Here is a 72089-nt window from a genome sequence, read left to right as displayed (position 1 = left end):
CAACAACAGCAGGGTACACATTTTTCTCAGGCTCATATGTCGTATTCACCAAAAAAAAAAAAAAAAAAAGAATAGAAATCATACAATGTCTCCTCTGAGATTGCAATGGAATTAAACTAGAAATCAAAAACAGAAAGGAAACTGGAAAATCTTCAAATAATTGGAGATTAAATAATTCATTTCTAAATAATACGTGGATAAAAGAAAAGATCTCGAGACAAATAAAAAGAAATATTTTCAACTCAGTGAAAATGAAAACTATCAAAATTTGTGAAATGCAGTGAAAGCAGTGCATAGAAATTTACTTTCTTTATGAAAGCATTTATTTTCATTAAATGCTTAATAAGAAAGATCTAAAATCAATAATCTGTTGAAAGTAGAAATAGAAGAGCAAATTAAATCCAAAGTAGCAGAATATGAAAGTAATAAGAATTACGGCAGAAGTCAATTACATTGAAAACAGGAAATCAATAGAGAAAAATCAATTTTTCTAGTTTTCTGAAAAGATCAATAAAATCATAGGCACCTAGACAGGCTACTTAAGAAAAAAAAAGAAAAAGAATACAAATTACTTATATGCAAAATGAAAAAGGGGACATCATTACTGTGTCCATGGATATTAAAAGGAAAATAAAGAAATATTATGAACAACTCCCTACCCACAAATTTGATAACCTAGATGAAATGGATCGATTCCTTGAAAGACACAATCTAAATTCACACAGGAAGAAATAGACGATCTGAATAGGTATATATCTATTAAAAATTGGAGCAATAATTAATAACCTTCTAAAACAGAAAGCACCAGGTGAGTGGTTTCACTGGTGAATTGTAGCAAACATTTAAGGAAGAAATAATACCAATTGTCTACAATCTCTTTCAGAGGATGAAGCAGAGGGAATACTTCCTAACTGGTTCAGTAAACCCAACAGCATCTTAATATCAAAACCTGAAAAAGGCATAACAAGAAAAGAAAACTACAGACCAATACCTCTCATGAACATAAATGCAAAAATCTTCAAGAAAAAATTAGCAAATCAAATCCAAAAAAGTATAAAAGAATACACCATGACCAACTTAGATTTGTCCCAAGAATACCAGAGTGGTTCAATTTTGAAAATCAATTGATGTATTTCATGTCATTAACAGACTAAAAAAGAAAAATCACATGGTTATGTTAATAGATGCAGAAGAAGCATTTGACAATATTCAACATCTATTAATGATAAAAATTCTCAGTAAACTAGTGATAAAGGGGAATTTCTCAATTTGATAAAGACTAGTTACAGAAAACCTACAGCTGACATCATGCTTACTGGTGAGAAACTCGAAGCTTTCCCAATAAGATCAGGTACAAATCAAGGATATCCCCTCTTAGCACTCCTTTTCAACAGCATACGGGAAGTCCTAACTAATGCAATAAAGACAAGAAAAGGAAATAAAAAGTATGCAGATCGAGTAAGAAGGACAGAAAATTTTCTTTGTTCACAGATAACATGATCATCTATGTAGAAAATCCAGAAGAATCAACAAAAAAGATCCTAGAACTAATAAGTGATAACGAACTTGGAGGAATACCAGGTGAATATACAAAAGTCATTTGCTTTTCTATAGTCCAACAATGAATATGTGGAATTTAAAATTAAAAACATTTACCATGTACATTAACACCCCGCAAAATTAAATACTTGGGTATAAATCTAATAAACTATATACAAGATCTATATGAGGAAAACTACAAAACTCTAATGAACAAAATCAGAAGAGAACTAAATAAATGGATAGATATTTCATGCACACAAATAGGAATACTCAATATTGTCAAGATGTCGGTTCTTCCCAACTTTTTCTACAAATTTCAATGCAATCCCAATCAAAATCTCATTGAGTCATTTTATTGGTATCAACAAACTGATCCTAAAGTGTATATAGAGGCAAAAGGCCTAGAATAGTCAAAATAATATTGAAAGAGAGTAAGTTGGAGGACTGATGCTACCCAATGTCAAGAGCTACTATAAAGCTGCAGTAATAAATACAGTGTAGTATTGGTGAAAGAATAAACAAATAGATCCCTGGGACAGAAAGAGAGCCCAGAAAGAGACCCCCACAAATATAGTCAACTGATCTTTGACAAAGGAGCAAAGACAATACGATGGAGCAAAGATAGTCTCTTCAGCAAATTGTGCTGGAACAACTGGATATCAACATGCAAAAACATGAGATTTTTTTGAGTTTTTAATGACTTTTAGACACCAATCTCACTTCTTTTACAAAAATTAACTCAAAATTAATCACAGACCTAAACACAGAATACAAAACTATAAACTCTTAGAAGATAACATAGTAGAAAACTTAGATGACCTTGGATATGGTGGTGGCTTTTTAAATACAAATCATGAAAAATATCCATGAAAAGTCCATACAATCCATAAAAAAATTGATAAGATGGACTTCATCAAAATTAAAAATTTCTGCTCTTCAAAACACAGTGTCAAGAAAATGAGAAGATAAGCCAGAGACTGGGAGAAAATATTTACAAAAGACAGATCTGATAAAGGACTGTTATCCTAAATATACAAATTATGCCTAAAACACAGCAAGAAAAAAATAAACAACCCAGTTAAAAATTGGGCCAAATCCTTTAACAGATATGTCACCAAAGAGAATATACAGATGGCAAGTAATCATATGAACAGTAGCTCCATATCTTATATTACCAGGGAAATGCAAATTAAAAGGATGAGATACCACTACACTCCCATTAAAATTAGCCAAAATCCAGAACTCTGACAACACTAAATGCTAATAAGGATGCGTAGCAACCAGAACTATACATCGCGGGTAGGAGAGCAAAATAGTACAGCCACTTTGGAAGACATTTTTGACTATTTCTTACAAAACTAATCATACTCTTACCATACAGTCTAGCAATCGAACTCCTTGGTATTTACCCAAAGGAGATGAAAATTTATGTCTACACGAAAACCTAGACATGGATGTTTATAGCAACATTATTCATAATTTCCAAAACTTGGAAGCAAGCAAGATGTCCATTGGTAGGTGAATGGCTAAATAAGCTGTGGTATGTCCAGACAATGAAATATTATTCAACACTAAAAAGAAATGAACTATCAAGTCATGAAAAGACATGAGGAAACTTAAATACATACTACTAAGTGAAAGAAGCCAATCTGTAATGACTACATTCTGTATGATTCTAATTATGTGACTACGGATTCAATAAAAAAGATTAATGGTACCAGAGAGAAGGAGAAAGATGAATAGGTAAAGGACAGAGGATTTTTATGGCAGTGAAAATACTCTAGGATATTATATGGTGGAGATATGTCATTATATGTCATTATACATTTGTCCAAACCCATATAATATACAACATGAAGAGTGAACCTAAGGTAAATTATGGACTTTTAGTGATTATGATGAGTCAATGTATGTTCATCCTTGGTACAAAATGTACCATTCTGGTGAGTGACCTTAATAATGAGGGAGGATATGCATGTGCAGGGGCAGGGATAAATGGGAAATCACTCTAACTTCCTCTCAATTTTATTATATATCTAAAACTTCTCTAAAAATATAGTTTTTTTAAAAAAAAAGGAATGTGCTAACATTGTTAATAGTCACTAACACCTGGACCCACGATTGACTTCTATCATGACTACTAACAGCATAGATGCATTTTGCATTTTTTGTAGCTTTATGTCAATGGAACTGTGTATATGCACTTTTGTTTAAGATTCCTTACTTTTGCATGTAGTTGTAAATTATTCATTCTCATTGACATATAGTATTACATTTTGTGAATATAATGAGGAAGGCATGTCCAAAGCCAAGATAGGCCAAAAGCTAGGCTTCTTGTGCCAAACAGTTAGCCACGTTGTGAATGCAAAGGAGAAGTTCTTGAAGGAAATTGATATTGTTACTCCAGTGAACACATGAATGATAAAAAGGCAAAATGGTATTATTGCCGACATGGAGAAGCTTTTAGTGGTCTGGATGAAAGATCAAAGCCAGCCACAACATTCTCTTGAGCCAAGGCCTAATTCAGATCAAGGCCCTAACTCTCTTTAATTTTATGATGGCTGAGAGAGGTGAGGAAGCTGCAGAAGCAAAGTTAGAAGCTAGCAGAGTTTGGTTCATGACGTTTAAGGGAAGAAGCCATCTCCATACCATGAAAGTACAAGGTGAAGCCCCAAGTGCTGATGTAGAAGCTACGCAAGTTTTCCAGAAGGTCTAGCTACAATAATTATTGAATGTGGTTACACTAAAAAACAGATTTTCAATGTAGACAAAACAGCCTTATATTGGAAGAAGATGCCATCTAGGACTTTCGTAGCTAGAGAGGAGAAGTCAATGCCTGGTTTCAAAGCTTCAAAGGACAGGCTGCCTCCCTTGTTAGGGGCTAATGCAACTGGTAACTTTAAGTTGAAACCAGTGCTCATTTACCATTCAAAAATTCCTAGAGACCTTAAGGATTATGCTAAATCTACTCTGCCTTTGCTCTATAAATGGAATAACAAAGCCTAGATGACAGCACATCTGTTTATAACATGGTTTACTGAATATTTTAATTCCAGCATTGAGACCTATGATCAGAAAAAAAAAATATTTTCAAAATATTATTGCTCTTTGACAATGCACCTGGTCACCCAACAGCTCTGATGGAGCTGTACAAGGAGCGAAATGTTGTCTTCATTCCTGTGAACACAACATCCAGTCTGCAGCCCACGGATCCAGGAGTAATTTCAACTTTCAAGTCTTATTATTGAAGAAATACATTTTGTAAGGCTGTAGCTGCCATAGATAGTGATTCCTCTGAACAAAGGAAATTGAAAACCTTCTGTAAAGGATTCACCACTCTAGGTATTTTAAGAACATTTGTGATTCAAGGGAAGTGGTAAAAATATCAATATTAATGGGAGTTTGGGAGAAGTTGATTCCAGCCATCGTGGATGACTTTAAGGGGTTCAAGACTTCAGCAAGGGAAGTAAGTGCAGATGGGGTAGAAATAGCAAGAGAACTAGAATTAGAAGTGGAGCCCGGGGCCGGCCCCATGACGGGGTGGTTAAGTTCAAGCGCTCCTCTTTGGAGGTCCGAGTTTTCACAGGTTCGGATCCTGGGTGTGGACCTAGCATTGCTCATCAAGCCATACTGAGGCAGCGTCCCACATAGCACAACCAGAAGGACCTACAGCTAAAATATACAACTACGTAACTGAGATGGAATTTACTCCTAGTGAAGATGCCATGAAGACTGTTGAAATATCAAAAGATTTAGAATATTACATACACTTAATAAAGCAGCGACATTGTTTGAGATGACTCCCATTCTGAAAGAAGTTCTACTGTGGGTAAAATGCTATCAGACAGCATTGTATGCTACAGAGAAATTATTCATAAAAGGAAGAGTCAATTGTTGCAGTAAACTTCATTGTTGTCTTATTTTAAGAAATTGCCAAAGCCATCCCAACCTTAGGCAACCACCACCCTGATCAGTAAACAAACAGCCATAAAAATTGAGGCCAGACCTTCCATCAGCAAAAAGATAATGACTCCCTGAAGGCTCAGATGATGGTTAGTATTTTTTAGCAATAAAATATTTTTAAAGTATGTACCTTGTTTTTTAGACATAATGCTCTTGCACACTTAACAGACTACAGTATAGCACAAATGCAATTTTTATATGCACTGGGAAACCAAAAACTTTGTGTGACTTGCTTTATTGAGGTATTTGCTTTATTGCAGTGTTCTGGAATGGAACCCTCAATATCTCCGTGGTGTGCCTATATAGGTAAAATATAGACCTTGTCCTTTTCTGACAAAGTTGTGATTGTGATATATGACTATAAATTTTTTAAAAATGCTAAGTTTTTTTTGTTGCAAAGTGTCAAAGAAAAATGATCAATACGTAGAATATTCTACTGAGTGAAATGATAGATTAGTTCTATTTGAGCAAGGTATTGCTAATAACCATTATATTTCTCTAAATAAATATGCCACTGTCATGACAGGCACTTACCCAGGGTTAGTGTAGACATTTATTAACTCAATACAGAAATATCCAGACAAGCCTGCCCTTGCTTATGTTCTTCCCTCTCTGCCTATCATGTTCATGTCACACCTTCTACCTATTAAAATCCTACACATCCATTAATACACAACAATAAAATGGAACATATCACAACTTCCTTTTTCGTCTTTCTTATTATTTCATTTTTTGTGTGTATAGAGCATACTAAAAGTATTCTCCCTCCCATTACACTTAAAATTTTTGGCATTTGGAACCAAGTTTATTTATTTATTTATTCTTTTATTATCTGATACTGAGTAATCCCTCATTAATTGCACTTATTTTAAAAAATGCTTATTGGTTCAATTAATTACAAACTTGTTCTAGGTTGTACAATATTATGTACGATTAGATTAGGAAACAATGGGTGAGCTGTGGTCTCTACACGGAGGAGTTAATAATTTTGTTACAGACAGACACACAGACACACATACACATAAGTAACTGCAATAAGTTGGAGAGACTGTTAGAGTAGGAAAAAACATCAGAAGCTGAGAGGATTAAGGAGGAGGGGGCCAGACGTTGTTCCACAGTGGAGCCCTGTTCCTTCTGGTGAGCTAGAGAGCTAATGCCCCAGAATCTGTGTCTCTCTGTTGCTATGAGTTACTTCTATTTGATTCCACAGACTTTGTCATAAGCATATTGTCCTAAATAAAGTAAAACTGAAGCTAGCTCATAGTGCTTCCACATTTCACACTGGTACTTTTCCTAAAGGCTTTCAAACATTCAATCTCACACTCATTACTCAGTTATTAAGCCAAGTTAGACCAGACTCAAAGCCATTATTCTAGATAGATGAATAAGATGAATTCAATTTAGGAAGTATGGCATCTTCTCAGTATAAGTATGGGCTCTCCTTTTAAACTCACTGAATGAAAGTCAAAATATGAACGATTATAGGAATGTTTCACTTAAACAATAATTTAAATAAATAAGCATTTTCTTTATATTCAACTTAGAAATGCTGATATGTTTTATCTATTGTTAATGTCACCAAATCTAAATGCAGTTTCCAAAGAAGGAGATATTATTTTCAACCTAAATAAGTAATATTCTGATAATTGATTACATATCAGGAGTAATGACTCTAATAACCAAACTAACATAAAGATAATGGCTTCAGTTATGTACAATTTCTTTTTAATTTCTAGAAAGTTCATAGAAAAGAAAAGAAAAAGAAGAAAAAGAACCTCAACTTGCAAACTCCTCTTTTGAATACTTTGACAAATTTTCACACTGTATATTTTTGAGAGAGCTTCAAGACAAAAATTGTGAAAATGACCTTTACTTTTATGCTTTTATTTTCTTGATGTGCTAGCTTGGATCATCATTTTATGCACTATTTATACTCCTTTTTATGGGAAAGCTGACCTTTACTGGAATTTAGATATGAACAGAATACAAATGTGCAAGCATATTTCTTATGAGTTGGAAAAAAATCAAAGGAATGATAAACAGATGAGAAGAGTGTCTGTGAAATATGCCATAAAAAGTGTATCTTTCAGGCTAGGGTTTACAAAAACCAATTACAGTTTTCTAGCTCTCTAGATTGTTTTATCAGTACTTAAAAATGAAAGAAGATGAAGAAAGAACCAGCATGAAATATCCTTGATCAAGTAACTCTTTAAATTGAGCTATAAGTATGAACACAACATAGTAATTATAAATGTTTTATTTAAAATTATACTAAATTGGGACATATTTGAAATGTACAAACAAAGCTTCAATTTCTCTGTTTTGAAATATATCGTTTTACTTAATTTTTAATTATGATCTCTGAGTTGGCTTTTGTATCAGTAACACAAAAGTTAGAAAACATTGGTTGAAGTAAAATGATGAAATACAACAATGACAAAATAAAGGTGATTTGTCGCATATTAAAATTGTTCCTAAAATTAAATACTATTCTGAGTAAAAGATGTTTAAATTAGCTGAGATCTTAAATTGACCCTAAAAGAAATTAAAATAGTAGATATGATATTGATGTTCTGAAACTATATTATTTGTAATGAAAAACAGGAGGTTTAATTGATTGATAATAAAGTTTGAATGACTGTACTGGCCTGATTAAGGGATGCTTGAAAATCCTATCTAGTATTATCTTTGTAAAAAGATATCATTTACTATGTAAGCATAAACAAATAGAGTAAATGAAATCATCAATTGGTTACATTTTCTCACTTCAGTTTTTCAGTGTGGTGAAGAATGCTATCTACCCAAATCCTTCCTGCTTCTCTTTGTGTAATAGAAAGCATTCTACAGCTAAAGTTAGACATGGCTATGTGAATAAATTCACACCAGTGGAATGTGTGGGAAAAAAATGCATGCCTGTTGTAGGCCTGTGAACTGGGAAAACAATGACCTGAATGACCTTGAGAGAGAGATGCTGAAGTTGGCTGAGAAACCAGCAGACGGTATACCTCCTGTGAACTTAACAATGCCATTTTCTATGGGAGAGACAAATAAGTATTTATTGTGTTTAGTTATTACACCTCTTGGTCTATTTTTTACAGTTTTTCAATATGCTAAATATAACTAATTAGGATAAAAAGTCCCTAACTAATACAATCAGGGAGAAAGAAAAATTATTTTTGTTCATCCAGTTTCTAGAATCTCTCAAGGAAGAGAACTACTTAAATAATTGATTTGATATTTTTCCCCCACAGAACTAGAGATTTACATTCATTAGACAAAGATGACATTGTATTGCCAAACAAAAGATGTGAGTCTTCAAATGCCCTGAAAATGCATAATTGTGTTTGGGGATAAGAGCTGAGAAGTAAATTTGAATTAATGTCACCATCAAATCATGTCCTTCATTTTGGAATTACTAATTTAAAAAAAAAAAAAACATTTTGTCTTCTCTTTCATGAAACAAGTAGTAAATGGAGAACTGTAGTGAATGATTTCTTTTAGCTCTTTTTCCTAATCCTGTTTCATTTTACACAAGTAACTGCCATTAATTTTGTTGGCACCTCTCCAGTAAACTTGATTGATAGACCAATATAGTCATAATAGTTACCTATGATTGGAATGCATAGTATTCACAGACCTAATTTATATGTACTACTGCCTGTCCTTTAAAGAATCCTAAGTTGGAGGCCAGTCAGTGGCATAGTGGTTAAGTTTGCATGCTCTGCTTCAGCAAGTCAGGCTTCATGGATTTGGATCCTGTGCAGGGACCCATACACTGCTCATCAAGCCATGTTGTGGGAGCACCCCACATACAAAATAGAGGAAGACCGGAAGAGATGTTAACTCAGTGACAATCGTCCTCAAGCAAAAAGAACACTGACAACAGATTTTAGCTCAGCGCCAATCTTCTTCACCAAAAAAATGAAAAAAAAGAAAAAGAATCGTCAGTAGTTTCAAACATTTGACTATTCCCATGAATGCATCAGTGAACACCTTTGTGCATTTATTAGTGTAAATGGAATTGATTCTTAAATTCTTTTTTCTTTAACTTAGTCCATTTGGCTATTTAGTCCCTTTATTGTATACACATACACATATTTATGTATATAGCGCATATATATACATGTACATATATAAATACATACATAGTACATACATATATAGTATGTACATACCTATGCAGAGTACCAACGTGTATGTACTTAGTTTCATGATCTACGTTTTATCATTTGATTATTGTGTTCAGTATGTGCATCTCTCTTAAGGAGTGGTTCTCATTCTAAGTTCTTGTTCTGTTTGATCATTCTACCATTTGATGAATTTTTGTATTTCTCTGTAATGATATTAGTCTTACTCAATTATTTTTTATGTGCACATCTTAATATTTGATAATATTGTCCAAGCATTATTGACTGAGCAACTAAAAGATTAGTTGCTATTTACAGAGATAGGGAAGGTTATTGGAAGAGATGCTACAGAAAAAAAAAAATCAGCAGTTTCAATTACACAATAACCTGAACTATCCTTTTAAAATGGCATTGAGATGATGTTGCTCTTCTGCTCAAAATTCTATGACTTACCATATCACTCAGAGTAAAAGTAAACATTCTCTTAATAGCATATCAGCCACTACATGATCTTGCACCATACTAATCCTTGCTCCACTTGTTCTCTCTCTCCCTTTTGATAAGTATGCTGCAGCTTTAATCACATGCTCTACCTCTGGGCCTTTGCATGTACTGATCCTTCTGTTTGAAATGTCCTTTTCCTAATAGTTACGTGACTGATTCCCTCACTTCTTTCAGGTCTTTGCTGACTGTATTCTTATTAGTGACAGCTTCATGGTCCATCATTACAGGAAGTCCATTCCTCATCTATTGAACTTTTCTTTCCTTCTTACCCTGCTTTATTTTTTCTTCATTCCATAGATCACCACCAAATATCTCCCAGTACTTAGATATTTTTTCATTAAAACAGACTTTGTTTTATTTAGTGATGTATTCCAACTCCTAGAACCATATAATAATTCACATTAGCTCAATAAATATTTTGTTAAAATCATGAGTGAAGGTAGAACGATCAAGTGTACAGTTGCAAATAAGTGTCTGGAGATATAGTGAAAAATCTAGGCTTGAGATTTGAGAGTCATAAGCAAGTAGAACTCTGAAACTAACAGCTCTTTTGACCATGCTGCCACCCTGGAAGAGGACAAAGAGGCCTGAGAGTTTATTAAACATATGATGCTACAGAAATGCTTTCGGAGGGGCCAGCCTGGTGGCATAGTGGCTAAGTTGGCACTCCACTTTGGCAGCCCAGGGTTCACCAGTTCGGATCCTGGGCACAGACATACACACTGCTCATGAAACCATGCTGTGGCTGCATCCCACATAGAAGAACTAGAAGGATTTATAATTAGGATATACAACTATGTACTAGGGCTTTGGGGAGAAAAAAAAAAAGAAAGGCTTTGGTAGATAATTTTATGGCATCTTCCTAACTGATAGACGTTTTCAAGGTTGGTGCCTTATGAAGGTTATGCCTGCTTATGCCAATTTAAAATTTAAATGTGTATTTGCAATGGTTTTCTAAGTTACACAGACAGTAAAAATGAAGCTGATCGTGCAACTTATTACTTAATTTAATCATGATGTGAAGTCAACTAAGAAAATCCTGGAAAATTTAATGACATAAGCCAACTTAATCAGGCACAGCCAGCTAAAAGTGCTCTGACAGCTGCTACTAGAGCCAGTGTTTTAAGCACAATGGTTGAAGATTAAGTTTAGGATCTTAAAGACTTCAAGACAATTTCTTTCTCCTTCTGTTACCGGACTTGTGACTTTGGGGGGAAAAATATCTTTAAGTTATCTGAGCTTTACTTTCTTATAATATGTCTATATTGTCTTTGCCAGGCATAAGTCAACCAAACATATATTTTCTTTAGGATTGGCATTAGTGTCATAACATTGATATGACTCCATTGAACACTAGTCCTTTATATCTAAATGGTTAAATAATCTATTATATTTAATGAGATCACTGGTCTAAAAATGTACAATCTACCCAAGCTTCAAATTTCATCTTCATATCACAGAAATATTATTTGATTCCAATGTAATCTGATTGATGACTGTCAGGTATGAGAAAGTTAAAATTAAATGTTATCAGAGAAAAATAATAAAATATAGATAAGACAAAGCAGAATTATTATTCATTGGAAGTTAAATGATCATTACTTTTATAAACCTGCATACTAGGCATAAAAAACATACATACTGAATAGAAGCTTCATACCTAAATTCAAGCCTTTGGATTCATCCAAACCACGTGACACATCCGAGAAGTAGTTTGAGCTTTTCAGCATTTTTTGAAATTAAAATAAGTTTGGAATATTCAATTTGCATTTCTACGGGGACTCTTCTCTTCATTTCAGTAATTAATTACTTTATACCCATATGAATTTAGCTCTGAGTGCAATTGACAGTTCAAGGAAAACTGTCCCACTTATAAAAGAAAATTATCTTTGTTTTTCATTTTGTTTTTAATGCTCAAGTTCTACTTGAACTGTGGTTATTTTTTCCTTTTATTACCTGCAAAATGACATTTTTCTCTTTAACTACTTTTCTGAAAATTACTTATTAAAAAGTCCATTATTCTTTTGAAAATTCTTTGAACCTCAAGACAATTGAGGAATTGTTGACACTGATTCCTCACTGCCTGAATGGAGTTTTTTTAAATTGGGTTAATCAACCACGTTTGCCAAGAATCTTCCTTAAAACATACTGAGTCAATAAAGCACTGAGGGACCAGACCTGAGTATAGCTTGTATGTGGATGCTCATTGCTATTGTTTCCATATTCTTAAATATGTTTTAAAGTTTGATAAATTAAGTTTTTAAGAACATCTTATTTGTGATAGATGAATGCATCGTCATCATTTACATGTATGATTTTAACAAAACCAAGAATTGAATTTTAGTATAAAGGAAGCTTTAGAATCATAACAATAGAAAAGTAAAGAAAATACTTGCTTTCTGAGGGGGGAGAGGAGGTGAAGTAGAACATAGAGTTGAATTAAAAATTCTGAGTTATAAGTTGTCATTGAGAATCAGCAATTTTCCTTATGCATAACTGACAAAAAAACCCCCAACTAATCACCAAAACTGTGCCTCACTCTACTAAACTATGACCATTAAGTTAAGCAATATTAAAAGGAATCTTGCTTTGAACTTTCAACACTATCCTTTTAGTCTCTTCCATTTTTTGTAATAAAATAAACACTCATTTAATATATAGACGTTTCTGGTAATATCTTTTTTTTTAATTGTAGATTGTCCCAGACAAAGTGTTCAACGTTTTTGAACTTTATTTCTCCTTGAAACCAAAAGACTGAAAAAATATATAAATGTTTTATATGTTCAGTCTTTCATGAAGCTAAATTGTGCCTTAGGCAAAGATTTGTAGACTTGCCACCACACCTTAATATTTTTGAGTGATTTGGGTTAATGTTATGTTGGTTTGGTCAAAAAATACCAACACGAGACAGTCAATTCATTTCTTACTGAAAATGTATAGTTTCAGGTAAGGTTTTTTACAGAGTACTAAAGATGGTAGTTTAGTGTGAATATACACTCATCCAAAATAAACACTTAAATCTAAATTTGTGTCTGTGGTTAGCCACGTATATATTGGGTGGGCACCAGCTTAAAGCGGACCAAAAACAAATGAATAAACAAAATCATAAAATCTAAAATATAATTTTGACATTTTTTGAACAAAACTATTAAAATGTGTTATATGTCCATAATGAAATCTTATAGAAGGTTGTATTTATTCAGTCACAAAAAAACTTTGATTAAAAACCATAGTACTCGTTCCTTGGGCTATGATTAAATTGTGAAGCATGCTGGCATAATTTAAAATGAAGGTTTTGGTACTCAGTAGCTGCAAAGAATTATTAATGGCAAAGCCTTTTCATTTCTGCCCTGTCAATCAGCACAAGTCACAAGTCAATCAGCGGGTTAGCATAGGAATCAAGGTCAGATAGAAAAATAAATTTCCTCTAGGTATAATAAAGTACATTTCCTTTTTTGTTTAATGGAAAATAATTATTGAATGGTTCTTATCATGATGGAAATTTAATTTGAATATACATGCCTACCATCAATTTAGCAATACAGCATTTTGATAGTTTTTCAACTGTTTATTCTGTTCCTTTTAACCACATTCGACTTCCTCTGTGTCTCATAGCATTCTACCCTACCAAATGCCTTTCTAGTTTTCTTGAGTAATGGCAAAAATAAAAATGATGCATATCTGTTACCTAAATTAAGAAGCTGGAGCAATATGTTGTACTTTATAATAAGATACAATTCAGAATCTAGAAAAAAACTTTTCTCATGAATATTTCTGTCTTTTTGTCATAGTTATTTCTGTATTGAAAGAAAAAATTCATCCATGATATTATTCAGAATAAAATAATTGAATTTTATTAGATAATTTATGTTTGATTTAAATTTTACCAAAAGTTTTCCGTGCTTAGTGAAGACTATAGCACCCGATTTTGAGATCAGTATATATGATGTTAGTGCCTTAAGCCAGCTGTATCCATCAATGTATATTTTAAATAGACTACAATCATTTTATATAAAATGTGTAAGATATATTTAATTATACAATTGAATATATTTTTAATTATCATTTTCATTTAGCATTAGTTTAGTGAAAATGTTCTTAGGAGAATTGAACACAACACTGTTAAAATCTTTAAATTGGAAACTTTTTTAAAAGTATAGTAAAGGGAAATACTTTGTAGAAAAATTAATATTCATTGTATTCACCTTATATCATTTCTGATTTTAAAAAGCTGCAAATAATAGAATAAAATATTTAAAAATTCTATTACCCTTTAATGACCTCTTTTCTCTTCTAATAATTTTCCTATGCACGTAACACATTACATCTATTTTTAAAGTAGTTTCCAAAGTAGACATGTTGAAACTTAGAAGATTAAGATGCATATGATAGTATTCAAAATTCTGTATTTATTCAGTATAATTCACGGATATTTAATAAAAGTATCATCAAAAAGGTGATCAGATGTTGGTAGGTTAATTTCATAGTACAAGCAAAAAAAGTGGCTAACATTGATATGCAGTTCCTTACGTCGTCATATTTAAATAGCTTATCTTAAATTCATTCAATTCATGAACTGAAAATGAATGTAATCTTTTAGCTAGTGGTTTTGTTGTAAGCCCTTATCGTGAAACAATATGTGTCTGCCCTTTTTCCACTTTCAAAATGAAACATTAAGTTGAATGGATCATGGCTCATCTCTCTAAACACAGTCCAGAAAATGCCTTTCTAGTATATTCAGATAATATTGATGCTTCATATATGTGATCTTATACTAATGCCTATGACTGCCAAAGACAAAGCACATATATCAAACTTGTTTAAACAAGCTAAACAGATCCATACAAACTTTGTTGCAAACTCTAGTGTAAAGATCATATAAGAAAGTAGATTAATTTATTTGGCATGCCGAGTACATGACTTTAAACTAAGGTGTCATATTTTTATGTTAAAAATAAACTGTGGTACTTTTTGAGAAGAGGAACAAGACAAGGGTGCCTATTCTCACCGCTCTTATTCAGCATAGTACTGGAGGTCTTCGCCAGAGCAATTAGGCAAGAAAAAGAAATAAAAGGAATCCAAATAGACAGTGAAGAAGTGAAACTCTTACTATTTGCAGATGATATGATCTTATATATAGAAAACCCTAAAAAATGCACTGGAAAGCTACTAGAAGTAATCTACAATTACATCAAATTTACAGGGAACAAAATCAACTTACATAAATCAGTAGCAGTTCTATACCCTAATAACGAACTAACAGAAAGAGAACTAGAGAACACAATCCCATTCACAATTGCAACAAAAAGAATAAAATATCTTGGAATAAATTTAACCAAGGAAGTGAAAGACCTATACAAAGAAAACTACAAGACTTTCCTGAAAGAAATTGATGACGACATAAAGAGATGGAAAAACAGTCCATTCACACTGATTGGAAGAAGAAACACAGTTAAAATGTCCATACTACCTAAAGCAATCTACAGATTCAATGCAATCCCAATCAGAATCCCAATGACATTCTTCACAGAAATATAACAAAGGATCCTAAAATTCATATGGGGCAAGAAAAGACCCTGAATTGCTAATGCAATCCTGAGAAAAGAGAACAAAGCTGGAGGCATCACAATCCCTGACTTCAAAATATACTGCAAAGCTATCATAATCAAAACAGCATGGTACTGGTATAAAAACAGGCACCTAGATCAATGGAACAGAATTGAAAGCCCAGAAACAAAAGCACACATCTATGGGGAGCTGATTTTCAATAAAGGAGCTGAGAACATAGAATGGAGAAAGGAAAGTCACTTAAGCAAATGGTGTTGGGAAAACTGGACAGCCACATGTAAAAGAATGAAAATAGACCATTCTTTTACACCATTCACAAAAATAAACTCAAGTTGATCAAAGACTTAAAGGTAAGACCTGAAACCATAAGACTTCTGGAAGAAAATATAGGCACTACACTCTTTGACATCAGTCTTAAAAGGATCTTTTCAGACATCATGTCTTCTCAGACAAGGGAAACAATAGAAAGAATAAACAAATGGGACTTTATCAGACTAAAGATCTTCTACAAGGCAGGGGAAAAGAGGATCGAAACAAAAATACAACCCGCCAACTTGGAAAAAATATTTGCAAATCATGTAACCTCCATAATATATAAAGAAATCACACAACTCAACACCAAAAAATCAAACAACCCGATCAAAAAATGGGCAGGGGATATGAACACACATTTCTCCAAAGAAGATACATGGATGGTCAATAGGCACATGAAAAGATGTTCATAATCACTGATTGTCAAGGAAATGCAATTCAAAACTACAATAAGGTATCACCTTGCACCCATTAGAATGTCAAAAATAACCAAAACAAAAAGTAACAAATGTTGGAGAGGTTGTGGAGAAAAAGGAACCCTCATACACTGCTGGTGGGAATACAAACTAGTGCAGCCACTATGGAAAAAAGTATGGAGATTTCTCAAAAAATTAAAAATAGAAATATCATATGACCCAACCATCCCACTACTGGGTATCTACCCAAAGAACTTGAAATCAGCAATTCAAAAAGATCCATGCACCACTATGTTCATTGCAGCATTATTCATAACAGCCAAGACATGGAAGCAACCCAAGTGCCCATCAACTGATGATTGGATAAAGAAGATGTGGTATAGATAGATAGATCGATAGATAGATAGATATACAATGGAATACTATTCATCCATAAAAAAGGATAAAATCATCCCATTCACAACAACATGGATGGACCTTGAGGGTATTATGTTAAGCAAAATAAGCCAGATAGAGAAAGACAAACTCTTTATGAGTCCACACATATGTGAAAGATAAACAAACACATGGACAAAGAGAACAGATTACTGGTTACCAGGGGATTTGGGGGCGGGGGGGAGGTGAGCACAAAGGGTGAAGTGGTGCACCTATAGGATGACTGACAAATAATAATGTACAACTGAAATTTCACAAGATTGTGAACTACCATAACCTCAATAAAATCAATTAAAAAAATAAATTGTGGTAAAAATAATTGATTTGATTTCTTTACTTTTTTTTCCACAACAGTAAGATAGAAACCAAAAAATCTAGAAGACATTTAAAGTTTCAAAGAAACTCTTTAAATGGAATATATTAGATTATTTGACTCATCATAATTTGAAAGTTCCTAAAAAATTATCCTGCAAGACGAACTTTTATTACTGAAATTAATAATTATATCTATTACATTTAATGTCAACTTTTCAGCTATTTCTAAATCCTAGTGCAAAATAGATGTGGAATCAGTTGATTTTTTTTTTTTTTAGGATCTTAACTCATGGAAGTAATAAAAGGAATAAAGACAGAAATAATAATGATGTAATAAAGAGTTCAGCAAACTTTTTCTCTAATGGACCAGATAATAAATAGGCTTTGCAGACCATAAGATCTCTGTCACAATTACACAACTCTGTAATTGTATCAAAACAGACAAAGAGTGTGCAAATAAATGTGTGTGGTTGTTTTCCAATAAAACCTCATTTAAAACAAGAGGTAGTGGGCCTTAATTTGTTGGCTACTGATTTTTTAGAAATTCTTGACAATAAAAATAACAGGAAATTATAACATGAAAAACACAAAAACAAGGACTGGCCCAGTGGCATAGTGGTTAAGTTCGACTGCTCTGCTTTGGCAGCCCAGAATTCGCAAGTTTGGATCCCGGGTGCAGACGTAGCACCATTCATCAAGCCACACTTTGGAAACATCCCACATAAAAAAGATGAAGATCGGCACCGATGTTGTCTCAGAGACAATCTTCCTCAAGCAAAAAGAGGAAGATTGGCAACAGATGTTAGAGATCAGGACCAATCTTCCTCACACACACACAAAAAGACAAAAATAAAATTCAAATTACTTGACTTTCTCCTGCTCACTGAAGCTTTCTGGCTATTGATCTTAGAATCACTATCCATGTCAAATAAGATTTATGTTTTGTTGCCTTTCTCCTTGAACATACAACATATTCCCCACGCATGAAAGATCTTTCACCAAATGGTAGACATAAATCTGCATTATGCTTAATTGTGTCCCCTCAAAATTTGCATGTTGTAATCCGGATTAATTCCCAGTACCTCAGAATGTGACTATATTTGAAAGGGGTCTTAAAGAAGTAATTACGTTAAAATGAGTTCTTTAGGGTGGGCCCTAATCCATGACAACTGGTGTCCTTATAAGAAAAGAAAATGTGGACATGGACAGATACAGAGAGAAGACTATATAAAGACACAGGGAGAAGATGACTTTCTGTTAGCCAAGAAGATGGAGAGGCCTCAGAAGAAACCAACCCCGTCAACATACTGATCTCAGACTTCTAGCCTCCAGAACAGTGAGAAAATAAACTTCTGTTGTTTAAGCCACTTAGTCTCTTGAAATTTGTTATGGAAGCCCTATTGAAAGCTAATATAGTCTTATTTCAACTTTATTTGAAGCAACAATAAAAAGCTCCTTTTGTATTTTGTATAGACACATATGCTATCTCATAATTCAAATACAACTATCTCTGGCTTAATGACATTGATTCTTTCCCGACAGCCTTTGCGCGAAGAAAAATTTTTTTTAGATTTGAATGGGAGAATATGAAATATTTTATCTCACTCAAGATAATCAAACAATTTTCACATGTAGAAACATATATCAATTAAATGATGTAAACACATTTTATAAAAGTAATCAACAGTGATATAAAAATAAATTAATATAGTTTCTGCATGAGATTCAATGTCATGAAGGATTATCATCCTTGCCATAGTAGAACCAGAAGCCAGAATGCTGGTAGTTGATGGAGAAGGGCGAGGAGGATATCTTTCTTTCAAAGGTGCACTCTTGTTTTGTTCAATTTTACTCAACAGTTTTCAAACTTCTGAAGCCATGGATAGCTCACACTCATACTGCGCTCATGTGTATATATATAACACAGAAAATAATTAGGACAAAATAAAGACTGAATATAAAGGCCTTCAAAATCAGGGAAATAACAAACATTTAAACATACTGAAGAGTATGTATGCAAACATTAATCCTTCTTCCTTGTTACTTGCATGCAAAAATTTTGGAGTTTCATTTGATGTTCTCTGATTAGAAACTGCTGTCTTGAATAAATTCTTCGGTGTCTTTTCCTAAAATCATGATAAGTGAAATGTCCCTATGGTTATTTAGCGTGTTTTGAGGTGAGTCCAGAAGACAGAATTAAGTAGTAGAGGTAAAGGGAATGCAATTATTGTGACGGGTAACAAAGCCAGGGTTAACAATCAGGGTATGTTAATCTGCAGATATTTTTGCAAAAGGCCAATAAATCATGATGTTTCAGGGACAAAGATATAGATATTAAACAGCACACCCCTAAATACCCAAAGGGTCAAATCATATATCAAAAGGGATTTGAGAAAAAATTTGAGATAAATCACAATGAAGGCATACCACACCAACACTTATGCGATATGCTAAAACACTGCTTTCAGGGAAATTTATAGAAGTAAATGCTTGAAATAAAAATGAAAAAAGATCCCAAATCAGTAATCTAACATTCTGCCTTAAGATACTAGAAAAAGGCAAATAAGCTAAAATAAACAGAAGGAAAGAAGTAATAAAGATTAGAGTGGATAATTAATGAAATAGATAGAAGATACTAGAAAAAAATCACTGAAACCAAAATCTGATTCTTCGAAAAAATCAACAAATTGGGCAAACCTTTAGCTAGATTGACTGAGAAGAAAAAGAGAACACTCAAATTACTAGAATCAGAAATTAAAAAGAGGATATTATTTCCAATTTAAATAAAAGGATTATAAAGGAAGACTATGAAGAATTTTACATCAACACATTATATAACTCAGATGAAAATAAATTCCTAGAAAAACGCAAGCTATAAAAACAAACTCAAGAAGAAATATACAACCTGAAAGACCAGATAATTCCAGGTTCTAAGGGTTTCACTGCTAAATTTACTAAACACTTAAAGAATAATTGATACCAGATCTTCATAAAATCTTCCAGAAATAGAAGAGAAAAATCCCTTTTCAACTCATTTTCTGAGGCCAATATCACTCTCATACAAAACCACAAATAAACAACACAAGATAACCACAGATTTATATGTCTTATGAATCTTCAACAAAATACTAGCACAGCAAATCCAGTAACATATAAAAAGACTTATACACCATGACCAAATGGGATTTATCACAGGAATGCAAAGTTGGACTAGTAGGCAAAAATCGATTAATGGACTATATCACATCAATAGAATAAAAAAGAAAAATGACATAATCATCTCAATAGACACAGATATTTGAAAAAAGCCAAGACTATTTCACTATAAAAACACTAAAAAAACTAGAGATAGAAGGAAACTTCTTCAACCTGATAAGAGACATTCATCAAACAGAAACAGCTAAGGTCATAGTCAATGCTAAAAGATTGGATGCTTTTTTCCTAATATTAGTAGGATATTAGATATTAATAGGAAAAAGACAAGGATGTCTGCTCTCGCCTCTTCTATTCAACATTGTAACAGAATTTCTTACTAGGACAATTAGGAAAGGAAAAAATGAAGGCATCCAGCTGGGAAAGAAGTAAAACTATCTCTGTCCACAGACGACAATATTGCATATAGAAATTCCTAAGACAGCCACTAAAAACTATTGCAAGCATTAAATGAGCTCATCAAAGTTACAAATGTAAGATCAATACATGAAAGTCAGTTGTATTTCTATTCACTTAACATAAATAATCTGAAAATACAACAAGAAAACAATTCTATTCTTAATAGGAGCAATAAGAATAAAATACTTAGGAATAAATATAACAAATGAAGTGTAACACTTGCATTCTGAAAAGTAAAAAAGCGCTTTAGAATTAAGTGAAATAAGATCTAAATAAGTTAAAACATCTCATATTAATCAGAAGACAGAAATGTTAGGATGGCAATACTCCCTAAATTGAACTACAGATAGAATGCAATTTTTATCAGTATTTCAGCTGATTTCTTTGTAGACATTGTCAAGCTGATTCTAAAACACACATGGAATTTTGAGGAACACAGAACAGCCACAACAGTCTTGAAAAAGAAAAAATTAGGACTCATGCAGCTTGATTTGAAGACCTAATATAAGTCAATACTAATCAAGCCAGTGTTGCACTGGCCCAATGATAGACATATAGATCAATAGAATTGATTTGAGAGTCCAGAAATAAACTTCTATATCTATGATCAAAGATCTTCAATAAGGATGCCAAGGTAATTCAAGAGGGAAAACAAAGTCCTTTAAACAAGGGTCTGTATGCCAACTGCATAGCTACATGCAAAAGAGTAAAATTTAACCCTTACATCACACCATGCATAAAAATTAACTCAAAATGGACGAAAGACCTGAAAGAAAGAACTAAACTACAAAGACAACCTATCAATTGGGAAAATATATTTGCAAATCATACACCCAATAGGGGGTTAATATCCAAAATATACAAAGAATTCATACACCTCAACAACAACAAAACAAGCAGCCTGAGGCTGGCTCCATGGTGTAGTGGTTAAGTTTGGTGCACTCCACTTCAGCAGCCCAGGTTTGGATCCTGGGTGTGGACCTACACCACACAGCAGCCATTCTGTGGTGGTGATCCACATATAAAGTCAAGGAAGATTGGCACAGATGTTAGCTCAGGGCTGATCTTCCTCGAGCACACACACACACAAAAAAAACCCACAACAAACAACCTAATTAAAAAATGGGCAGAGGGTCTGAACAGACATTTTTGCAAAGAAGATATACAGATAGTCAACAGGCACATGAAAATATGTTCAATATCACTAATTATTAGGGAAATGCCAATCAAAACCACAATGAGATATCACTCCTCACCAATCAAAATGGCTATTATTAAAAAGATCAGAAATAACAGGTGTTGGAGAGGATGCAGAGAAAAGGGAACACCTACCTTGCTGATGGGAATGTAAATTGGTGCAGCCACTATGCAACAGAGCATGGAGTGTCCTCAAAAAATTAAAAATAGAACTAACATACAATCCAGCGCTTCTGAGTGTTTATCTGAAAAAAACAAAAACACTAATTAGAAGACATACATGCAACTCTGTGTTCACTGCAGCATTATTTACAATAGCCAAGACATGGAAACAACCTAAGTGCCCCCTGAAAGATGAAAGGATAGAGAAAGTTTAGTATACATATGCAATAGAATACTACTCAACTATAAAAATAATGAAATCTCGCCATTTGCAACAACGTGGATGGATCTTGAGGATAGCATGTTAAGCAAAATAAGCCACACAGAGAAAGACAAATATCATATGGTTTCACTCATATGTGGAAGATTAAGAAAAAAACCCCACATAGATACAGAGAACAGAATTATGGTTACCAGAGGGGAAGTGTGTGGAAGGAGGCTGACAGGGGAACATTGCAGTGATGAATGACAACTACACTTTGATGGTGAACACAAGCATGATGTAGTGTCTACAGAAGTTGTAATATAATTGTGTACCCCTAAAATTTATATAATGTTATAAAACAATGTTACCTTAATTAAAAGAAAAAAGAAAAGAAAATGACAACCAATAGAATTGGAGAAGGTATTTGCAAACCATATATCTAGTAAGGGAATTGTATCTAGAGCAGATAGATGGTAGATAGATTGATTGATAGAGAGAGAGAGAGAGAGAGAGAGATACAGAAATATATACCTTGCAACTGAGTAATCAAAAGACAAATATCTTACTAAAAATCAGCAACAAATCTGGATAGATATTTCTCCAAGAAAGATATATAAATGGCCAATAAACACATGAAAATGTGCTTGATATGTTTAGTATTCAAAAAAATTCAAATAAAAATCACTGTGAGATACCACTTCTCAACCACTAAGAGTGCTGAAATCAAAAAGCCAGATAATAAGTGATGATGAAGATGTGGAGAAATCAAGACCTGGACACTGCTGGAAAACAGTCTGGAGGTTCCTCAAATGATTAAACATAGAATTATCATAATATCCAATGATTCCACCCCCAAGTATATACCCAAGAAAAATAAAAATATGTCCACACAAAAACTTGCACCCAAATGTTTATAGCAGCATTATTTATAATATCCAAAAGGTGGAAACAAACCAAATGTCCATAGATGGATGAGTGGACAAATAAAAATGTTATTTCCATACAATGGAATATTATTTGATCATGAAAGTAATGAAATACTAATAAATGTCACAACATGGATGAGCCTTGAAAATATACTAAATGATACAAACTAGCAACAAAGGAATTCATATGATCTGATTCCACTCATATGAAAGTCCAAAATAGGGAATTATATGTAAGGAAATTAGATTAGTGGTTGCACTAGGCTGGGAGTAGGGGAATGACAAGGGGATATGGAGATAGTAGCTAGGGAATATGGGGTTTCCTTTCAAGCTGAAAAAGTTCTAAAATTGACTATAGTGATAGTTCCCATATGAATGGTATGACATGAATTAAATCTCAATAAGGTATTAATACTGTGGCAGTTATTTTAATTAAAATACTGATTATGTTTTTATACCCAGTTTTCATAACCTTTCCCCCACATTTTATTTTTCATTAAAATTCAGTCTCTTCCATATACAGTTTTATGAGTTCCGATAAACATACACAGTCATGTAACAACTACTATAATCATGATAAAGAATATTTAGATCAGTACGCAAAATTTCCCCAGAACCTCTGTCAAAATCTTCCCTAAACCACAGTTTCTGGTAATACTTGATCTGTTTTCTGTATCTGTAGTTTTGCCTTTACAGGAATCGTATAGATGGAATCATAGAATGCATATCAACTTTGATGTCTGAGTTGTGCACCTAGCTTATTACATTTGAGATTAAACAATTTCTTTATTGGTACCAGAAATTCATTCTGCATTTTTAGGGCTATCTAGTATTCCACCATATGGGTATACCATCATTTGTTTATGCATTCACATATTGGTTGCCTCCAATATTTGGCAATGATGATTAAAGTGATTGTAAATTTTGGTGCACAGAATTTGTGAGTTTATGGTTTTCACTTTACTTAAGCAAATACCTGGGAGTGGGATTTTGGGGGAGTATTGGAATTATATGCTAACTTTATTTTTTGTCTTCCGAAATGTCTGGAACAGTTTGCATTCCTATTACCAATGTGAAAGCTTCAACCATTTCTTGGTTAGGTATGGTCAGATTTTTCATTGCTGCCCTAGGACCCTCAGCTCACTGATGGGTGAAAGAAAGTGTAACTCTGGAATATTAGCTTTGTACGTACTGAAGGAATTAATGCTCTCTCCAGCTTTCTTTAGTTTAAATGCAAGTTTTAATTTCCCCTTAATCAGGCAGTAGAATTCCTTCCAGTTTCTGGAAATAAGTAAACCTCCTTTGTTGGTTTTTAGTGTTTGGTTTACTTATTTTCATTCTATCTGTCTATCTATCTATCTATAATCTACCTATCTATCTAACAACTGTCATCATTTATCTGTAATACATGTTAGAGTCCAAAAGTCATTTTTTAGAGTGAGTGATAGGGTGTCATAACAAGATGTAATTTAAATATATAGTCAGACATTTACCATTTTAAATTTGGTATTATTTTATATCAACTAGAGCTTTAATCATACCGCTTCTGCTTTTATTTTTCTCACACAGGGCCAAAGAAAATTACTTGGAATGTTGAGTAATTGGCATGTGCTGCTATAATAGAATATTCAGAAAGGATTGCATGTTTGACCCAATTTGAAAGGTGATGCGTCTTCTGGCTCATGTACGCACACGTGTACATGTGTATGTATGTTTGTGTGTGTGCGTATGTGCACACTCCTCTCCACTTTCTACCTTCTTATATTTTAACTAATCAGTACTACAGCTCACATGAAGCATTACTTATTCCATGCTACTAAAAGCTAAATTCAGGAAATAAAAACTTAAAGCAACTTCAGGGTTTGCTGGGAAAACAGATGGGTAAAATGTGGTATATTGAATGAACCTAAATCATCAATTTATTTATTTTTTCCAACTTTTAATAGATACAGTTAAGAAAATCTTCCTACTCCAATTTACTGTATTTCAAAACAATTCAAGTTATACTCGTGTTGCTAACAATCCTGTTTATTCTTATAATTCAAGACAGAATAGGGTAAAGTGTATTTTAACCCAAAGTTTCTATAATTTAACTATTGATTACGTATTTAGATTTGTAATTTTTGTATAGCTTGTCACATTACATATTAGATTTGTTTTGTAACTGACTGCCTTTATTGAAAGTAAAGTGAATAAAGATAAATATAATGTTCACTGAACAATTAGACTGATTTAAATGTGTCTGAAAAAAACTCACAAATTAGAAGATTATTCCCTATATATATCATTACACATTTATGTAGGCACTAGATTGCACTTTGAAGGATTATATAACCAACATATATTAAATAGAAATTGGACTTTGCTAGATATGGTATGAAATTTTTGGGTGAAGAATTTTATGAGCAGAGTTGAATTTTTCATGCTCCTAAATTTATATCAACAAATCATCATTAATTTATGCAAGCTCCCTTATTTGCTTTTGTTGTCTTTTCATTCCATTCTATCTCTATATTCCATATCCACTATTCCACACATGATTGAATAACATTTCTAATGTATCCAGTTTCACTTAATATTATGTTTTTAATATTCATCTAGAGTACCATTCATCTGTTGCTCCTAACTTCTGATTTACGTTCTTCGGTGATTTCTGTTCATTCAATATACCACATTTTACCCATCTGTTTTCCCAACAATGAACACACAGGCTGCTGCCAATTTCCTACTACAACAAATAATACTTGAGTAAATGTGCTGCCCGTGTTTTCTTAGTGATCAAACAATTTGACCCAATTAGCAGCTCTAGAGCATGCCGCCCAACAATAGTGGGGTACACATTCTTATCAAGAGCACAGAGGACTTCACGAAGATAAGCTATGATAGGAATGAGGGAGATCCCCAGAAATTATTTATACACATACACACACACACATATACATACACACACGTGTGTGTGTGGTGTGTATGTACACAAATAAGGAAATATAGGTAATCAGAGAATTACATAGAGCACAAAAGCTATTTTGACCCTGAGGGCAATAAAAATCCAGGTGTATTAGTTTGCTGGGGCTGCCACAAAAAAGTACCACAGACTGGGTGGGTTAAACAACAGAAATTTATTTCTTCACAGTCCTGGAAGTCCAAGATGAATGGTCTGCAAGGTTGACTTCTTCTGAGCCCTCTCTGTCTCCATGGCTTGTAGATGGACAGCTTCTCCCTGTGTCCTAATGTGGTCTTTCCTAATCTCTTGTTATAATGACGACCCCAGCCGTATTAGATTAGGCCCCCCTAAGGACCTCATTTTAACTTAATTACCTCTGTAAAGACCCTATTTCCAAACACAGTCACATTCTGAGGTACTGGAGGTTAGCACTTCGATATATGAATTTTGGAAGGACACAATTCAGTCCAAAACACCAAGTTAATGTGATCTCACCATTGAGTGAATATCATTATCTTTTACATAATCTGGAGGTAAAAAAACTCAATACCTCATGTAAATATGAACTAAAAAGAACCCATCCCTTAACGGGTAATTTAAATTGTTGATATTCAATTTATAAAATATCCTGAAATATATAAAGAATCTATAGGCAAATCAACTTTTTAGGAAAAATGCAAAGATTATGAGAATATATAAAATGTACATGATAAAAAGTGTGTTTGTACATGTCCACACATTTCACTCTATCTGCCTCATACATTTGAACATGTAATGAAATTATTTTTCTATACCTTCTCATTTTATTCTCTTTATTATTATTTTTTAATTTTTTTCTTACTGGGAAATACAAATGAAATTTAATGTAATTATCCACTAAAAAATCATGAGGTTGTTCTCCTTTGATCAAAAGTAAAAGATATGCATTTACTTCAAAATGGAGAAGACTTTTTAACTCTTCTAGCAGTTAACTGCACTAGTTAAATTTTATTCATATTAAATGAATTTATTTTCTTGTACTTTAAATTTTTACACAAATGTAATTTGCAAAAATGTCTTAAGTGTAATTTGCTTTTGCTTTTATATGCATCTCTTTAACGAATCTGAGGTTTTTGTTAGGCTGGACTTGATGTAGAAAGAATACCTTCTTTTGTATTCAATAACTTTAAATGAAACATGATAATAGGTGATCATTTCAAAAATTACTCAATATGCTTTAATGTATTTAGTCCTTTTATCAGTTTATTTGCATATAATCAATAATATTCTTATAATAAATACCAATTTCTTCTGTCTCTGTGTCCATGTCTTGATTCTTTGCCTGCTCTAATCTACCTGCAATTTGCCCCCTTGATAAATATTTAGAGTATTGAGTTGTTTATCTCATAATGTTATTTTGTTTGTTTTTGCAGCTGTAGCTCCCAGATTTGTTCTCAATTTATTCCTTATACTCTATTTCAACAATTTCTATGATTTTCTTCTTTCCTTAAATATTCCTCTTTTTTTAACATTTAAATTTCAGTGTGTATTTACTTTTACTTTATTCTTATTTATTAAAAAAATCATTTAATTCCTATTAAGTAATATTAAGAACTATTAAGTTCCTATTAAGAACTTAGTAAAAGTTCTTGCAGTGTCAGCTGAGATGGGTTAAGGAGTAGTTGCCTTTATGATCAATATTTCTTACATATTTTGCAAATATAGATTTGTTCACTCAGTTTGTTTTTTGTTTTTGTTTTTGTTTTTTCATTTGTAGGCAAATTTCTTGTGATTCTTTGTTGAGATTACAACAGCTTTTTGGGGGTAGTTCATCACAATCCATCAGCGTAGCACTGATTTCAGCCACAATTTCAGGAATATTTCCATGTAATCTCAGAATACAATCTGATAAGTTATGCTTCAAGTGCATCCCATGGGTCTCTTTTATCTTCCGTATTAGAGCTTCCTCAACAACACTGGGGCTTCTTTGTCCTGTGGACAAGTGTAGTCAACAGAAGAGGGGGTTAACTCTACCGATGATAACCTTTAACCAATGAGGGTTAGACATGTGAAGGTTAAAAGAATTTAGGGATGGTTGTTCTCATCAAATCCTGTTATATCCCTCATTTTGGCCTTTGCAAAAACTGTTTGTGGCAGAAGACATGGTCTACAGTACCTTTCACTACTTCCATATAATCAGCTTGATATTTTCTTCCAAAAAAAATCAACAAAATCTTTAGCATTTGGTATTTATTTATTAGTCTGGCAAATGTATTACTTTTAATTCACTGCTGTAAAGAGGATCAAGAACAACTTGCATTATATGTTAAGGTCACATCTACTTTCTTGCATCTACACCATGTTAATTCTCTTCTTCTCCATCCTATAGTTCACATGGACGACACTCATCTCCATATTTCAATAAACTTCACTCTGGTGCCTATTGATGTCATTACGCTAGTCATAGCTGGTAAACAGAAAGCAGCAAATACTCTCGATGCCATACATCCATATCAGAAGATTAGATAGAAAACTATGAAGATTTTGATCCTGAAATATTTATGAAAGTTTTGGGTATCCAAATGGTTGGGACATATCCTAATTTGGCACATATCCTCCAATAGAGATCATGTCATTTCACCTTCCAGGCTCTGCACTAAGAGGCGGAGTGCTTGGTGGGCCTATTTGAATTGTAGAAATAATATACACCGCCCTTGAAGTACTGCGTACTGCCTTCAACCAATGATGGATAGAGGTATGGCCAACAACAGTGCAACTGCCATTACATACACTTATTTTGGCTTTATGTTTTTTCTTATTTGACCATTCTTCTCCCTTTGTCTGGATTTCTGGGATCACTTCCTCTATAAACTGTGTCAACGCTTGTATCACTGCTTTGGTGTGAACTTGAACTAGATTTTGCCTCTTTTTTTTTTTTTACTGGGAATATCTATTTTTAAAATTTATTTGTAGGAATTTGTTACATATTCTGGATAAGACCATTTTGTAAATTGTGTGTATAACAAATATCTCCAATCATATTTTGCCTTGTCAGTTAATGAACAAAGGTTAGCAATTTTGGTGTTGTTCAATTTATCTGTTTCTTTTGTGTTTAGCACTTTTTTCATCTTGGTAAGAAATCTCTACCAAGCCTAAAGTTGTGAAGATTTTTTTTTAATCTTATCTTCTATTGTTTTCACTGTGGTATTTTCCACACTTAAATCTAATATGTGCTTATACTGAATTTTGCGCATGGCTTCTGGAAGTCTAATTTCATAGATAGATGAAGAAATGTATAGGGGCTGGCCCAGTGGCATAGCGGTTAAGTTGGCGTACTCCGCAGGTTCAAATCCTGGGTGTGGACCTGCACACCAATCATCAAGCCACACTGTGGCGTGTCCCACATACAAAAAATAGACGAAGGCTGGCACAGATGTCAGCTCAGCAACAATCTTCCTCAAGCAAAAAGAGGAAGATTGGTAACAGATATTAGCTCAGGATCAATCTTCCTCACTGAAAAAAAACAAGAAAAAAGACATATATAGAGAGAGACAATAAATAGATTGAATTAACTCATTTCAATTTATTGAAAAAAATTGTCTTGCCCTTACTGCTCTATAGTATTAACATTCTCATAAACCAATTTGTACATATCTGGGCTCCCAATTTAATTGGTCAGTGTGTTCATTATTTCATCAATACCTCACAGTTTTATCACTAAATATTTATATAGTAGTAATTCATGATAGCCAGTATATTAACTATTCTCATTGTGTTCTTTCCAAGATTGCCTTGTCTGTTCTTGGTCTGTTGGATTTCCATGTACACTTTACAATCAATTTGTTATTTTCCTCTAAATAGTGCTGGAAATTTGCTCAGAATTTCTTTGGATCCATAAATATGTTTGAGAAAATTATACATCTTCAGATTATTGACTGCTTGAATTTGTGAATATGGTTTCCTCTGCTTACTAAGGTCTTTTTACTTTTCTCAATAATGTCCAAAATTGTTTGTAAGGAGATCTTGCCTTTACTTCTTTGTATTTATTTTTAAGTATTTTAAAGAGTATGTTTTTATACATTTCATTTTCAAATGTATATTTTTATTATTTTGTTTATGATCTTGAACCCAGGGCATTTCAAATTGACTTATTATTTCTAACAATATTTTATAGATTTGTTTTCCATATTCTCTAAACTGTTATGTCATTATGAATAATCATAGTTTCAATCCCCCCAATCCTTGTAACATTTATGTATTAATGTGTCTGTATACAATGTTGAGTCGAAATCATAATGGGCATTCAGTTTCATTTCAAATATCAGTGGAAAAATATAATGTAAGTAATCCAATTCTTTGTAAGTTTTTAAAATGTATTTTTATCAGAATAAGGAATATTTCTGTTGTTCCTATATTAGAATATTTTATAAGAAAACTCTACAAGAATGTTGAATTTTACTAAATGAAATTTTTCTGCACTTATTGAGTTGATCAGATAAGTTTCATTACGTAATTTTTAGTTACCGTCAGTAAGTCAATTTGACTGATTTTTTGATGTTAAACAAACTGAATTTCTAGACTAACACCTAATTAGCTGTGACACATTCTTCATTTAATACTGTTAGATTTAACTTCATAACATTTTGTTTAGTAGTTTGAACCTGTGTTCAATAGATCTGGGCCAAATTCTCCCTCTTGTAATATCTTTGTTATATTTTTGTATCAATATTATATTAACCTGATAAAACTGTTAAGCTATTTAACTACTTTTTCCATTCTCTGGAGTTGATGTTGCAAAATCAAAAATATTTCTTTAGAAAACATACGCTGGTATTCACCAGCAAGTCATCTGGATTTAGATTTAGAGATCTCTTGTGGTGGTATTATTATTATGTTTTTATAGATTTAATTTGTATTTTGTCCTATCAATTTTGGTAAATTGTAATTTTCTATTTGTAAATTTTTTTCTAAGTGGTTAAGTTTATTGACAAAAATTTATTCATGATATACTCATTTAATTCTGTGTAAATCTATTTTGATACTATCTTTTTCAATGTTATTAGTAGTTTTGAATATTTTATTTTTCACGCATGTCAAATAACTAAATCATAGTGTCATGACTCTAGTGTAGGTTTGTTTTTATTTGATTTTACTTCAATTATTTGTGTTCTTAGAAAGTTGCTAAGGTCTTCTTAAGGTTGAGCATTCCTTGATTGCCCAACTTAATTTCCTTGGGGAGCTGTAGTCTCTAAATTGTAATATAAACTGAAAGGCTAAATGTTGATTTTTACAGCCCCTCCTCCTGGAACTGGACCTGGGGTCATTGAAAGCTGCAATTTGATAACCATGTTTCTTCTCTTCTTTGCTTTTCATGTGACCCACAACACTGAGGTTAAGCTCAACTGAATTAGGCTTATATCCTAATACCCTGCATACCAGTTAAGTTAATGAAATATAGATTAGAAAGTAACACAAGCATGAAAGGTGTGTGAATGGTGTGGCCATGAACATTTTCATTTTCCATCAAGTTTGTTTTTGTTTTGAGCCTTAACTGACACAGTGGATTACAGGATGTTATTACCAGTCTTTCCTGGTATTTACGGGGCAAAGACCCTTTCAGATGTCTCCATATGTTGGATCATTTAGCCTTATTGCTGGGACTTTGAAATTTATGGTGAGAATCCTGCTACCTGCCATCATCCCTGTAACACAAGAATGATCAGTGGAGCTTCAGAATGTTCTTCACTTAGTGAATTTTTAAAATCTGAAAGAAAAATAACCTCAACCTAGAATTCTATACCCAGTGAAAATTTAAAGCCAAATAAAGTTGACCATTTATACAAAGGTTAAAATAACCCTAAAATGTAGAAAGGAATGTAAAGCCACCAAAAGAGTACAACCACTTGAAAGAATGTTTGACAATTTAACTCACAGGTATTTAGTCAAGAGAAATGAAAATTGTTATAAGAAGCCTCTGTGTACAAGAATGTTTGCAGCAGGTATATTCATGATGGCCCAAATTAAGAAATCAGCCCAATGTCCAATAACAGAAGAGAAAATTGTGATATTCGATACCCTAAATCACCATTCATCAAGCTGAGGGAGACATCAATTTTCTCAGAAAAGAAAAACAAAACAAACAAAAAAACTACATCACAGACAGGTGACCATCTATGTGTGTATCATTTATTCCTATTTCTCTTTGCCTATAGAAGTGTGCTCACTGTCTTCTTTGCTCTAATATGACCTGCTGTTTTGGAGTAAAGGTTTCTGTTTCAGCCTCGGATAGAAGGACCCAAAGAGCGGGTGTGAGGAGTTGTTGCCCCAGGACAAAACATGAGGTTTTGTTCTTGAAAATCTGAGATAGGCTTAAGGGAAAGAAAAGAACCCAAAGTTGTTTAGGACACTGGGTCAGACCAGCAGAATGATTACAATGCAAAAGAAAAACAAAGGTAAAGACAAAACTGTAACATGCCAAACCAAAAACAAGTGAATGTAAATATCTGAGAACTGACCCTTCCCCGGGATTTAAATTCATATTTTTATTTGTATATTGTATTATTCTGCTCAGGCTTCCATGACAAAATACCACAGCGTGGGTGGCTTAAACCACAGAAATTTATTTCTCACAGTTCTGGAGGCTGGGAAGTTCAACATCAAGGTGTCAACCAATTGGGTTCTTGGTTAGAGCTCTCTGAATGCAGATGGCTGGGCAGCTTCTCACTGTGTCCTCAAATGGAGGAGAGAGCACGCCCTGGTGTCTCTTCCTCCTCTTACGAGGGCGCTAGCACTGTTAGATTAAGCCTTCGCCCATATGACTTCGTTAGACCTTTATCACCTCCTCACAAGCGAAATCTCCGATGTAGACATGTTGAGAATTCGTGCTTCCACATGAATCTGAGGGGAATGCAATTCAGTCTATAGTATATGTAGTGTCATATTTTATTTTTAATTTTCTTTTGTACTTTTTGTAAACTTTCTTTAAAAAAAGAATTATGATATGTATTTGCCACATTTCCCTGTGTCAGGATTAACTAATTAATAGTTGTTATTTTGTCTTCTTTCTTCCTGTGCGATTAATTTGGGCCATTTGTCCCCCTAAACAAACTATTAATTTACATCAGGTGCTTAGGTACTATATTCCACTTGAGCCTGAAATGTACAGTTGATCTAAAAATAATTGCCTTTATGCAGTCTCTATTCTGTAAATTATTAGAAATTTTCTAAAGTCTTAATCTGTGATTTGACTCTAGTAAAATATAGAAACAATATCTTTCAACAGGAGTTGAATAGATTTTCTGACACAATAACACTGCGTAACAAACAACACTAAAATCACAGTGGCTTACAACAAGAAGTGTTTACTTTTTCTCATCAGTCTGTGGATTGGCCAGGTGGATTCTATTAAGATGGGCCAGGCTTAGCCAATCTGTTTGCTTTGCTCTCACGTCTGCTGTCAGCTGGGAAGTTCACTGAGGACTGTTTGCATTAGAATGGAACCCAACTAGACTCAGGTTTGCTTGTCTCCCTGCCATGTGATCCCTGATGAACCAGTAGACTAGCCAGACTTGAAGCTTTTTGCAGTGACAGAAATAAGCAAGCCCCCTTTCAAATCTTTGCTTGTGTTACAATTACTCTGTCTCATTGGCCACAGCAAGTCACAGGGCAGAACTCAGAATCAGGGAGAGGTGCTACTGAGTTAGAGAGCAAAGGATGTGGATATATGGAAGCCATTATCTGGCATCATTAATGCAACCCATCTACTAGAGGAGTCACTTCCAAAAACCTTAAATTCTGGACTTTTACTTTTGTTAGGATATACTGCTTTTCAGGAGATTAAACACTTAATCTTCCTAGGACAATTTTCCTAAAATATCATAGGGGGTGCTAATGGTTATAGATAAAGAAACAGTTACCAGTTCACCATTCAACTAAAGGAGCATAAATTACACATTTAATATTTTTTTAATTCTGATATTTTTAAACGAACATTCTTTCTGTTTTAGAGCAGATTTAAGTATATAGCAAAATAGAATGGAATGTACTGTGTTCCTTCTCATATACTCCCTTTCCCCTTGCCCTCAGTGTGTCCTATTATTAACATATTGCCTTGATATGGTACATGTTGTTGCATGCTGTTGCAATTGATGAACCAATGTTGATATATTATTATTAACATAAGTCCATACTTACATTAGGGTTCATTCTTATGTTTCACAGTTCTGTAGCTTTTGCCTAATGCATAATGTCAAGTATTACAATTAGAGAATCATACAAAATATTTTGAATGCCCCCAAAATCCCTTCTGTTTCACCTATTCATCCCTCCTCTCTCCACTCCAACTCCTGGCAACCACTGAACATTTTATTGTCTTTTTACTTTTGCCTTTTTCAGAACGTCAGATGATCATAAGTGTACAGTGTGTAGTCTTTTTAGACTGGCTTCTTTCACTGAACAACATGAATTTAAGATTCCTTCATGTCTTTTCATAGTTTGATAGCTCATTTCTTTTTATCAGCTGAGTAATAGTCCATCGTCTGACAATACCATGGTTTGTTTATCCATTTACCTATTGAAGGACAGCTTGCTTGCATCCAATTTTGGCAAATATGAATAAATCTGCTATAAACATTTATGTGCATGTTTATGTAGATATAAGTTTTCAACTCATTTGAGTAAATATCTAGGAGTGGAATTACTGAATCATATGGTAAGAGTATGTTTAATTTTGTAAGAAACCATCAAACTGTCTTCTGAAGTGACTATATCATTTTGCATTCCCAGCAACAATGTTGCTCCACATTCTCACTATCATTTGATATTGTAGGGTTTTGGATTTGGGCCATTCTAATAGGTATGCAGGGTTATCTCATTGCTGTATACACTTAACTTTTAATACTTTTAAACTTTATGTGTTCAACTGATGATTAATTTCTCTTTGTAAAGTGGATAAAATGATTCCTGGACATCTTGTTCTTCTTACTAAATTGTGCTATTTCTACCTAGCATTCAACAGCTTATGAAAACTAAGGCTCATGTAGTCCTAATTTCTTGGAGTGTAAGGAAACTGAGTTTGGATTATTTTGGATAGAGTACGATCTTTTTTTTCTACACAGCATTTATCATAATGCTTTATGAGTCCTCGACCATTGCTTCAACCAATAAATATATCATGCCAAATATGTCTCAGGCACAGTTCTAGGTACTGAAGAAACAAATAAAAATAAAACAGCAAAAACAAAGTGATAAAAATAAGTCTTTCTAACTGGAAGACCAATTCTCAACTATAAAGCTACAAAAAAAATAAGAAAATTAATTGTTCTCTAGAGGAGTTTACCTAATACATATGTGATCATACGAAAGAAATCATAAAATTGTAAAACTGCTTCTCTTCCATAAAAGATCCAGCTACATAGATCCAAATAAATCTAAATGAATCAATAAGTGCTATCAATTCACTAGCATGAATTTTCTTTTCCACAAACTTATGTGCGACATATAACTAGATATTTGTAAAAATCAATATTTAATTTTAATGAAGCTGAGCGTAATTGCGTCAGTATATCATTTTAAAAAATACCCCAATATAAACAGTCCTGACAACTTAGAAAATTGGCAAAGCTTTATAAAAATAACCACTTGATAAATAATTGAAATTTCTGTAATGAATTCAGTGAGATGCCAAATAAAAAACTGTCTTTAAAACAACTACAATAGGGAACGTCATCTTCTTATCAACCTTAGAATTTTCTAAATTAATTCAAAATTTCTCAATTTTCTGTGTCTTGTTATCTTAATTTAAAAAATATAATTGCATGGCATGTAACTAAAATATGTAACAAGGAGTATGTGAAAAAATCTTTTCCCTGCTAACTTTATATCATTATAAACTCTAACAGAGTGATTTTCAAAGTTTGAATTATATTTAGCTTTTCAATCATGTAATCAGTTTAAGGGCTTGTGCTCTGAATTTAAAAAATGGAATAAAATAGCCAACATTAAAGAAAAATAGAATGAAAATATGAGTTTCCTGTTTTGCATGATATATCTTTCTTTATCACTTTACGATATGCAATATATTTTTTAACCATAGGCATAAACAAAAATGGAAAACCTTACTTAGCAGTTCCCATAAATAACCTGATGAAGAGCTATTAGCACTGGAAGGAAACCATCTTTATCTCCCTTTTGAGACTATTTAAGGATATAATTCAAGTTTTATTGGCTCCTTTTAATTATGAATTATTTCCCTATTAAGTTTGCTGAGATAGTTTAGAGAATTATTAGGAAATTATCACAGAGTTGATCAATTACTAAATATTGAATAAAAGAAACAAGCAAAAAAATAAAATCACCAAGCAGAAGGAAAAAGCAACACAAACAAAACCAAAATAATGACAAATAAAACAAAATATGTAGAAGGTTAAAAATTAAAAAGTGAAAAGCATAATTAACCACACGTTGAATGTCACTGTTTATTTACATAAAATTTAGCAGTAGAAAATAGAGTAGGACATGGTGTTTTTTTCCCCTGAGAAAGATTTGCCCTGAGCTCACATCCATGCCAGTCTCACTCTGTTTTGCATATGAGTCACTGCCACAGCATGGCTGCTGACAAGTGGTGTAGGTCCACCCCTGGGAACTGAAACCAGGCAGCTGAAGCAGAGCATGCTGAACTTAACCATTAGACCACAGGGCCATCCCCAGGTTAAGACATGTTTTATTTACAGTTCTTCCTGAAATGCTTTATATAATGATACATAGTCAATAAACTACTAATAGATGGATGCCAAGAAGACACATTGTAACACACATTCACATATAAACATGTATTATATCTCCATGTCACTATAGATCACAACATGAATTCATAAAACTTAGATCATGGTTAAAGTCTCACTTTCTTCCTAACTTGCTCTTGGGCTCACATTTTTGTTAAACTACTTCAATTATATCACTATGAGTTAATGCACATTAATTCCATATGAAAACGATTTACCTATCAATTAACTGATCCAACAACATACTTCTGTGTCCACAAGATGTGAAGAGTTGTTCTAAGACAGGTCTTTGGCAAACTATGACCTGTGAGCCAAATCCATCCTCTGGCTTGTTTTTATTAATACAGTTTTATTTGAACATGTCCAAACCTATTCCTTACATATTATCTATGGTTACTTGCATGCTACAGTATCAATTGAGTCATTGATACACAGACTATCTGGGGCTAGCAAAACATAAATACCTACTACCTGACCCTTTACAAATAAATTTTCAGACCCACAGTCTAAAAGCTGGAAATAAAGAGAAATGTAAGATAATGTCTAAATAAAGATTCAGTAAAAAACAATATCAATTTAATGCAATGAGATACATGTAACAAAAGAGATTGGTGAGTGACAAACACAAGTTATCTGGGGATAATTTCTTAAAATTTTCCAAGCAAAAGTGACACCTGAATTTTATATTAAAACATATTCATGTGAATTGTTTACTCTCAATTTTTTTCTTTTATAAACATGCATTTCATTTAAAAAAGAATGATTAGGATTTTCCCCCTTGTAAGATTGAATCACATAGTGTGAAACAAGTGACTTCCCCCAAAACTTCCTTTTTATTTTTTTAGCAGTTATATAATTCATTCATTTTGACTGAAATGTAATCTTCATTGTGTGAATACACCACATTTTATTCATTTGGCTAAGACACAATATGCATTATGTGAGTGATGCAGGGTCGGTGAGCCGAGGAGTCAAAAGAAAGATTTCTTAGACTCTTAAGATCTGGCAGTAGTGCTCTTTTATTTAGAGAATAGAATAGCATGGGGACAGGACCCATGGGCAGTCAGAGCTTCTGCTGCATGGGGACAGGACCCACGAGCAGTCAGAGATGCTGCTGGCATGGGGAGCTGCTGCTGCCGCCGCTGGCATGGGGACAGGACCCATGGGCAAGCAGAGCTGCTGCCGGCATGTTACTGTTGCTGCTGCTGCTTCTACTGCAAACTTGGGTGGAGAGTAAGGCTAAATTTAAGGCATAGGTATGTGAGTTATCTCTTTACAAGACAAAGAATATGTAAAAAAGTTAAAATGGTGCCAGTGCCCGTATGGTCCGGCCATTTGGCGGTCCCACAAATTTTATATAAGAATCAAACCAAATTGAGTAAATGGCAGAAGTCACCGCTTGAATTTTATCCTCAGCTAAAGACAAAGGAGGATTTGGGGGTGGGCCAGTTACATGAGGTTGCCAGACAGTAACCAACTTAAGTTCTTGCCTCTGGCATTAAGAGTTTCTAGAGATAAGGCCATCCCCCTTCTTCCTGGCACAGAGAGGCAGGCATCTTTACAGATAGAGGTTTCCCTTAGAAATGTAAATGTTTCCCATCAAAGGGGCAAGCAAATTCCACTCCTCAGAGCCCGCTTCTCTTCTGTAGTTTTAAATTAAGCAGCCTAAAAATCCTCGTCATAAACCGTTTTAAAATTAACCAGCCTAAAAATCCTCATTGTGAGTATATTACAGTTCAATGTATGTTTCGTTCCAAATTTTGTTCTCATGAGCTGTTGCATGTCTTCCTTAGTACACATGCAATCATTAATTTTCGATATAACCTAGGGGTGCACTTGATGTGTCAGTTTTCCAAGTGTACATCTTTATAAATCCTTTTCTCAGAACTACAGTGGATATTTTGTTGAGCATGAAATAAACTTGATAGTTTGTTAAGCTATTAAGATGATGAGGTTATTTGTTATCAAATAATTCTTATCATCCTAATAAAATGGTTTTGTCATTTGACTTAGAAGAGACTGTGGATTCCCGTCTTCTTCAGTACTTGCTATTGGATATTGTGATAGAGCAATGGCCCCCAAAGTTGTTCATATGCTAATCTCAGGAATTTGTGCATGTGTTTTGCTACATGGTGAAGGGAGGAGGTATATGGTTGCAGATGGAATTAAGAGGGCTAATCAGTTGACTTTAACATAAGGAGGTTATCGTGAATTACCAACAATTTATCTTCAATTAGCTTCAATTCAGTGTAATCACAAGGGCCTTTTATATGTGGAAAAGATAGACAAGAGAGTCGGAGGAGTGGAGTTGGAGACGTGAGAAAGGCCCAAAGGGATATTCCTGTCTTTGAAGACAGAAGGCAGCCATAAGAAAGGAATACAGGTAACTTCTAGAAGCTGTAAAGGAAAAAGAAAATGTATTCTCTGGAACCTCCAGACAGAAATTTAACCCTGCAACACCTTAATTTAGTCCTGTGAGATATATTGCCTATTTCTGACTTCCAGAACTGTAAAATAATAAATACACTGTGTTTCAGCTACTAAATTTGTGGTAATTTTTTAAATAGCAGCAATAGGAAACTAATATGTATGACTTTAATTTTTGCCAATTAAATGAGTATAAAATTTTATTTGATAATTGTACTTTTTGAATTTCTCTAATCATTAGCCAGACTGAACATATTTTCAAATATTTGTAAGACATATGGGATTCTTTCTCACAAGAAATGTCTGTTAATGCTTTTTGCCCACTGTCTCTCCACTTTTCTATTGCTTCTGACTTTCTTATGAAATTGTAAGAGTACTTAGATGGTCTTAATAATAATTCTTTCTTGGTTTTAAAAATTACAGATATCTTCACCAAATTAATAACTTCTTTTTTGCAATTTCCTTATGATATTTTTTTATAAAAAGAAGTCTTGATTTAAATATAATTAAATTTCCATATATTCTGTTTAATTGGTAATTTAAAATAATACTTCCTTGCCCCAATATTTGCCATATTCTCTACTGTGATATTTGAGGATTTTTAAAAAGATCAACATTAAGGTTTTAGTCTATTTGAAGTCTTTTATATATATGACATGCATTCAATATACACTTTTATTTTCATACACATAATTTTTTTAATTTCATGTGTTAAAGAAAAATACCTCTCCCAAAAGTTATGTCATATAACGCATTTCATAAAATAAAGTTCCAGAGAACATGAGTCTTTTTATGATCTCTCTATACTACTCTACTGGAAATGTATATTTCCTACAACAGTAATACAACAGTGTCTTAATTACCATAGCTTCACAATAAGTCCTCACATCTGGAATAGCAAATTACCACCCCCAATACTTCCTGTTCAGAAGCACCCTAGTTGTTCTTACCTCTTTTCTCTTTCATATAATATATTTAGAATGGAAATATCAATTTCTATATAAAATTCTATTGGGATTTTTAATTGAAATTCCAGTAGATCTATAGGTCAGTTATGAGATAATTAGCATCTTTATGGTATTAGAGTTACCTGCTCATTAACACATTGAAGTTCTTTAATGTTTCTTAACAGAATATTATAATTTTCTTTGTAAAATAGTTGTGCATATATGGTTAAACTGATTTCTACATACTTGAAATAATTTAGAGTTTCATATTTAAAGGATCCCATCACCTGTGAATGATAAGTTACCATTTTTATCATTAATTTGTTATCACTGTTTTCTTAGTATACTTCTTAATCCATAATTTGTAGACTAAAACTCTCTACTCTCCTTTATGAAACACTCAAATTAACTTTCACCAGTTGTCCAATATATCTTATGTAATTAAGTAATGCAAACATATCTTGATTTCCCAAAAACCATGCAACCTCTCAGTTCCCTGACCACATTTTTTAAAAGAATTTTGTCTCCATTCTTATCCAGATACCAATGGTCATATCTACAAACCTAAAAGTTTCGAATGCCAGCATCACAAGAGATAATAATTAAAAAAATGAGCAAAAGCATTAATTGAAGTGTCATTAATTTCAATTAGAATATCCTTCATTTGTCAAAGATTAGTTGTCCAGAGATGTGTGGTTTTATTTCCGAGCTTTCGATTCTGTTCCGTTGATCTGTGTGTCTGTTTTTGTGCCAGTAATCATGCCGTTTTGATTACTATAGCTTTGTAGTATATTTTAAAGTCAGAGATTGTGATGCCTCCAGCTTTATTCTTTTTCCTCAGGATTGCTATGGTTATTCAAGGTGTTTTCTTGTTCCCTATAATTTTTAAGATTCTTTGTTCTTTTTCCATGAAGAATGTCAATGGGATTCTGATTGAGATTTCATTGAATTTGTATATTGCTTTAGGTAATATGGATGTTTAACAATGTTGTTCTCCCAATCCATGAGCATGGACTATCTTTCCATTTCTTTATGTCATCTTTGATTTCTTTTGATCATATCTTATAGTTTTCAGTGTGTAGGTCTTTCACCTCCTTGGTTAAATTTGTTCCTATCTTATTATTTTTTTTGTGATTGTAAATGGGATTGTATTCTTGACCTCTCTTTCTGCTAGTTTGTTATTAATGTATAGAAATGCAACTGATTGTTGTAATTTGATTTTGTACTCTGCAACTTTGTTACAGTTGTTGATTATTTCTAATAGTTTTCTAGTGGATTCTTTAGGATTTCCCATATATAGAATGATTTCATCTGAAAACAGTGACAGTTTCACTTTTTCCTTTCCAATTTGGATACCTTTTATTTCTTTTTCTTGCCTAATTTCTTGGGCCCAAACCTCCAGTACTATGTTGAAGAGGATTTGAAAAAGCGGGCACCCTTGTCTTGTTCCTATTCTCAGAGGAATGGCTTTCAATTTTCCACCTTTAAGTATGATGTTGGCTGTGGGTTTGTCATATATGGCCTTTATTATGTTGAGGTACTTTCCTTCTATACCCATTTTATTGAAAGTTTTTATCATAAATGGATGTTGGATCTTATCAAATGTTTTCTCTGCATCTATTGAGATGATCATCTGATTTTTATTCTTCATTTTGTTAATGTGGTGTATCACATTGATTGGTTTGCAGATCTTGAACTGTCTCTGCTTCCCTGGTGTAAATCCCACTTGATCATGTTGTAGGATTCTTTCAATGTATTGCTCTATTTATTTGGCAATATTTTGTTGAGGATTTTTGCATCTGTGTTCATCAATGATATTGGCCTGTAATTTTCCTGCTTTGTATTGTCCTTGTCTGGTTTTGGTATCAAGGTGATGTTGGCCTCAGTAAATGAGTTATGAAGCATTCCATCTTCTTCAATTTTTTGGATTATTTGGAGAATGATAGGTATTAAATCTTTGAGTGTTTGGTAGAGTTCTCCAGAGAAGCCAGCTGATCCTGAACTTTTACTTTTTGGGAGGTTTTTGAGTGGTGTTTCAATTTCTTCACTTGTGATAGGTCTGTTCAGATTCTCTATTTCTTCTTGATTCACGTTTATGAGGTTGTATGAGTCTAAGAATTTACCAATTCTTCTAAGTTATCCAATTTGTGGGTGTATATAGCCTTTCATAGTATTCTCATTACATATAATGGAGAAAGAAAATAAATGCTGTTGGGAAAACTGGACAGCCACATGAAAACAAGGAAAGTAGACCATTATCTTACACCATGCACAAAAATTAACTCAAAATAGATTAAAGAATTGAATGTCTTTAAGGGCAAAGAATGGAACTGCACTCTTTGACATCAGTCTCTAGACCATCTTTTTGAATACCATGTGTACTCAGACTAGGGAAAAAAAAAGAAAAACTAAACAAATGGGACTACATCAAACTAAAAAGCTTCTGCAGGGCAAAGGAAACCAGGAACAAAATGAAAAGACACCCCACCAACTTGGAGAAAATATTTGAAAATCATATAGCCAACTAAGGGTTAATTTCCAAAATATATAAAAATCTCATACACCTCAAAAATAAGAAAACAACCTAATGAAAAAAATGGGCAAAGGAAATTAATAGACATTTTTCCAAAGAAAATATACAGATGGTCAATAGGCACATGAAAAAATGTTCAGCATCACGAATTATTAGGGAAATGCAAGTCAAAACTACAAGATCTCACTTTATACCTGTCAGAATGGCTATAATTAACAAGAAAAGAAATAACAAATATTAGAGAGGATGCAGAGAAAAGGGAACCCTCATATACTTTTGGTGGGAATGCAAACAGGTGCAGCAATTATGGAAAACAGTATGGAGATTTATCAAAAAATTAAAATAGAAATATCATACAATCTAACTATCCCACTACTGGGTATTTATCCCAATAACTTGAAATCAACAATTCAAAGAGATTTATGCAACCCTATGTTCATTGCAGCATTATTGACAATAGCCAAGACATGGAAGCAACCCAAGTGCCCATCAACTGATGAATGGATAAAGAAGATGCAGTATATGTATACAATGGAATACTGCTCAGCCATGAAAAAAGACAAAATCATCCCATTTGCAACAACATGGTTGGACCTTGAGGGTATGATGTTAAGTGAAATAAGTCAGACAAAGACAACACCCATGACTTCACTTATATGTGGAAGTTAAACAAAAACATGAATAAAGAGAACATATTAGTGGTTACCAGAGGGGAAGGTTGTTGGAAGTGGGTAAAAGGGGTAAAGAAGCACATATATATGGTGATGGATAAAAATTAGACTATTGGTGGTGAGCATGATTCAGTCTATAAAGAAACTGATAAATAATAATGTACACCTGAAATTACACAATGTTATAAACCATTATGACCTCAGTAAAATAATTGAAAAAAATCCTTCAATATAAGTTAATTTAAAAATATAGAGTAATTACCATAACTTTTCTTCATGATGCTGACCAAGTCCATACCTGATTCTAAAAAAACTTCTCCATCTGTAACTGCCACAACTTCAATAACCCGTAACTGCTCCACCAGGCTTATCATGATTCATAATGCATTTCCCTTCACACTGATATCGGATGATTTAATTAGTATTGCTTATCTAATGTGCTGGTAGTCATTCTATAATGTGACTGAACATCCACAAACTAATCTAAGATTAAGACTAGATAGGGACTTACCATTTGATATTAGGGAAATAATTTCAATTTGGATCAATTTTCCCACCTATTATGATAATATCCATGTTAATATCCGGAGAAAATATCACATAGTGTTTCATTCAGCCACTCAATGGAAATAAGATAGAAGTGGTGGGACAAAATAGAAATTATGGAGACCCATAAGCACATATAAGAAACTCCAAGAAGTCTCCATGCAGCAGCCAGAGATTGAAATATGAATATTTTGTTCATATGATGCTGCTGATGGGAGTAGAGTCAATTATTGAATTTTTGTAAATGTTATGACTGTTGCTTACCTCTGGATGGGTGAATCTGGAGAAATTTGAGGCGTAAAAGTATTCATTAACTTGGAATATATAAAAGAACTAAGGCAGGGGGCTAATGTCTTGATAAATACTCCTTTGCTTTGTTTAGTTATTCTGTTTAGTTATTAGAGCTCACCACGGACCTCTAAAGAATTTTGCACCCATAGTCTTCAGCTCTGTAACTCTGGCTCCACAATTGGTTTTCTAATGAGATTAAATAAGGAATTCATAAAAAAACAATTGACAACCCACCCTTGAAGCCTCAGGTACCCTCTTCTTATTATCCTGATTTGGGAAGAGACCTACAGACTCTCTCTATGGAGAGCAATATTAGAGGGAATGATTCCAGGCCTTGCAACCCGTTTCATCTCCAAACCCATTGAAAACAGTGTAGATAATCTGATTGCAACATATTTTACTTATGGCCAGAGTAGCACCTCACGCAGGAACCAATTTTATTTTCCTGGGCTTGTACACATATTTGCTAGCTGCATGCTACTTTCCTTTCCATGTTGGACAATAGTGGGATATTTTTGTATAACCAGTAAACCTCATGTGACAGACAATCCCATTGGAATAGGCACTGTCATTTAATTTTGCCTTAATGAATGAGAATATGAGACAAGATTATGCATGCTCTTTTTTTTTTATTTTAAACCATTTTTTTTTAAAGATTTTACTTTTCCTTTTTCTCCCAAAGCCCCCCGGTGCGTAGTTGTGTATTTTTTCTTTTAGTTGTGGGTCCTTCTAGTTGTGGCATGGGGGATGCCGCCTCAGCATGGCCTGAGGAGCGGTGCCATCTTCATGGCCAAGATTCGAACTGGCGAAACCCTGGGCCACTGAAGCAGAGCACTCGAAGGTAACCACTTGGCATGCTCTTTATAGGTGAAACTGGCAAAATAGAACTGGTGGTGTGTGCAGGTCTGTTTATATCTTTATAATTATAACTAACAGAAAAAGTGTTAATACATGAATAAATTTGGCATGAAATCTGCGTTAGCTATTCATGTGCAGCCTATTATTTCTCTTTTTATGTATCTTCTCTTAAAATTAAGAAAATATGTATTGCTTAGTGAACTATTCAAAATGATATATTATTGAAAAGTTAAGGTTAGTTTAGAAATCAAGTAAAATCACTGCATATCCTGTGATAAATGTAAGCCTAAAAAAAGTTTATTTTTTCATATTTCTTAAAGAGATCATAGTAAAAGCCACCCAACTAGGATCCTTAAAATATCCTACTACTTGTTAGAATAATTTAAAAAGTTGATGGGAAAGAAGCTATAGCTTTAGGCAATTTAGGTATGTTTTCCAGTCTATCAACAATAATATAATCAATGCCTTAATAGATGTTCAATAAACAGAGAAAAAGTATTCTATCTCTGCATAAACTAACTCCTCACTTAAACTAGGTCCTTACATTCGAGAACAAAAGCACTATTTCCTACTGTTTATCTGTCACCATGCCATTTAATCTTAGTAAAATAAATTTAGGAAAAAATAAAATCATATGACCTGAAGGCAACTTAGAAATAATTAATCTTATTTTACAGCTGAGAAAACTTATTCTGTTTGCAACCCTGTAGTTATAAAACACAGTGATTTTATGATAAATTTGTTATGGAACTGGCCCAAAGAAATTGCCCCAACAAAGGACAATTTACAAAAGTATTACTCTTCCAACTGGTTGATTGTTTAAGCACAACTTCTCCATATGTAAGCATTAAATTGCTATCACAAGCAAGCATATGTTCATTCCCAGTATGACAAAGTTTGCTGGGAACAGAGGCTTCAAAACCACATATTGAACTGTCTGCCCTACCTGTGTGGAAGCATCAAAATTCAAGCTGTTCTGCCTCACCCATTTATTTATGTTATTCTTCAACAAAAGCCTAAGCCTTTCAGGTCATCTATTTCCCTGCCACGCTCACTCCCATACCAATGTGAGTAGCACCTGATCTGAACCATTTCCTCCAGGCTTCACATTCTGACAAAAATTTCACTGTACTTTTCAGAGTGCAAGATTAGTAATCCCCAAACTCCTCTATATTCTGGGAGTCAGTTTTGGGAGATTACTACAAAAGCACAGTAAACAAGGGGAAAGTTATTATGCAGATTTAAGTGCTTACCTTCTGCATTGTTAAGAGTTTCTAGAGATAAGGCCATCCCCCCTTCCTCCCGGTATAGAGAGGGAGACACCATTACAGATGGAGATTTCCTTTACAAATGTCAATGTCTCTTAACAAAGGTAAGTAATTTCTACTTTTCAGAGTTTCTTTCCTGTCTGCAGTTTTTAAAAGTAACCAACCCAAAATAATCCTCGTGCCAAAGAGACATATCTTTGGGTGGCCAATTCCAGTCCCCCACAGTTTCTTTTTATTTCTTTGGGTGTTTTGCTGAGGAAGATTTACCCTGAGCTAACATCTGCTACCAATCTTCCTCTTTCTGTATGTGAGCCACCACCACAGCATGGCCACTGACAGATAACTGGTGTACGTCCTCACCTGGAACCAAACCCAGGCCACCAAAGAGGAGCATGCTGAACTTAACCGCTAGGCCACCAGGGCTGACCCCTGGTGAGATTAGTTTTATCAGTGATTTTTTCACATGCTGCAGGGCAGGAGGTGGATTACTTATCTTAATCATTTCTCCTTGGCACTTCCAAATTACTCTTCTTCCTTTCTTTTTCCTTATTTGAAGCTCATGCCACCAAAATATACTATGGACTGCCAATACTGTTATTTTTATCTCATGATGCTCACAATGCAGTCGATGGAGAAAGATGATAAACAATAATAAATAGATTTGTTAGAAGATAACTGTTATGGGGAAAAATAAAATACAGCATGGAGGATTTATGTTGAAGACATATGGTTTGAAATTTTAAAGAGTGTAGTTTGTATACCTCTCAGGGAGAAAGACTTTTGATCAAAGACATAAAGGATAGCTGGATATTAGAGAGAAAAATTCTTCAGTGTGAGGAAATGGAGTAGGAGATGAAATCAAAGAAGTAAAAGAAGTAAAGAGAATAGTTCATTTTGGAACATGTTGGTAATATTAAGGATTTTGGTCACTCCTCTCCTTCTCCTCCCATTTCACTCTTTTTTTTTTTTCTTTTTACTGGTATTTGCCTCTTGGCTCAAGATTTCCTTCTTCCCAAGAACTCTTATTACCTTTCATGGTGATTTTGGACTAATGTACACGGCCATTGCAATAATTTTTAAGTTCAATTACTATCTTCATTTCAAAGAATTGGGTTTTATTTCCCTCTTCTACATCCACTATCAGGGCTATAACATTCATGAACACATCTGTCCTCTACTGAATAACCTTCAATAAACCTCAATAATTTATAAAATGCCTACTTTCTATAGCAAACTATCATAGCTCTAATTAAAAGTAAAAAGGAAGCTCTCATAACTTGTGAGACCTATATCTTTCTACTTTTATACAGCCAAACTTCAACTTATTTTTCAACATTCATTTCTTTGATATGGTCACCTATTATTTGTTCACAACAATCTGCCTTCTGGTACTTACATGTCACTATGGATTCTTTTTAAAAAATCCAAAACAATTGTGCATTATCAAGTTTGCTGTGGTCTTCTCATCTTAGTGGAGTGGGAATAAATACAGCTCCCTTCTTTGAACCCTTATGGCTTGGCTTCTGTGGCACTACACACTCTGGCTGTCCCCCATACTACTACAAGGTTCATCCCAATCTCATTTAATGGCTCGTCCTACTCTAGCCAACCCTTCAATATCAGATTAACTAAAGGCTCTATTCTCACTGTATGCTATTCTCTATGGCATTCAATCTCATGGAATGATATGCAATTACATGTGAGGACACCCACATTTTCTCTTCCCTATGAACTCTGCAATGCTGTAATCATGTCCCAAAGCAATTGTTTTAGAATTTTTGTTTGGTGACAAATTCATTATATTTTGAATTTGAGCCAAACTGAAAATTTTCAAATACTACTTATCCCCAAGCGAACATGGAATATAATTCTAAACTTTCAGGCTTTCCTTTCCTTCTTCAATAGGCCTTGCTCTCATAAACGTAGTCATTTGTTGTTATTTTTCTCACACTTGCTATTTGTATTTTATTTTGTTTGACCAATTAAAGAATCACATAATATCTTCAATGGACTAGCTATTGATTATTTTGTGTTTACAAGTTAAATGACAATATCAGCTAAAATTGTAACAGCTTTTCTTCCTTTCCATTATTCACACATTTTTTCTTAAAATCCTTTGGTGAGTAGGACAAAGTACTCTTTGATTTGCTATTATAACAGTATGTTTTAATTATGCCTTGAAAATCTCAACTTGTCAAAGTGTCATTGAATTGTATTTGAAAATAACACAGATCTTCCCTAGTTTCATGTCATATTTTCATAAAGGATTCTTACTGACAATGTCTGTTGAAATATGGGTAAGATATAGCTCTATCCCATTGAAATTATGTTTTCATGATCTCAATGACTTTTAAATTTTAGCCATTTTGTTAGGCATGCAGTTATATCTCATTATGGCTAAGTTGCACCTCCCCAAATAATATGTTTAATATCTTTCTTCTGCACTTGGTTGTCATCCACATGTATTATTTTTGAAGAGCCTTTTCAAATATTTTGCTCAATTTTTTAAAATTTGGTTGTCTTCCTCTTGTTGAAATATAATAGTCCCTATATATTATTAACATCAGCCCATTATCAAATATATCGCTTGCAAATATTTTCTCCCAGTTTCTGGCTTGCCCTTTTATTTTCTTAATTGTGTTTTTTGAACAGAAAATTTCAATTTTGATGAAATGAACTTTACATTGTTGAGGGCTGAATTTTGTATATTTCTAAGGATGTTTGATTTTGTTCTAGCGTGAAGGTAAGTTACTTAGGATATGGTTAATCTTTCCATGACTTCTTCTAAGCTTTGTTAAGGTGGGTCCACTGCAGTCTTTATTCTAGGACTAGTTTAGTCCTCTTATTAAAGTTTACTCTTTTGAATACTCAACTCAAAATTTTGTTTGCTACAAAGTCTCTCAGCTTTGACTGGTTGAATTTGAACTACTCCCAGTTAGCTAAGAGCTCCAGAAATTGTGACCCGGTGCTTACTAGTGATTTTTTTTATCATTCCATAGAGTTTTTCTCTTCATACGCACAGATGAACCCAGAGCTGAGAAGTCCAGGTGACCCAACAGCTGTTCTCTATGGCCATCTCTTTGCATCTGTGTCTTCTCTGATCTTCTGTCACACAAACACTAGACTTATTAGCATCCCCCAAATGCAATCTCTCTCTTCTCAACTCAGTAAGATCACGGATCATTGTTATGCTTCTTCTTTTTCTACTATGGTCTGGCAGAGTAACCTAGGTTAATCGCAGGGTTTACTCAATTTAATTCCTGTCGGAGATCACAGACCTGTTCTGTCTATTATCCAAAGTCTGTAAACATTTTTTTTTTCATATATTTTCTAGCTGTTTTCTGAGAGAGGGTAATTTTTGTAGACATTCTTTCACAAACAAACTGTAGGCCCACGGGTATAGAAATCTTGATAATTGATCTAAATTTTAACTATTCCCAATAAATTTACAGTGGCTTTCTTGCACCTTCCAAAATTGCTTCTCTTAGATGAGAAAACTCTTATGGGGTATGTCAAGAAATACTCCATCTAGCAGTGGTATAAAAATTTAATTCTACATATCACCTATTCTTAGATTAGACTATATATATTTTTCTTTTATAATTTTTTAGGAAAATTATTCAAACTTAGAAATCAAGTTAAACACACATGCTTTAAGTATCATAAGCCCTCATTCAATAATCCCTCCCAAGGAGTATTTAAGCCTCTAGAAATATTTACTTGTGTTTGGCTTTGTAACTTATTATTTAATTATAGCCCAAATGTTACTTTGTGGATTCCTGTCTGACAAAAATGATAACTCAACAAAATACTGGTGTTACTTCCCTGAAGAATATTAACCAGTTCTGCACATATATGTAAACAAATTAATTTCAGCACTACTTTGGCTGAATAAATAAATTTTTGTTCCTCTACTTCTCCTTTGAACTGTTTAAACTATTACTTGTTCGGTAATTAATTAAAAAGTTGAATACATTTTGACATTGATTTCTTCTATTTTGCACCAGAGTCATGCTTTTAGATTTTTGAAAATTATAATTAGGTAGCTTTAGACGTCATCTGCCAAGATGCAACAAAAATTTCCATACCTATGTTAACTCTCTTGCCTTAATATGTTCAAAATGTTATGTTCAATGTGGTTTATATATGTCGTCACTTATTTCTGCACCTATATAAATGATTATGTGCAAAAAGAAATGCGACCACTGAATGAGTTTGTGTGTGCATGATTAAGAACAATTTTTCAAGATTATATAGGTCACAAAGGGGGCAGAGGAGCTGTTAAGAAAAATTTTCCAAAACTTTGAAAGAAAAAAAGAGAAATGCGCAGAAATATATTTAATAATAATGTGAATAATTAACTTCTAAGTAAAAATTTTTTACTTATCTCTGCCTGATATGTTTTATTTTACAGTTGTTGAGGGAAAAGTAATATTGAAAACTTAGATATACAGACTAAGCAGGTTCTTCCGTATCTTGCTGGGAAACTGTAGCATGAGTCTACTCCTCGATTACTTAATTTTCTAGGAGGAAAAATCTATGTTTGACTTTGCTAGTTACTGTTTGACTAGAACTCATGTACTGTCTAGTTACATAAATTTGTAGATTGCTGTTGAATTGAAAATTTAAACTCAAAGATTAAAATTTTATTGCCCTGTATTTTTATGAATTAGCAAATTCATTTCAGCATTCCTTTGACAGACTATTTAAAACTCTGTATCTTAGGTCCTCTTTTTTTAAATAACAGCTTTAGTGAGATATAATTCACATACAGATCACCCATTTAAAGTGTACAATAAAACTGTTCTTAGCACATTCACAGAGTTTTACAACCAATGCAAACAATTTTAGAAATTTTCATCACTCCCCCAACAAAGAAAACACTATATAGGTTAGCTTTAACTCCCCTTTCCCGTTCTCCCTTGCCCCTCTCCTGGGCAAACCTCGGTCTACTTTCTGTCTCTAAAAATTTGCTATTCTAGACATTTTAGATTAATGGAATCACAAAACACATGGTCTTTTTTTCATTTAGCGTAATATTTTCAAGGTTTATCTTCTGTTATAGCACGCATCAGTACTGCATTCGTTTTTATTGCTGAATTTGAACCAGTTATACCATTTCATTGGTTCCATTATTATTTAGTTGAATAAATATTTTATATGTGTTCATTCTGTTATTTGTAAAGTCATGATCCTAATTTTATTTTGTAATTGTAACTAAACACAATATTAAGAAGAGTTTTTTATTGTTTTCAATTTTTGGATTTTGTTTATTTATTGTTTTGTGTTTTAAAGAATAAAAATAGGTACATAATGCCAAAGAAAGCTTAGACTCAAATATATTGACTCAAAATGAAAAACAAGCAATACATAGCATTTTTTAGAAATATAAATATGTGAAATATTCAAGAATAATCTTTTCGAGGCCGGCCTGCTGGGGCAGAGGTTAAGTGCACTCATTCCGCTTTGGCGGCCCGGGGTTCACTGGTTCAGATCCCGGGTTTGGATCCCTGGTGTGGACATGGCACCGCTTAGCAAGCCATGCTGGGGTAGGCATCCCACATACAAAATAGAGGAAGATGGGCACGGATGTTAGCGCAGGGCCAGTCTTCTTCAGCAAAAAGAGGAAGATTGGCAACAGATGTTAGTTCAGAGCTAATCTTCCTAATAATAATAATAATAATAATAATAATAATAAAAAGAATAGTCTTTTCTCATCAAGGAAATAGCATTTAAAAAATTTAGTGCACAGCCAAATAATTAATTCAGACATACTTGCTATAGTTTTGTATGACCTTGTGAAACAAAAAACAAATGTCAAGTCCGCATTTAGAAACATTTTTATTTTTATTCATTTTGTTCATTAGAAACATCTAAAAGGCAGTTGACATTATTTGTATTTTTGCAGCTGTTTTCATTAATTCGTTCCAAACTATGAAATGTGTTGATTTTGCCATGACCAGCCCGTGAAATCAGTTGTCTAACTGCTTAATGTACTGGCTTCTTACCAAAAAATGCTCTAAATGAAGGATGTGCTGTGAAATGACAAAAATTCTTCCTGTATATATATCTCATTATGAAACCCTCTTTTTCGTGAAAATTAGAGAAATGGAAATAGTTGTATGAATGTTTTAATTCTATGTGAATAAAATATGTTATGACATTTTGACTTGGATATGGAATTGAAATTGCAGAAACTTCACTCTACACTGTAGTTTTTTATTTTGTTTCATTTTGTTTACCAGTCATAGAGGTTAACTAACACTTAGTAATGCATCGAGCTTTTAAAAACCTGCATTGTTTTATAGTTCCTTTGTATCTATTTTTACTAAGATCTAGAAATATCTGATTATAAAATATATACACTGCTTCTCACATTAAGTTTATTCCTTAAAAGACAGGTACAATTAAGAGCAAATGTATGGTACTGATTCTTGTCTCCTAATCTGAATTATTTATTCAGCATATTAATATTTAGTTTGCTTAGTTATTATTCAGATCTGTCAAAATGTTCTTACCATTTGTGTATTTATACAAACTAATTCCAAAAATAGTATTAATCTGACTTATTCAAATTATTTGCTCAAGTATCTGCATATTTTATGTGGAAGCATATCAATAATCGTCTCATATTTCCACATTTCTTTTAAGAGTAGCATACTTTAAGATAATTAGAATTCTTGCCATGAACCTTTCTAACAGTTCTCCTTATTAAATTGTGCATTAGACATGCTTATATGAGGCAAGTGTTTTGAAATTATTGAAGTGTTGTTTACTAGAAATATCTTTTTCTCCTACCCAGTTAAATGTGTTAAGCCAACATCCAGTGAGACACTGGGTTTTGGGTAAGTCGTCCTAATCAATAATGTTTATCAATTTTATTAGCTAATATATCAGGTTGAATTGTGTTATTTTTGTTACTAAAAATGATAAATATTCTAGGAACACATTCTTCAATTTAATCAGAGATTCCTTCCTCTTTAAGTGTATCTGACACTAGACACCAATGCTTCTTTTTCATTAAGTGGAGAGTCTTCCCTCCTTGGAATGAAATAAATGTTTAAATTAAATGGCCTTCATGTGTTCAACTATTTAAAGTTTTCCAATGGCCAATATAAATATTAATATGATTAATTTTTTTAATAAAACTTTAGAAAAAGGCATTACAATTGAAAATGAATTAAAAGCATAAAGCCACAAATTCCTCTTGGCTACTAGATATCTAGAGATTTCATAGTCTTGGAATAATCTCTATTTTCCCACAGCCTTCTTAGGTCATTAACTACATTTGCTCTACCAAGAAAAGTAGCCACTTATAGAAATGTATTCATTTCTCCAAAATGTATTGCAGTGTTGCATATTGATAATTGACTGTCAAATTATACTAGTCATGTGATATATAATTGCTGCATTTATGTTTATACACACACACTCTTAATTTATGTCTGTATACAGTTGATCTTCATTATTTGCAGATTCTGTATTTGTGATTTCTTCTACTCACAAAACTTTATTTATTTATAACTCCAAAATCAATATTTATGATGCTTTCATGGTCATTCATTGTGGACATATGCAGAAAGGTGAAATCTTTGAGTCACCCAGCTGAGGTTGAACGAGGCAGCACTCTGCTTTCTTGTCTCAGATCTCATACAAGGCCCTCTTCATGATCCATGTAGTGCTATGTTCTTCACATTCTTTCGTTTTTTTGTTGGCAATTTCACTGTTTAAAATGGCCAATGCTGCATAGTTCTGAACTATTGTATAGTGTTCCTAAACACCAGAAGAATGTGATGGCACTTACTGAGAAAATATGTGTGTTAGATAAGTTTCATTTAGGTATGAGTTAAAGTGCTATTGGTTATTAGTTCAATGTTAATGAATCCACAATATATATTAAATAAGGTGTCTTCAAACGGAAAAACATAAAATAGGGTTATGTATTCACTTGAAAAATATGTGATCAGTGGTTCAAAGCCTGTTTTCCCTCGGAGCAATGGTTTAGCACTTGCTAAATCATTGTTTGTGTTTATGTTGTAGAATATGACCGCTGCAAATAATGGGATTTGACTGCATATGTCTGTGTACATACACACGCACACACATAAATATGTACACACATATAATTATTTATTATTTAAAATTTATTTTGCTAAATATAGATTTTTAAAGATTAAATATTCTATTAAGCCTAGAGAATTTTACAAAATCTAACAAAAAAAAAGAGCAAACTCCAAACAGTATTTTTCACATAGAAATAGTGCATCATCAATATTGAAAATGTATTTGCGGAAGAGTTCAAAGTACTCATTGATTCATCATTTAAATTGATGCTGCAATCATTATTTAAATCACAATCATTTTATTTTACTCTCTAGTTTGCCAAATTTTGGAAAAATTCCATGTTTTGTAATAATTTATACTTTATATATTATGAGTTAATACTTGGCATTATTTTTTGCAGTTTTTCACAATTGTTACATTGACAAATGTATTTCTTTTTCGGTCTTGATTATTAACCAATTGATACATTTCTTATATCAGCAAAATAGAGACTATAAACAAAATACAACAGTGTGCAAAAGGCTTTTGAATATTCACTTTCTTTCAGGATATTTTTCAGAAGACAGATGTTGAAGTTGGTAGATACGAGTATTGCAGAGCATATAATTTCGATGACATTCATCTAGTGAGATTCTACAATAGTTTGCCATTAAAGATACATGGAACATTGGGGCCAGCCAGTGGCATAGCGTTTAAGTTCGTGTGCTTCACTTCAGAGGCCAGGGGTTTGCAGGTTCATATCTCGGGGGCAGACGTACACACCATTCATCAAGCCATGCTATGGCAGCATCCCACATATAAGATGGAGAAAGATTGTCACCAAAATTCGCTCAGTGATGATCTTCCTCAAGCAAAAAGAGGAAGATTGACAACAGATGTTGGCTCAGGGTCTATCTTCCTCACCAAAAATAATAAATAAATAAAAGATATATGGAACACACGATCTGTAGATGTTTACGGGCAGATCATGGAACAAAAGTATACATGGATACTCCTCAACATAATTGTGGGACTTAAGTTGTTGTTGCTGTGTGTATGTGGTCTTTTTGGCTAATAATCAAGTATGTAGGGCCATGCATATTGAGTGTTTCATATCAGTGTATTTTTATAATTTTTGACACAAGCTAGTATTTATTCAGGGAATATCTATTATCCTATTAGGATTTAATTCCGTATTCGGGGAATTTCTATTATTCTGGATCTCTTCTAATTCTATGACTGTGTAATGGGTCTCTGTGAGAAGTAGGTAATTCTTAGAACATCATTGGAATATTACGGTGGTTCCTGATTATCACAGAAATGATTGATTACTGAAAACTAGAAACAAATTACAGAGCATATTATAAAATTATAGAGTTTACTAACAAATCCTGGATTATAAGAATTAGAGTTTCAAGTTTAGGATTTTGAATTGTCTCACATACAGTCCCTACTATGAACTAAAAACTTTCATATCGTCTGATTCTCACAAGTATCCTTTGAGTTCAATATTCACATGAAGCTCACCTCAGAGATGAAGAAAATGAGGCAGACAGATTAAGTAATTTGGCTAAATTTGAGCCTAGCTAATGTGATGTCAAAGCTCACATTTTAACCATTAAGCTTCTTGGTTCATTCTCATAGTAAGTAAAATATTGCTGTTTTTATTATGCTAAAATATACATAAGAAAATTTGCTATTTTAACCATTTGCAAGTGTACAATTCAGTGGCATTGAGTACATTCACATTATTATGCAACTATTCTCACTATCCATCTCCAGAATCTATTCATCATAAAATGAAATTATTTTGCTGGTTTTCAAAATCCATTGAATTTCCAACAGTCTAGCATGTCTTAAAAAGGAAATCGGTAAAACAAATTAGAGCTGTAAAAACTGGAAAGTTTGAAATCACATATAAGGAATGTTGCCAAGTGAATACAGCATTTGATAATATAAAATATTACCATTTCTGTTTCTTTCCACTGTTTTAATTATATAATTACAGGTTAGCCACAATACCTAGAAAGATCCATTTTGGATCACAGGAGTGCTAAACTCTATTCTTTAGCTTTTCCAAGAACTTGTCATTTCTATTTCCATGTAAATTGAGCTTGGATAGTGAAATGAGTATCATTAGACTGTGAAATAGGTAGCCATCCTGTATTCATTGAGAAAAGAAATGCCTGCTTTGTTATAGAATGACATAACAAAACTTAGGAAAAGTAATTGAAACAGGTATATTTGTCAAATAAAGTATTTTAGAGCATTCGTGTTCGAAGTGTTTATGCATGTTGATCAACTTCTCCCTTAGAGACTGCGACAAGAGCAATGAGATATCCTTAGCTTATGTGAAATAATAATTATTTCTGAATCAAGTTTTCTTGCTCAAGTAATTGTTTCTGTCAAAACATTTTAGCTGGAAAGAAATCACTCACATTTTTTGAAGCAGTTTCTTAAAAATTTTAATCATATGGAAGTCTATTAACTTGAAAAGTATACCAGTGAATATAAAACTTGAATTGGTTTCAGAAATATAGCTTTTAAAATAGCATTTAATTCACATAAATACATGAACATTTTTGATTTCCCAGGGTAATACTACAAATAAAAGCAAAGTATATAAAGTAGAAAAATACATTTTTTATTTTACTGCTGGAAAAGTTGTACTGAGTCAGAACTTCAGAGAGCCCTTCCTTGACAAATTATATTAAAATGATCTCCCTTCCTTTTTTTCACCAAATATTTGGTTAATTTCTATAAAATTTATTTGCACAAATTTCATAACACATATAATTGTAATAATAATATTTAACTATTTGCTTACTTGCCTATTGTCATTAGACTCTATAATGTCAGATATTATATCTATCACAACTGTATCTATATCCATATCTATTTAGAGAGAAAGAGAGAGAACCTCCAAACCACAAGGTCATGTCGTGAAACCAATGTCAAAGACTGAAATTTTACTAGTTGTGGTCCAAAAGAAATTGACCTAGCATTACTACTGAGCAGCATTAACTTAAATACTAGCTGACCAGGGGAAGCATTAGTTATGGCAGGAAGTAGAGAAAATTAGAGTCAAACTTTAGTTGTGTGAAATGGGACGGTATTCATGGAGGAGTTCTATGAGGTAAAGATTATGTGATATAAGCATATCATGAGTACCCTTCTACTATGTTCATCTTGCCATTGTTCTGAGAATGGTGATTTGTGGGCTGATAATGAGAACTTGAAGATTTTGATCAATATATTTTTTGCTCTGTTTTTTAAATATGAGAGACCAATTAGAGTTTTTGGGTTTTTAATTATGTAGTTCAACCATAGTTTAAGACATGCTAAAGACAGATATGGGTGGAGAATGAAGCAGCATTGGTGGATATGTTAAAATTTGTCCTGTTGGTGTCTTATATCCATCAGCACCAGTGGTGCATCCTAGGATGGTGGGAGGTTGTTCCTTCATTTTGGCTTAAACCAGCCAGCATAAGATGGTACATTTTCTTTGTAATGGCTTAACAGAAATCCTGTAGGATTTAGTCAATGATTTAACCGGGATTTCACAGCAGGCCAGAGTGAAGAAACTCATCTATTCAGAGAAGCTTTCTGGGCAATCTGCCTCATCTCCCTGTGTCTGCTACCTCACTTCCCCTCAGATGTTCCAGGAGCTCTTGGAAACACAGCGGTGGTTAGGTTTCCTTTTACTAGTACTGCCAGATCCCATTGATCAGCACATTGGGATGAAGGCACTCCCATATGCAGCTGGGTTGTGAATCAGGATTTAGGGATCAGACTTTCACATAATATTTTTGTCTGGATGGTCAATAATAAAATGATAAGTACAGAACTCTTCCAGTGGTGACAGGTACCATCTGTTTCAAGTTAGGAGTGTTGCCGACGTTCCAGGTTAAGATACTTGAGATAATGTCACCAAACCTTAAAATATAGACTTGAAGACAACCGATTCCTGCTTCCATGGAAGTTTTTAACCTTAATTGTACACTATTTTAAGTCAAAAAGTTGTCACAGTGAAACAAGTCCTCAAAACTTGGGTGAATCTGCAAAAGACCACCATTTCCCAGCTACGTGTATACATGACTTTATTCAGGATTTCAGGTCATGAGTAAACTTATGTCATTTTACCAGCATAGCTCTCCTTGGATACCACACTTATATCACTCAGAAGCCATTTTTCTGAGGAAGTAAGATATAACACTGAAAAAAATGAAACACTAGTGACATAGAAAATCATAAGAATGCTTGCATTTCTTTCATTGACTTGAGTTGTTAGTGTTCCAAAAGGATTAATATCGTTGTCATAATTTTACCTATTATTTTGGAGAGGAGATAGCTCAGGAGCTTCAACTTAGGGTGGTCAAATACACATTTATGATGTTTGCTACAGTTGTGATCAAAAACTACTAAAACTAGGGACTTAAGTGATAGAAAATGGCAGTATATCAGGATGCCAGGTAAGCAAACCAAAAAATATTAGCCCAAAAAGTTCATGGAAGTTATTTCCAGGGGCAAAATAACATCAAAATGTATTTAAAGCCTTTGGAATATTGTCTTCACTAAATATCTTCTTAGAGAAATACAAAATCACATACAATTTAATGTTGTCATTGGTCAAAGCTCCTTAAGCATAAAATTTTATGGCGATTTGAAACAAATGACTAGAAAGAGGTTACAATCGTTTAATACAAGAAGATATTCTTTGATATTATATATTCTTATATAATATGCTAACCCTCTCAACAGGAAGTAGAGGAATTTATATAGCCCTGCATTAGTGCTTTTTGGTGTATTCAAACATTGATAATACAACAAACTGCTTGCCACAAGTACAGACTTTGAACATAGATCAAAAACTCAGTCATATGTTAGAGAGCACATTGTCTCCTTAGCATCCTTATCTGAGAGAACTTGCCCACGAATAGAATAATTGTAAATAAACTCTGATCAAGAAGTGGTGGGCAGAAGGGATGTCAACAAAATTAGAGACAGAACTGGAAATGAAACGTAGCGGTCTAGGTTTAGCTGTGCAGTAGAAGGCTAGGCCGTGGCTCTTCAGATAGGAGACTATAGAGACCTATCCTTCAAGAGGGCACATCTTTGACAGTGTCCAAAGCAGTGACAAATTAGGTTTCCAGGGCCTGACAGTTATGCAGATTGTAGGGCCCACCTTAGAAAAGTGGTATAACACACTTAAATTACCCACTGTTATATTCTTATTCAACACCTGAGTACAATTTCTTTGTAATTGGACATTTTGATGTTAGAGTGGGGAGAAATCTGTACTTTCTTATATCAAACTGATTATTTCTATTTGTCTACTTACTACATGGAACGAGTGAGATAATATTGGAACTGGCACTGTTTCTACTTTGATAAGACATAATTTTGATTATTTATTATATTATACTAATTTTTCTAATGATATTGACATTCTTAATCTAGATGTCGTTTTCTCTTCTCTAACTTGGAAGAGGTGTAGATATCTTACACTAGTGCCAAATGTCTACACTACCAGAGAGAAAGGTGAAAACAGTCTTCACGAGCAATCATAAATTTATTCAGCAAGGTAGATTCATGTTACCTATTTTTATATTCCAAGAGCAACATTACTCTGTTCAATTGATACTGTCAGCATTAACTTATAATGTTTTTCCAGAGGTGTCACACTGAGCAAAATGAATGTTGCCTAGGAGTTTATTGGAGAGTGAATGACTTGAGTTGAGAAAATGTCATCTGCATGAACTGACATTTTTTGAAATATTTGACTTCATGATTACCTCCACAGACATCATTCAATTACAGTATATTGTTGCGATAAATTCCATATTATCATTTTTCAAAATCTAATGTTTGGGCTCGTGTACATGTGCATGTGTTTATGTGTGTGTGTGCCTTTGTGTACGTGTACACACCCATATAGATACTTCAATTATGTAATTGAACTATAAGTAGGCCCTTATCCTGGAATATGAGAGTAACAAGATTTATTTTCTATGTATGATCCATGCAATGTTGCTAGGCACTTTACTACTCAGAGCAAATCACTAGGGGACAGGTGGAATGACTTACATACTAGATTCATGAGAGAACAGGAACTGAGATCTCCAATCTCTGAGCCTCAGAATCTTGATTAAGAAGTGTTATTGTAGAGCAAGATTACTCTAATAAAGACTATGGAAAGAAAGGATATGTAAGTCCTCCAAATAAAATTACCTTGAGGTAAGGGAGAGTATTATCCAACATCTTAGATCTCACACAAAGAACAGATGGTGAAGTCTTGTCCTAAAACATCTTAGATTGAGTTTGAAAACCCACCTGAATCACACAACCCAAGAGGACACCATTTTGGATAATAACAAGTTAAACAATAGATATAGAATTAGAAACACAAATAGATAGCCAACTTTGTGGGCTCTTTAGCAACCTGGACGTGGGAAATCATTGCCAAAAATTGAATGTGTCTGTGAGATAATTTACATGTAGCAGGTGTAACAACAGATGTAGCAACAAGTAACTTTTGTTGTTTCCCTACTTTTGATCAAAATACAGCTGCTATATTTGCAATGCAGGAATACAACTGAGATAGATAGACGATAGAAATAGATGGATAGATAGATAGATAGATAAATGTCCTAGGGCTGATATAGAAAACTACCACAAACTGAGTGGCTTAAAATAACAGAAAATTATTGTCTTACAGTTCTTCAGGCTAGAATTCTGAATTCAAAAGTTTGGCAGAGTTGGTTCTTCTGCGGGCTGTGAGGGAGAATTTGCTCCATACCTCTTTCCTAGCATTGGGTGGTGTACCAACAATCTTTTGTGCTCTTTGGCTTGTAGATATATCTCATCAATCTTTCACCTTTATATGGTGTTTTCCCCTTGTCTCTTCATGTAGTCTTCCTCTGTGTATGTCTGTCTCTGTGTCCACATGTCCCCATTTTTAATAAGGGCACCTGTCAAGTCGGGTTAGGGCCCATCCTAATGACTGCATGTTAACTTATTGCCTCTGTATAGACCTCGGTTCCAAAGAGGTCACATTCTCAGGTACTAGGGGTTAAGACTTCAACATATATTTCTTGAGGGCAAAAATTCAACCAATAACAGATAGATAGATGGATAGACAGCTAGATAATATTAAAAGGGAGATGTAAACTTATTTATTTTATATTATATTCTTGACAAATGGCACTGGCATCAATCTCATCAACTATGTATTTAATCAACATATTAAGCCTCAAAATAAAAGAAGAAAATTAAAATTGATCTTTAATAAATGCAACATTTTTTCATATTTGGTGAATTAAAATAGCAATGCATAGTGTCCCTATTTTTACAGGTAGAGGAAGAAGATATAGAAGGAAATTTCTGTAATTGTTTCAACATATTAAACCAGATAATAAACATTAATAGTAACTTCAGTTTATAGTAACTTAAATCAATTGGGTTATAAAAATCTGTAGGAATATATATCATCCCAGTCATCGAAAGAAATGCTGTAATTATAAAGAATAAAAAACAAGTCATTATCTTCCAAAAAAACAAAGATATTCAAGGAAAGTCTTAGAATGGGGTGCTATGCATTTTGCAAGTTATTGCATAAATCATCAAAGCTTGTGGCAGATTTCAAATGAGAAATAGAATTTTAGAAAGGCAAATCTATATTTAAAGCAGATGAAAGATCGTAGAATATAGAACGGATATTCCCTAGAAATAACCTAGAGACAAGAAGAACAAGCTAAAGTGTTTTTAGATGATGCCTCCTTTTCCAAGAAGTAGTTACAGTGAGGTTGATATTCACAAGCTTTGGTGATGGATCACACGTGGGAAATGGGAGAGGAACACGAAAGAAAAATGCATAGATCTCACCCTAACTGAAAGCTGAAACCTTGAGTGTAATCACCCAGGGGCCTGGGTTTTGTTCCATTGTGAAAAGATAAGGCTAACAATTAAAATTCTGGAATTCAAAAGCATTTCATTCTTAAGATTGTGTTGAGAGCTATTCATTTTTGTTTTTATTCTTTCCTTCCTTCCTTCCTTTCCTTCTTCTTCTTCTTCACACTGAGGAAAAAGAGAAGCAAATTTTAAAAAGGAATTTAAAAAAAAGAAAATTGGACTCTGAGGAAAACTGAAAAGACATAGGTATTTTAATATATCCCACGAGAAGTATGAAAAATGTTTTATGTGTTTCAGAGTACCTGGGAGAGAGTATAAACAAGACCCTAAGAACCAGCATAACAAAGACTGAAAACAGAAGAAGAAAAATCTACCTCCCCAAGGAAAATTTCTGTAAAACACCCAAGGTGAAAGGTATGAAGAGGACAAAGAAAAAGGCTTTGTGACCAGCCACTGGATAGATAATGATTTAAAAAGCAAGAGGAAAACAAAAGGAAGAGAACTTAGTTTAAGTGTGGTGGGTGGTTTTGCCTTTTACTTATAATACATTTTGATTTTTTCTAAAAGTTGTCTTTTACTGAATAATCTATTTTAAAAGAGGATTTCCTCCTCAAAAAACAACATGTTTAGAAACCTCTTCAGGATGATTAGTTTACTCTTCTTTTCTCAGATTAGCATATCCTCATTCAGTACTTAATCCCCATGACCAAAGAGAAAGGAAAATTAAATTCAAATGCACGATATAAATTTTAAACATTGATCAAAGTCATATAAAGAATTCTGACACATAGACTCTTACTTTGTGAGGGAACACTTTCTATATTTTTTGTAAGCAGCATTTTAACATGTTGATCATCGTTACAAACAATAAAAGGATAAAGATTTTTCTAGACCCAGCCAGTGTTGAATTTTTGAATTCGATAGAGTGTGTTACCAATATAAACATTGTCAACCATTGTTATAAGGTCACCACTCTAAACTTATTTCTGTTCATTTTCTTTTATGATGATGTCTTTTTTTCTCGTTAATTATATTTTGTGTTAGAGTCCTCTGTCACGTATTTTCTGCAAGTGAATTGCATCTAGATATAGCCTCTGGATTCTTGCACATTTCCAAAACAATTTTTCACCCTGAGAAAGTGAAATATCTGTAAAAAAGTAATACTCTCTTAACTTGTATGATCCGTGGGCAGAGGAGTGTTTTCATATGTTCTTCTAGCTTCTGGTGTTAGAGACAAGAAGTTTAATACATCTGAATATTTGAATTTCTAAATGACTTGTCTATCAGGAAGCTTAAAAGATTTCCCTTCATTTCCTTCTAATAGTTAGAATTCAGAAATTTTACTAGGATATGATGAGGTAAATAGCTTTATTTGTTTTTCCTCAAGCTTGCCTGTAACTCAGTAAATGTATATAATTCTTAGACTCAAACGTTTCTTCAAACCAAGAGTAGCTTTCTCTATTATTTCTTCAAATCTTGTCCTTCCTATATGTGTTTCTAATTCTCTTTTTTGAAAATACTATTATGTGAATCATAGGTCATATAGTTTTGTTTCACAGTTACTGCATAATGGAATAACTTCTGAAAACAAAATATGGTTATTGTGTAAATTATTAACAGTAGAATAATGTACATACTTAGTCTATTTGCGATTTTTCAAGATTTTTATCTCAATATTTACAGAAATATCATCTAGAATAAGTTATAATTTCTTTTTTATATCAGTTAATTTTAATTTATTTACCTGTTTAGGTGTGCATCATATTTTGATTTCTGTGTAGACTACATCATGTTCACCACCCAAAGACTAATTATCATCCATCACTGTACGCACGTGCCCTGTCATCTGTTTCCCCCTCCTCCCTCACTCTTTCCCCTCTAGTAACCACCAATCTAATATCTGTATCTATGTGTTTGTTGTTGTTTTTGTCTTCTACTTATGAGTGAGATCATACAGTATTTGACATTCTCCATCTGACTTTTTTCGCTTAGCATAATACTCTCAAGGTCCATCCATGTTGTCACAAATGACAAGATTTCATCTTTTTTCATAGCTGAGCAGTATTCCTTTGTCTATATTTACCACATCTTCTTTACCTGTTCATCCCTTTATGGGCACCTAGGTTGTTTTTGAGTCTTGGCTATTGTGAATAATAATGCAATGAACATAGGGGTGCACGTATCTTTATGTACTCATGTTTTTATGTTCTTTGGATAAATACCCAGCAATGGAATAATTGGATCATATGGTAGTTCAATTCTTAATTTTTTGAGGGAATTTCCATATTGTTTCCCATAGTGGCTGCACCAGTTTATATTCCCACCAGCAGTGTATGAGTGTTCCCTTTTATACACATCCTCTCCAACACTTGTTATTTCTCATCTTGTTAATTATAGTTATTCTTATGGGTGTGAGGTAATATCTCACAGTGGTTTTGATGTACATTTCCCTAATAATTAGTGATCTTGAACATCTTTTCTTGTGGCTGTTGGCCATCTGTATATCTTTCTTGGAAAAATGTCTCAAGATCTTTTGCTCATTTTTTAAATTGGGTTGTTTGTTTTTCATTGTTGAGATGGATGAGTTCTTAATATAATTTGGATATTAATCCTTTATCCAATATATGGTTTGAAAATTCCCCCAATTATTAGGTTTTCTTTTTGTTTTGTTGGTGGTTTCCTTTGCTATGCAGAAGCTTTTTAGTTTGACGTAGTCTCATTTGTTTATTTTTCCTGTTGTCTCCCTTGAATGGTCAGGCATGGTATTTGAAAACATGCTACTGAGATGGATATTAAAAGAGCATTCTGCCTATATTTTCTTCCAGATGTTTCATGGTTTCAGGTCTTACATTCAAGTCTTTAATACATTTTGAGTTTATTTTTGTGCATGGTGTAAGATAATGGTCTACTTTCCTTCTTTTGCATGTGGCTGTCCACTTTTCCCAACACCATTTACTGAAGAGACTTTTCTTTCTCCATTGTATGCTCTTGGCTCACTTGTTGAAAATTAACTGCCTGTAGATGTGTGGGTTTATTTCCAGGCTCTTGATTCTGTTCCATTAATCTGTGTGTCTGTTTTTGTGCCAGAACATGCTGTTTTTATTACTATAACTTTGTAGTATATTTGGAAATCAGGCAGTGTGATACCTCCAGCTTAGTTATTTTTTCTCAGGATTCCTTTGGCTATTTGGGGCCTTTTATGTTCCACATAAATTTTAGGATTCTTTGTTCTATTTCTGTGAAAAATGTCATTGGAAATTGACAGGGATTGAACTGAATCTGTAGATTGCTTTAAGAAGTATGGACACTTTAACTATGTTAATTATTCCAATCCACGAACACGGAATACTTTCCATTTCTTTGTGTCTTCTTCAATTTCTTTCCAAAATGTTTTATAGTTTCAGTGTACAGGTCTTTCACTTCATTGGTTAAATTTATTCCTAGGGATTTTATGCTTTTTGTAAATTTTTGTACAATTGTTGTAATTGTAAGTGGGATTGAATTCTTAATTTCTCTTCCTGCTACTTCATTGTTATTACATGGAAACGCAACTGACTCTTGTACGTTGATTTTGCATGCTGCTATTTTACTATATTCATTAATATTTCTAATAATTTTTGGTAGATTCTTTAGAGGTTTCTATATAAAATCATGTCTTCGGCAAAACAGGACAGTTTCAATTCTTCCTTTCTTATTTGTATCCCTTTTTATTGCCTGATTTCTCTGGCCAGGATTTCCAATACTATGTTAAATAAGAGCAGTGAAAGTGGGCTTGGGGGATTTCTTCTAGTCTTTCATGCAGCTCACCAATCTGTTCTTCTGTCTCATCTACTTTGCTATTGATTCCCTCTAGTGAATTTTTCATTTCCATTACTGTATTCTTCAGTTCTGATTAGTTTTTTAAATAATTTCCAATTCTTTATTGAAGTTCTCACTGAGTTCATCTTCTTCTCCTAAGATCAGTGAGCATCCTTATGATTATTAGTTTGTAATGTTTATCAATTAGATTGTTTATCTCTGTTTTGTTTAGCTCTTTTTCTGAGGAATTGTAGTGCTCCCTTAATTGGAACATGTTTCTTTGTCTCTTTATTTTACCTATTTCTCTGTGTTTATATCTATGTATTAGGTAGATCAGCTGTGTCTCCTGATCTTGGAGAAGTGGCCTTATGTAAGAGAAGCCCTGTTGGGGCCCCCAATGTGTGTTCCTCTTCTCACCAGTTCCAATTGCTCCAGGAGTGTCCCCTGTGTGGGATACATGTGTCTTTCTCTTATGGCAGGGCTGTTCTTACTGCAGGTGCATGAGAAAGCTAGGCTGTCCCCCTGGCTGGCTGGTTGTAAGTCTCTACTATGTGTGGCTGCTATAGTCCCTTTAGTAACTTGCTTGCTGGTGGATGAGGCCAGTCCCTAGGGCTGACTGCCTCCCCTAGCTGAGCTGGATTAAAGTGGCTGCTCTAGTGGGTGGGACAATCCTCTGTACTAACAGGCTAGGAGAATTACTCCACTGGCTTCTGCCAGCACCTGTGTCAGCATGCCTGTACTAGTTCACAATAATGGCTGCCACCAGTGTCTCAGTCCTTAAGAAGGTGTTCCCAGCCACTTCCTACCTCCATGAGATGCACCCAGAACCTATCAAGTGAATCTCTTTCACCAAAGGATTGTGCACCTTTCTTCCTGGTGATTTTGTGTTGGTTTCTGGAATGGGTGAATTTGTGCATAGATCTTTTAAGAGCAGGCTTTTCTTTCTCTTATGTTCAATAGCTTTTCTGGTCATATTTCCTGTTGTTTTCAATAGAAAACAAAGCTGAATATTATGGCACTCATCTCTGTTGTGTTTAATTCAAAGTCTGCTTACTGTGATCATTCTCTCCCACTCAAATCCCCCACTCCTCAAGGGAAAGCTTCGTACATTAAGATTGCTCCCAGGTGTGAGGCACAGCAGCTAGAACATTTTTTTGTTGTTGTTCTACATAAAGGTATTTCTGCCTCTTACACCTCAGTAAATGTTGTTTCTTGCTGTACGGGTTCTTTTTATCCAGTTCCCAGTTCTCCCTCAGGGGTAATTGTTCCACTTATAGTTGTAAATTTGTGCCCATGGAATGAGGTCAGTTCAAAGTCCTCCGACACCACCATCTTCCCAGTGATCTCTAGAATAAGTTATATTTTCTTGATAATTTGTACTGTCTACTATTTACTGTAGTGGAGATGTCATTCAATAAACATTACAAATGATAAATAAAATGCATTCATTATTACAAAGAGATATTGTATTAACATGTACTTTGAATTGACAGATCATTTTCTTTTCACTACGACCATGAATGACTATTCGTAAATGAAAAATCATATTTTTAAAATTATCAAATTGTGAGCTAATCTTTACTGTGAGTTAATCAACATATGCTTTTTATTATCAGGACTGGCAGTCAAATACTTTAAGTAGTTCAAAGATAATGATAAGTACATATAAGTGAAAACTCATTCTATGACTATGAATTATGCAAATATTCTCTAATAGCATTTCAATGGAAATTAACATAAATTAATAAAAAGAACATATAAAATTAACTTTAATATACTACTTAATAGTATTTTATTTTCTCATATCAAAATAAAGTATTATAATTAAATTATCATTTGTCCATGTTTCTTCTTTCTCTAACCTATATTTTCTACTTTTATCACCATTAGGTAACTGTGCATTTCTCTTATTCTTTGAAATTTAATACACATTTTTAAAATCTTCCCTTTAGTCCCATATATTCAATGTGATCAATATGTTTTTGGTGGTATTGGGTCACAGTTATTAATCTTGATATATACTTCCACATCACCAGAGAAATGAGGAAAATAACACTTCAAATAGCTCACTGGCTCTTAAAGTTTCCTGCTAGAAATCACATATATCTTCCAGTTACCTTTAAAAGGGCAAATAAGTCATACAGAAGTACCTAACTCCAAAGGGGACAGTGAAGTGCAATTCTACCACTTGTCCAGAAGGAAGTAAGTTAGAAATATATGAGAAATGGCATGAAGGATTTCCACAATTTGTAGTACTTTCCTCTGTAGAGTTTCTGTTTCTTCCCAATTTAACTGTCCTTTGCCCAATTTCCTTTTTGATGTGTATTCGACCACCCATTTAATTCTACAGTTTTGATAATCTATACTATGCTATTCTCTGTTCTAATATCTACACAAGCAACATCTCTTGCCTTGTAATACAAACCTCTCCTGACACAATGTAATACAAAGGGCCTGGCCAGCCACAACTTGATGCAGGGGAATGTATAAAAGTGATTAAAGCACACACATCTACACAAACTCTTATTGAGATTGACACACCATGGTCTTCCTTTAATTGAAACTCAACCAGTAACCATTTTCATCACTCTTTGTCTAATTATTTAATCACTCTGGCCTCAATCTTATCAATAAATGAGGACAACAACTGCAGCTGTCTTAGCACTGTGCTTGGCTCAATAAATAAAAATTGTCATTGTCACTATTAATGTACTAAAACACATATAATGATCTTTTCAATGATGTGTTTTCATAAGTTTAAATGAATTGAGATAAAATATTAGAATATATTATTTTAAAGAATCAGCTTTGTATCTTATTGATTTCTTATTCCTGTAATGCTGCTATCTTATTCCTATAATACTTCTCAAGTTGTAATATACTGAATAATCAGATGGGAAGATTTTTTCATTAATTCACATTCTCTAGTTCTATCCTCAACAATTATGATTCAGTAGTCTGAGTGGACTCTAGATATTTGGACATTTTGAAACTTCTCTGGGGGAATCTGAAGTAGCTAGGGACTATGTTTTGAGAAAAAACAAAGCTAAAACTAAAAAATGTAATGGTTCTTTTATTTGGGTAGATCATTTCTACTTCTTCACATTGCACAAACTTATTTTGTTTCCAAAGATTTCCTTGCATTTTCTAAGCGTATATGACTCATAATACGTGTTATAAACTCGTTTTGCTATTTAGGAGGTAGAAAATTTATTAGGAAAGGCTGTAGGGTACATAGGATCAATAAAAGATTATGAGAATCTTTTGAGCCAGAAAATAGTCCAGAGAGCACAGAGCAATATTAATTAACACTAAAAGGAAATAAAAGTTTAGATGAATGCTTTAATTTAGTCCAAATGTAAAAATTTGCAAATGTAGAGAAAAGATGGGGGTGAAAAGCTATAACATGATTGAAACTACCAGAAAATACTTAATTTGAAGTGGGTTTATTACTTTAGAGGACCTGAATTGATTGTTTCATTTGCTTTTATTAAAGATACTTCAAATTACTTTATTCTTTATTAACCATAAGTTACAATACAATTTCCTATGTACGTGAAATTTTATCTCATATCAAAATGATGTTAAAATCTTACTGACTCTTAGTGAAACATCATTTCTTCTATGGTGATACAGTTATTCTTGCATTTCAGGAAATTTTTTCTTTTAATTTATAAAACCACTGTTTTTAGAAAGTAATTTAAATTAATTACATTTCTACACACATATCTCAGCACACCTCATCTTCTAGCACCTACTCCCATTAAGACATGAAATCAAGTTCAGATGTTCAGATAAGAAATCAAATAACAGTCCCCAAATTTACACACAGGGTAAGTTTTAACATAGGTATATTTGACTCTAGAGTCTACTGTCTAATCCATACTTTAATAACTAAATTGATACCTATCACGCATTGAAGACTTCTGTGCATTATTTCAAAAGAATCATGAAGGAAGGTTAAAGAGGCAGACACTAAAGTTTAGAAATGTTAAATATCTCACCCAAAGTAAATCTGTTGGTGCAGAGCAGAGCTCCCCTGTTGTGCCCTATCCAGCTGCTCTCAACAGTTACTGTTCTCTTTCTTGCCAGACCACACCAGGTTCTTTCTTAGATACATTGCTCAAGTCACATCTCCCGGGACAATGGCCGTCACTGTCCTCAAAAAAAGTAGCTCATCATTTTGTTAGGCACCCTGGAATATTCATAAACACAGAGTCACCATGCTGAATTAACCTCCCACCTGGTCTAGAGGTAAGGATGCATGCAAATTTTATTTTGGACTATAACATAGATTAAATTCATGTGAATTGCCTACCTATTCTAAATTGTATCAGAAGCCAGAAGAGGAAATAAATAAAATTAAAAAGAAGGTAACAGAGTTGAAACACTTTTTGTGTTATAGAAGTAAACAGAAAAAAGAAAAAGAATGGCAGGGGAACCAATGATGTGACAAGTGCTGCATTAGATGCTTATATTCTATAATTCCTCTAATGCTAACGTTCATTTTATCAAAAAAAAAAAAAAATGAAGCATCTCAGAATGTTTAGGAGACAAGATCGTGCTCACAGTGCACTCACTTAAGTATGTTGTCACTCAAGGTCATGCTTTTCCCTCATGCTACAAATTGCTACAGGAAAACAACATAAAACATTCTTTATTCCCTGTGTCATATTAAGAGCCTGAGTGTTAGTAATATTCAAGTGAGAAGAAACTGTAGAAAATTTTAAGTTCAACATTTATTAATATAGAAATCCCCTCTTATGGGGGCCTTGCCAAGCTTAACATAATTACTTCCAAGAAGAGAGATTTCATTATTTATACTCGCAACACACCTGTTGGAGATTTCCTTTATTTATATTTTTTATATATAGATGTGAGTCTCATCTCCCAATAAGTTTCATCTATTTTCCTTTCCAGCCACAGAAATGTTCTCTAACAATAATATTTATGATATATAAAAACTATTTAAAGCATTTTGAATATTAAATAATTTTATGTTCATTTTCAAACCCCTTACAAAGTATACCTTCTCCAGAATATAAGAAAGTCTAGATAGACTTCCTGAAAGATACCTAATTTTTTATATTGTTTAATAAGTATTCTTTTAAGCTAATAATATGAGGAAAACTATAAAGGAATGGTATTTTTCATCCATGTAATTAGCAAAGAACAACAAATTAACGGCATACTGCTTTGCTCGTTCATACATTACCGGTTAGAGTAAAATCTAGTTTAATTTTTATTAATAACAATATCTATTAAAATTTTAAAAACACATACATTTATATTGTTATCTATTGCCACAATAATGCTGTATAACAAACCATCCCAAACTTGAAGGCTTACACATAATTAGTTTTGAACTCTCAGAAAACTATGGATCAGTGATTTAAGCTGGGTAATTCTTCTGGTCTCTTCTGGCCTCCATTGCACTCCTGGGATCAGATGTGTGTTGGCTGACTGTTAGCTGGGGTGATTTGGTTCTCTTTCTGGTGTCTCTCCCATCACTCCAACAGGCTAGCGTGGGCATGTTCTCGTGGTGAAGGCAGAGGGACAAAGGCAAGCAAGCCTAGACTTGAAAGTGTCTCTCCAGCTTCCATTTGCATCCTGTTCTCCAACATTGCACTGGTCTGTGAAGCAGTTACATGACTATCTTAGAATAAAGATGTGGGGAATTAAATTTCATCTCTTTATCAAGGTCAGTTTAAAAGTCATATGTCAGAGGGCATGGAAACTGGACAGGGTGAATTATTAGAGACATTAAAGCAATCAGTCCAACATACTCCTTGATGCAGCCATTCATAC

Source organism: Equus quagga, chromosome 9, assembly GCF_021613505.1.
Source record: "Equus quagga isolate Etosha38 chromosome 9, UCLA_HA_Equagga_1.0, whole genome shotgun sequence".
In the NCBI taxonomy this organism is placed as follows: Eukaryota; Metazoa; Chordata; class Mammalia; order Perissodactyla; family Equidae; genus Equus; species Equus quagga.
Note: the sequence above shows the minus strand (reverse complement) of the source record.